This window comes from Chiloscyllium plagiosum, unplaced genomic scaffold, assembly GCF_037043375.1.
Source record: "Chiloscyllium plagiosum isolate Xiang-an unplaced genomic scaffold, Cpla_swu_hap1 HiC_scaffold_52, whole genome shotgun sequence".
Lineage (NCBI taxonomy): Eukaryota > Metazoa > Chordata > Chondrichthyes > Orectolobiformes > Hemiscylliidae > Chiloscyllium > Chiloscyllium plagiosum.
This window is the reverse complement of record NW_028270190.1, coordinates 32438887-32510975: the sequence shown is the minus strand read 5'-3', so window position 1 is coordinate 32510975 and position 72089 is coordinate 32438887. Positions and strand designations below refer to the sequence as shown.

At 42.2% G+C, this 72089-nt stretch overlaps 1 protein-coding gene across 1 annotated transcript; it reads right to left on the bottom strand.

Moving 5' to 3' along the window:
• Window positions 1–45430: 45430 nt before the first annotated feature.
• LOC148134919 (putative G protein-coupled receptor 139) lies at window positions 45431–49875 on the bottom strand. The gene is made up of 2 exons (XM_087985322.1): window positions 49809–49875; window positions 45431–46293 (listed from the first exon to the last, which is right to left on the bottom strand). The coding sequence occupies exons 1-2, from the start codon at window positions 49873–49875 to the stop codon at window positions 45431–45433; spliced, it is 930 nt and encodes a 309-aa protein (XP_087841448.1).
• Between the last annotated feature and the right edge of the window lie 22214 nt (window positions 49876–72089).

Here is a 72089-nt window from a genome sequence, read left to right as displayed (position 1 = left end):
CTGATATTTTTTCATCATCCTTAGCTACGTTTCTGATCCCATAGGGTAGACAATGATCAAACGATACTCAACAAGGGCTCCAAAGACTGGGAACATTCGAAGAGTAAACCTTACCCCTATGGCAGGCAAGTTATTTTGAGAAGAATCTGAGAGGTAATATATACATGCATTTGGAAACAAAGGGTTTCAATCGAAGTCGTCAGCATGGCGGATCAAGCCTGAATATGTGTTCGAGGTAATTGACGAAGTGACCAGGAAGGTTGAAGGGGGCAGTGAGGTAGATATCGTCGCTATGGATTTCGGTAAGGCCTTTTATATGTTTACATATTTTAGATTGCTCTGGAACATAGCATCAGATGGAATCCAAGAGGATATACAATTGGCTTGATGGTATGAAGCAGAGGGAAAAATGCAAGGATATTTGTCGGACTGGAGGCCTGTGACGACTGGAGTAACTCAAGTGTCGGTGCTGGATCCATTGCTGCTTTTAATGTTTATCAATGATTTGAATTGGAATCTACAAACTATTATCAGTAAGTTTGCAGATGACAGTAAAACAGGAAGTATTGTGTATAGTGTGCGGGTTATTAGATATTGCGGCAAGACGTTAATTGTTTGAGGAAGAGTGGCAAGAAATGGCAAATGCTGGTAATATAGATGAATGTGAGGTCTTGCATTTTGGAAAGTCAAATCAAGGCTGGGGTTTCACAGTGAATGTTAGGGCGTTAAGGCTTGTAGAGGAACAGGGAGACATTGGATTTCTGGTGCACGTTTCTCTAGAACTGGAATCATCAGGAGAGAGGGCAGTGAAGAAGGCTTTTGCCACACTTCAGCTGGTATTGAGTCTCGATGTGAGCAATCTCGTTTTGATTGTGGTCACCTTGCTATCGTAAGGCTTGAACCAAAATGGTAATAGTACGGAAGAAAGCAGTGGATTTACCAGGAGTAAATGATCTGAGTTACAGGAGAAAGTGAGGACTGTAGTTACTGGAGATCACAGTCGAGAAAGTGATGCTGGTAAAGGACAGCGGGTCAGGCAGCATCGGAGGAGCAGGAAAATCGACATTTCTGACATAAACCCTCCATCAGGAAGGAGGCTGGCAAACAAAGGGGGTAGAGAGATAAATGGGAGTGGAATGGTACTGTGGGGTAGGTAGCTGTGAGTGCAATCCTTAGCTGAACTAGGGGACAATGACAATAGCTCGGAGAGGACGGTAGAGCGGCTCGGTGGGAAGAAGTATGGACAGTAGGACAGGCCATAAGGGCGGTGCCGAGTTGGAGGATCGAATGTGGGGGAGGGGAAATGAGGAAACTGTTAAAATTCCCATTATTCTCTTGTGGTTGGGGTGTCCCAGTCGGAAGATAAGGCGTTCTTCCTCCATGCTCAGTTGGTTATGGTTAAGCGATGGAGGAGGCCCAGCAACTGAAAAGGCTTGTAGTGAGTTGGTTAGAGAGTTTTGAAGAAATGAATTATATGCAAAGTGGCAGACAGGGAACTTGGAATGTACTGGAACCCACTGGATGTCACAGAGTTTGGAGACTTGTACTGACTAGAGGGCGAAAAGAATGATGCAATATTATAAAATTTGCTGATGTTGAATGATCCGCAGTGCAGAAAGAGACACAGAATAAAGGAGTAGTTCCAGGGCTGAATGAGAGTATAGTAATGGGGAATTGTAGTGGCTTGAAGAGATGACAAATATTAGAAGGTTGCTAAATGCCTGAACGCGTCCAGCCACTGCAATTCAGAGGGATATATGGAGGGTACCATTCGCGTCAATTGGCTGCAGCAGCTAAGCAGAGATAGTGCAGCTGTAGGCATAGAGAGGTTAGGATCATTTGCAGAAGGTTAGAGAGAAAGGTAAATTTTAGGGATAGAAATGTAAAACACGGGGAGATTTTTAAACTGTGTGAGATGCGGAAGGGTTGTAGGAATTGGGAAGCAAACATAGATGTGGATTGTTGTTGTGGCTGTTCAGGTTTACAAATTGTAGAGATATTTGTGGTCCTGACGGAACTGAGAGAGAGTATGCTGCAGACTCTGGCAGAGGACCACACTCTGTATGCTGGAGGAATTTATAGGGTGAGAGTTTGTTGCAGAGACTGGAGGAGGTGACAGGTGTAAGGAGGGCTATGTTGGCTGGTGTCGATTGAACAGACACTGTGGGCTGATGAACTGCAGGCGATCATGCAGACAGAGAGTATTTTTGGAGGAGGAGAAAGTACCAGAGAAAGAGAAGCTTGCAGTTTTGGAAGAGGTGTCAATGTGTGTGCTGAGGTCACAGAGTCGGCGGCTATAGGGATTAGAGCAACACACAAAGTTAGAGATGCTTTCGGACACGGTGCTGCAGAAATAGCGAGAGTTCAAGCAGCTAAAGGAATTTAGCAAGGGAAGGAGTGTGATCGGGAAGGAGGAGGGTAGAGATTGTGAGTATTGTAGGGACTGGAGGACGTTTGACAGAGAGGGAGCATTCTGCATCCTGAAAAAGTTCCAGTGAAATGGAGGAAAGTCGGAACCAAAGGAAGTAGACGAGTGTGTTACTGGTCAAACACAGCCAGGCAGGAGGAAGTGAATCGATATGTCAAGCATAAGTTCTTCATCACGGAGACAAACGTGTCACATGCAAATATTGGAAAGAGGGTAATCTGTTGGCTATTCAGCCCCTCGAGGATGCCCCAATATTCTTTCTGATTACAATTGATCATAAAACTCAGTACCCTCCCCCTTCTTTCTCCCCATATGTTTTGATACTCTAGTTGATGGTAGTGGTCATAGATAAAGTTAAAAATACCACAACGCCAGGTTATAGTCCAACAGTTTTAATTGGGAGCTCTCGCTGCCGGAGCGCTGCTCCTTCATCATGTGGTTGTGGAGTAAAAGATTGTAAGACACGGAACATATAGCAAAAGATTACAGTGTGACCTAACTGAAATTATGTATTGAAAAAAGACCTAGATTGGTTGTTCAGTCTTGCATCTGCTCAAATGAACACTTTGGTTTGAGTTGGTTCATATGCATGTCTCATTTTTTTAAAAAGTGACATTCTCACGTGATCTTTAACAAATAGTGTCTGTCTGCCCAGATAATGTATGACACGTGTGGGACTATAACCTGGTTTTGTGTGATTGTTGACTTTGAATACCTTAGTCCAACAGCGGCATCTCCGAATCATGATTGTCATAGAGGAGGTATGTTTGGAGTGATGGAGGACGTTACAGTGATGTGGAAGTTCGGGGCGATAAGAGAGCTTACAGTAATACGGAGGGTTGAATAGAATGGAGAGTTGACCGTGATGCAGAAGGAGTTGATAGGGAGGTTACGAAGATCAGTAGGTTTGGAATGATTGGAAGAGGTTACCGTAAAAGGGAGATTCGGAGACGCTGGAGAAGGTTACAGGGGTATGGAGGGCTTTAGTTTGAGGATTTCTCTCTCTCTCTCTCTCTCTCTCTCTCTCTCTCTCTCTCTCTCTCTCTCTCTCTCTCACTGATGCAATTTTAATCTGACTTTTATTGGAGCAGTATATTGTTATAGTGTTGGAGGCACATAGCAAACATTTCAGAAAAAGGAGGCTCAGAGATTTAAGTAGTTTTTGATTAATATTTAATTTCCTATCTAAAGAATAACATGATACTATTTTCCTTTATTAGTGGAATCTGGGAGTTCACTGTCATTTATATTTTAATAAATTACAAGGCGTGGTGAGCTGTTCTGGATGCTAGTTTAAAATAGCAGAAGTGTTCAACGCCATGTTGTCAGAGCTTTGCGGCTCAGGTATGAGATTCGGACAGAATTACACAGGTCCAGTCTGCGATTGTGACAGTTTTGAACAGATTTCGGGGACGAAAGATCCCAGCAGATTTAAACACTTGCCAATTGATGTCCTAGATTTTTGAATAAACCTGAGGTGAGACAAGTTATGTAATTTGGGTACTTATGTTTGGTGAGATTTACGTGAGAGAAACGGCTTCAAAATTGCTGAAGATGTTCTGGGGTTTGAAGATCATTTCCAAATTTGCGAAGAAAATTTAGAAAGACCGAAGAAGGGCATACTTTTAGAATTAGCAAGTCAGTTAGAATTGGGTCTAACCAATGAAAAAAGTAAACCTGAAATGGTGAGGGAATTGAAAAAGCACTTGGGTGTTTAAGACAAGCAAGCAAGTGCAGTAGATTTAGAAAAAACTTCAATTATCATCGAGAAAAATGGAGTCAGAGGAAAAACAAAGTGAAAGAAGAGCCATGAGAGGAAAAAGGCAAGATAGAAGGTTCGAAGTTGAGCAAAGAGAAAGAGAAGAGAAAGAGAAAGAGAGAGAAAGGTAGAAAAAGAGAGAGAAAGAGAGAGTGAAGAAAGAGAAATGGAATGTGAATTTGAACTTCAGAAGTTGTGACTTATTCATGAAAGTTAAGTTAACAGCATGAAGGTGAAGAGAGAAGGGACTTATATATAAAATACATTCACACACAGTCACATTTTAATTAGAACAACTCGAAGCCCTCTTTATTCCATTTGAAAAATGGGATAGGCAGATGGAGTGAGCTGAGAAGTTGTCGGCAATGCGAGTTCAGACTGAGCTGGTCGGCAGAGCTCGTAAGGTATTTGCAGTGATGTCAGATGAGGCTTAACGCCATTGTGAAGATGGCAAACAGGCTAGCTTGAGTATTTGTGAATTGGTACCAGATGACAGCGCTTCGGAATCATAGAGAAGGAATCCAGTCAGTATTACGTTGAGTTCGAAAGTATTAAACATAGTAATTTTGAGAGCTACGTGCGAGTTTTAAGGAAAAACAATGGTAAAGCCCTTGAGGCTCTAAGAGAGATTATTCTGCTGGAAGACCTCAACAACCCACTTCCAGATGTGATAAGAATTCAACTGGATGAACAGAAAGTTCAAAACGTGAGATGAGCAACAGAGATAACAGATGAACATACTTGTTTCTTAAGGCAATGCTTAGTTTCTTGCAACAAATTCATGTTGTGAGAGAAGGAACTTGGGAAAAGCCGAGGTCCTGCACAATAAAACAAAGAGGAGATCGCACTGTTTTGTTTTGCCACAGAGTAAAAAAGGAGCCCAAGAGAGTGAAAGGGAGTTGATAGGCCTCAGTTGCTTTTACAGCAATGCAGTTGATATTGGGACAAGTTGTTTACACTGCCAGCAGGCGGGGCAAATGCAGTCACAGTGCTCTTCGTTAAAAAAGGCACTGTGGGAAAAGAAATGCTAAAAGAGGCTAAGCCAATGGCATTAGAGACAGTAATGAAGGAGATGCATAAAAAGAAGATGAAGTGGAGTGCACTGCCGAGGCAGTGGGCTGGGTATGGGTTAGACTGCCTGATCTCTGACAAGAATTCGTCTCTGTGGACAGAGTTTTATCAAATAGCATTTGCAATCTTTCTGATCTGTTGCCACAGAGAGTGGCCATTTTTAGGAAAGATGGAGAGAAATTTAACGTTTCCCTACATAAGACCAGGATGGAGTTCCAACGCAACTCTGGGGAAGTAAAAGTGAGATTGATGGGCAGAGTGTCAGTTTCAAGAATACAGGTTGCCATTGGGAACGGTATAGCGCGACCCAAGGTGGGAGTGAAAACCCTCGTCGTGGATAGCAAAATGAAGACCAGGTAACTTTGGAGTAAAATGAAAATAGCCTGGAATTTTACCGGACTGCACAGTAAAAAATATTCCATTACCATAATCCTTAGAACGAAGCAAAAACCAAATGGAAAGACGAAGGAGTTGAGGTTCAGTTAGAGGACACCTTGTTTGTTGTAATTGTGCAGTAAATACCTGAACATGGAGAGGGTAAGTCAGAGTTTTTTAATCCTGAAAGGCTAATGAACTTTTCGCAGAATGAGCCGAGATAATAAAAGATATGATAGCACAAACAGTTGCAAGAATACTGACAGAAGAGATTATCACGAAGTTTCATTGGGCAGTTGGGATGTGGGCAGGGGAAAATTGTGGTCCTAGTTTTGCAGACAACTTCTGACCAATGGACACAGTTTAGACGGAAAGTGATTACACATTTGTGTGCCATGTTAGGTCAGCAGAAATTGATTTCGCATAATTCCAAATTCAGGTAAGGAAGATCGAATGTTTTGATACTTAAAGTTACTCTCAGGCTCAGACAGTGACATGAGAAGGAAAGGGTCAAACAATTTCTGAAATTATTGGCAGAAAAGATTCAAGTGTCTGAGCTGAGAGCGGACTATTAGAAATAGTCAGAGCAGGTTACGTTAGAAACTGCTGGAATATTGAATCATCTGCAAAATATGACCAATTCGCTCATTGACTGACTGGATAACGTATCTAAGGGAGAACACATTGCCGAAACACGCACAATCTATACCAGCTGGCTCCATACAATGATCGTTACTAATCTGCTGAAAATTAATGTGCACCGAACACCAGTTTGGGTGACTGTTAAGAAACTTGAGAGAATAGATAGGAGAAAAGATGTCTGAAAACTCAGGAGTTTCAGCTTTCCAGCAGAGTACTGGGTACTTAGATTGCAGATGAATAGGAACGTTAGATAAGAGTTAGTTTTACGCAAACCCAAACACGGGAGCAGTCACACGTGCTCACTGAAAATGGTTCACGACAATGGGAAATACCATGAAGGTCGTTGGATATCATTAGAACCCGTCAGACTTATACGATTATAATGAATACTATCAAAAATTATTTAACAAGGTGTTACTGAGGAGGGGATCACTGGTCATACCCTGATGACATGACCAAACGAAACATAGAGGTTGCAGCTTTGTGACATATAACAACTATATACTCTCTAAATTCCAATGAAGAGCAGCTCCTTCTTGCAGCACGTTCTGGTGGAAAAGAAAACGCAATATTTAGTCACAGCAGTCAGATATTAGCAGAAGGCATTGATGTTGCACAACTTCAAAGGACATTATATTGCTGTCAACATCCCGACACAGAGCAACACACTAAATGGAGAGTCACTGCCGAACTCGGGAAGACGAGCAGGGATTAACTGCGTCATCCAATGAACTCATGAAGTTCAAGAATACAATGGAGTAACAACAATTGGGTGCATCAAATTTGAAGATACATCAAAGACACCTGGATGGTATCTCTAACATTAGTACAAATGTGTTTCTTATATTGATTGTTGTAATGATACCAGTATGTAAGAGCAAATAGTGTATTAAACAGTGTTGACGTGGACAATATAGTAACTGAAGGACTACATCATTAGCTAAGGCAGCAGGTGTCGTGAGTATATCTGGAAATTTATACCAAGAGGGGCATGTCTTTTCTCATCCTATGATTAAGTAGACAAGATGGCTGACTGGGATTTGTTTTAACTAACGCAAGACAGTCGACAGGGTTTTGAAACTGATGAACAGCAGGCGCTCACAGTGCGCCTTGTCGACGCCAAACGGTAAAACTGGATATGATCAATTTCTCTGTGTGAAGAAACGTGAACAAGTTGATCTGGTTTCTGTAAGTAAGTGGTTCTAACCAAATAAGAATTCCAATAAAGGGCATTTGTACAAGGCCTAGTTTGGCCACAGGTAAAGTTGACTCAAGTTTGTCCTTTAGTAAAAACTGGAAGGACAAGTCTGATTCTGCAGTATTCTTAATTGTTTTGGTAATTGCAAATTAGAAAAGCATTGTACAGTGTGGTTCTGAAAAAGTGGCACTGCATCCACAATGTGGACTCTGTTTCTCTCCCCACAGAGGATGACAGACCTGCTGCTTCGCTCCAGCAAATTCTGTTTCTGATTTCAATAACTGCCTGATACTCTTTCAAGAGGGAGCTTTGCTAAATTCTTGCTCCTCAGTGAGAACTCAGTGGAATTACAGGGCAATGAACAACTGAGTGAATCCCTCTCCATCAAAAGGGAAGGACAGCAGTCACTCATTGTGGATGAATTGTTTAATGTTTTTTCAGAATAAATGCATTTGCTCGATTTGCCTGCACTGTGACCTATCTGGTATGATATCAGGGAGCTGTCTTAGTAAATAACTTCCGTCTCCCCGACCAGGCGATTGGCTTCTTCCCAGTTCAACAAGATCAGACGGAAGAGCTTTATTACACACAAACTGTGTCGTAATCACTTCTGCAACCTTCGCTTTTGTGCATGTGATCACTGTAGTATTAAAAACATGTCGTGAAGTAAGAGTAGCAAAAATAGCAGAATGCAGCGCCTGTATCCTCTCTTTTGAATATTATTGCACTGTTGGGCCAGCGTTTATTGACTATCTCTCATTGCCCTTCAGAAGATGATGATCAACTGTCTTTATGAACTGTTGCATTGCCTGGAGTAATACGGTTCATTTCTGAACTCGCTCATGTGCCCCTCGGTTCAAGGACTGACTGAACACCCGTCCCACAAACGGAGAAGACAAATGGCCTCTCCGGTGTGAACTTTCTAGTGAGCGAGGAGAAAGGGTGAACATCTGAAACCCATCCGTCACGCATGACCAACTGAATGGCTTATCCTCAATTTGAACTAACTGGTGAGACACACGATACAGTCAGTCCCTTCGTACATACAGAGCATATGACCAATCTTTCTTATCAGTCTGAACTCGTTCGTGTATGAGCAGTTTAGATGACTGAATGAATCCCTTCTCATAAAAATGAGCTGGTGAATGCCCTCTCCCCAGTGCAAGTATATTGGTGCACAGTGAGCGTGATAGGATGTCTGAGCCTCTGGCCACAGGGTGTGCAGCTGAACGGTTTCTGCTTAAGTTGCGCTCGAAGGTAGGATCGAAGGCCGGATGACTGAGCGAATCCATTTCCACACATAGTGCAGGCGAAAAGCTTGACACCAGCGTGAACTTGTTAGTACATACTCAGGTCATATGAATATCTGAATCTCTTTGACATTTAGGTGCAGTTCAAAGGCCTCTACTCAGTGTGACTTCGACAGTCTATCTGGAGTTTGGTTGTCTCCATAAATAATCTCGCATACATGGAGCAGCTGATTTACTTCTCTCCGATATGATGTCAGGACGGCTTGCCATCAGGGTTAGCTCATTAATTCGCTTCCCGCAATTTCCACGTTTCTACAAATTCTCCATCGTTGTGGTGTATTTGCTTGCTTCTATTTAATCGAACAGTTGGAAATTTCTCGGTGCACAGATTATTCATCTATTACGCCCCTGCACGAATGGTGTATTTCTTAAAATTGTGTGAATGTTTGACGATCTTTCTACAATCCGTACCGTGGAACACCTATTATGTTGCTGTCTAAGTATTTCTTTAGCACTGATGCTTGTCTTATTTTCGCCAAGGGACATATTCAAAGCCTGGGAATATTCAAATTCTAATTAATTGCGTAATTCTGTAGAACATTGACAGAGAATTCTGCTGAAGATTCATATCTCTCCATTCCTTCCACTGGAAAACCAAATGAGAAAAGTTAATACAAAGAAGAAAGTTCAATTCAGACAATTCCAGTTTCTACGAAACACTTCATCCTCTCTTGTTCCTCCAGTGGCTTTTGGCGAATTCTCTCTGCCCACCTCCGGATGTTTCCTTTCTGACAAGAGAGTGGACCCTCTTTGAAGCAAGGCAAGTTTTATAAAATTAAGGGTAGGGCCGAGCGTAATGTAATAGTAAACTGAGGCCTCGGGGTCAGTTGTATAATTCTTTGAGATTTGCTTCACAGGTGGACAGTTAGCCAAGAGGCGCTTAGCATAGTTTGATTGAACCTATGCATAACGGATTACGGACGTTATGTTCAGGTATTACGGGAAGAAGGTGAGGTATCGTTTGGTGTACTGTATGCAATTGTGCTCGCCCTGCTTCAGGAAGGATTATACTAAATCGGAGAAGATTCAGAAAACATTTAGCAGGATGCTGCTGGAAATGGAGGGATTGAATTATGAAGAACAGATTGGATAGGCTGGGACTTATTTTACTGAAGCACAGCAGTTTATGGAGTGACCTTACTGAGTTTTCTAAACTTGTGAGGATCAGAGATATGGTAAAAGGCAACGTATTTTCCTCCTCGGGCTGTGTCGTTCAAAATTAGGGGACATAACTTTAAGTGAGAGCTGAACGTCTTTTAAAAAGAACATAGAACACAGAATACAGGCCCTTCGGCGTAGTACAGCCCTTTCGGCCCTCGATGTATCACCAACCCGTGGAAGGAATCTGAAGCTCATCTATTCAACGTTCAGCCGTTTGTTTATCCGATTACACTTTAAATGTACTTAAAGTTGGCGAGGTTACTATTGTTGCACACAGTGTTTTCCACGACTGTACCACCCTCTGAGTAAAGAAACTACCTCCGTCAGCAGTTCTATATCATCCAAGGAGCTTCGAAATCGACGTTTCGGGCATAAGCCCTTCATCAGGAATAAAGGCAGTGAGCCTGAAGCGTGGAGAGATAAGCTAGAGGAGGATGGGGGTGGGGAGAATGTAGCATAGAGTACAATGGGTGAGTGGAGGAGGGGATGAATATGATAGGCCAGGGAGGAGAGGGTGGAGTGGATAGGTGGAAAAAGAGATAGGCAGTTAGGACAAGTCCGGACAAGTCATGGGGACTTGCTGAGCTGGAAGTTAAGAACTAGGGTGAGATGGGGGAAGGGGAAATGAGGAAACTGTTGAAGTCCACATTGATGCCCTGGGGTTGAAGTGTTCCGAGGCGGAAGATGAGGCGTTCTTCCTCCAGGTGTCTGGTGGTGAGGGAGCGGAGGTGAAGGAGGCCCAGGACCTCCATGTCCTCGGCAGAGTGGGAGGGGGAGTTGAAATGTTGGGCCACTGGGCGGTGTGGTTGATTGGTGCGGGTGTCCAGGAGATGTTCCCTAAAGCGCTCTGCTAGGTGGCGCCCAGTCTCCCCAATATAGAGGAGACCGCATCGGGAGCAACGGATACAATGAATCATATTAGTGGATGTGCAAGTAAACATTTGATGGATGTGGAAGGCTCCTTTAGGGCCTTGGATGGAGGTGAGGGAGGAGGTGTGGGCGCAGGTTTTACAGTTCCTGCGGTGGCAGGGGAAAGTGCCAGGATGGGAGGGTGGGTTGTAGGGGGGCGTGGACCTGACCAGGTAGTCACGGAGGGAACGGTCTTTGCGCAAGGTGGAAAGGGGTGGGGAGGGAAATATATCCCTGGTGGTGGGGTCTGTTTGGAGGTGGGGGAAATGTCGTCAGATGATTTGGTTTATGCGATGGTTGGTAGAGTGGAAGGTGAGCACCAGGGGCGTTCTGTCCTCAGACCGCACCCGACCAACCTTCGCATACACCAACTCATCCACTTCACTCTGAGTCTCACCAAACATTACTGTGCGCTGCAGCTCAGACTTGAGTGGCTTAGCTTTTGGTAGGAGTGCTAAAACCTTTTGATTAGATTAGATTAGATTAGATTACAGTGTGGAAACAGGCCCTTCGGCCCAACAAGTCCACACCGACCCGCCGAAGCGAAACCCACCCACACCCCTACATTTACCCCTTACCTAACACGACGGGCAATTTAGCATGGCCAATTCACCTGACCCTGCACATCTTTCGACTGTGGTAGGAAACCGGAGCACCCGGAGGAAACCCACGCAGACACGGGGAGAACGTGCAAACTCCACACAGTCAGTCGCCTGAGGCGGGAATTGAACCCAGGACTCTGGCGCTGTGAGGCAGCAGTGCTAACCACTGTGCCACCGTCAAGTCTTCCCAAATGCAACATTTTATGTCTCCTATCCAATAATCTTTGGCGTTGCTGGCTTCCTGCAATACGATCTGAGAACTCAGTTTCTACACTTGATCCCTTTTCGTCCATTGCAGTTTAAATTCTAATTTTAGTAAATAATTTCTGCCCAGCAAATTAATTGGTGACTCCTTGGAGACTAACAAAGGCAAGACGACTTTTTCATTATCCATTTGTAAACTTACAGGAGCTGTAAACCTTGCCAACTTCGGTTTAGCCGAGAACCCTACAGTCTTAATAAATGTTCCTGACATGGGAATGTGGGATGCCCATTGTGGTTGGACGCACATGTAAGTAGCTCCTTTAGCTATCATCATAGAAGTCAACTGCTCTTATAAACTAACTGTCCAATGGCTTCCTGTTCAGACACTCGTGTAATTATACGGTATTTTCCCTTTCCACTTGGACTGGCCGCCCGAGCACATCCTGTACGGGTTGACAGGCCCTGTCGGACCCGTAGGAATTCGTGGCGAGACAGTTGGAGGTCCAAATTCGGCAATCCATTCCATAATGTCCTGGTTGCTAACACCCTCAACACAGTATTAGTGATAACCTTTCTGAGTCTGACTTCTCACCATACTCATTGCCACCCCCTACTTCTTTTCCCCTCTCCTTGGACACCCCAGTTCTGTCCAGCCTGTTGTTTAATTTCATTTTGCCCTTGCAGTGTTGACTGTGGAAAAGTGGCCTCTAGAACGTTTATTATCGGCATGGGCTTTTCTAGCGCTTGCAAGGTGGTGTGAGAGGGTTCTCCTTGGGCTTGCATTTTGTTCATTTTAGTCGTGCCTTACAACTCAGTTGTCATTGGCAACATCCTTTTGAGTTTCTCTCTGTCTCGCTTTTAAAGTTCCTCGAGCTGCATTTGTGTCAACTTTCTTTCCACCTCCACCTGTTGATCGTCAACTTCTTTTTATCTGTATAGTATCTTTCTACTGCACGGACTATATAATTTCTAAATTCCCGGTGGGCCATTGACTTCAGACCCACGTCCTCCTCGAGCTAAGATTTGACTCGAGTGGGCATTGTCTCGACAATTGTCGCCCAGAACATTATGGACAACAGTTGGCTACCTTCCATGTGTTGTTCTATTTCAAGCCTCCATTGTTTTAATTGGATTTCTAGATGGGCTTCTGGGTTTTCATTGTCTCCCAATGGATTTTTTTTTTCAATGCTTTGGGATCGATCTGAGGTGGTTCACGGCCTCTAAGAGCCTGCCATACCCTCTATCTTACTCGGTCAAGCCGAGAACCATCCATCATTGGATTGTCCACCACATTCTTCAGGCGGGCTCAGTCCATTATTTCTCTTAATTGCAGTAGCCTTATCATCTGTATTAGCCATGTCTTCAAACACCCATAGCCAACAACCGTCATGACATCTGTCTTCAAAAGGTTATCGTCCACTTTCGTGCTGCATTTTTACAGCGCCTTCAGATCCTGGCTTCCCCAAGGAATGTATTCAGGCTGTCTGTCGCCTTTTATGAGCAATGGAACCACCTTGCCCCGTGAGGTCAACTTTCCTGTATTAAAATTGTTACATTGTGATTTGTCTTCAGGTTCCAATTATGGCTCGACTTCGATTTCTTCCTCGTGTTTTTCCTAGTTTCGCGGGCCCATCTTCCTGCCAGTGTTATTGCATCCTCTATTCCCTTCCCCCATCACTCTCCCTATCACTCTCAGCCTGTTTACACTTAACATCCCTGCAATAGTTTGGATATGCTTCATTTTCTCTTCGTTCTTGTAACATGCATAAAGACTGAATTGCACCTCACAATCTCTCCTTTCCCTACAGTTTCTAAACTTGTTTGCCTCCACATCGGCTCTGTCTAAATTTTCATTTTTAATATATTTGAGGTCTGGGTCAACTTCCTCCCAATCCAATTGTCCCTCTGCCTCTGCCGTTTCACTTATTCTAGACAGTTCCTTGAAATCAGGATCTGTGAATTTATTACTTTGCGGAGCCTCTATTTCCAAAGACTTCTTGTTCAGCTGTGAACACGTGGGTATTTTCTCTTCCAGAGACTTTGTTTCGAAAAGCTGTTTGTTCTGCTCGCTGGCAAGTCCCTTGGACGTAACTCGTGCCTGAATGACTTACCTCAATTCCACTCACTCAATTCAAAAAGCTTTACAATCTCCGCCTCCTGCTTCATTCTCTATGTTGTCACATTAGATTTATCTTTGGGTCTGTGATTCTGAATGAACCCTTCCATTTCATTGCACATGGTTATATCAATGTTACCTTTCCTTGGAAATTTAGTTAGGAGGTCCTTCGTTCTTTTTTCCCATTTTCCAGAAAATTTATGACATCGTTTGTTGGAATTTGGAATTTCTTACTCAATATTACAAATGCAGATCATTTGTCCATAATTAATATTACGTCAGTTTAATTCTCATACACTCCTTGCTTTCAGAATTCAACAGTATAGTAATGCTTTGGAAAGATTTCCTCTTCTCTCCTATATTACATCTAATCGTTTGTTACCAATCTGCCAGCTTTCAATTTCACTTAGAATCAACAATACTAACAATGTAACAATCCTTTCTTCCCAGTTCTGTCTTACAATCCGCTAATTTATTTTAGATCTGTATCCACATAACTTGCTGTCCTGCCCATATAGTTCCCTATTTCTTAGGGTGGTATCCTCCGGAACATACACATACAGCGTGGAATTTAATCTCAACCTCTTTGTTTTACTCCTACTTACGCCACTACATAGTTTTCCAGAAAAACCCTCTGCGTTTCTCCAAACTTTAATTTAACATCCAACTTATGGTCTTTTGAGTCAGAGAGACCCTTCAGCAGTTTTTCTGTATTTCCGCACCCCCGAGTACTTCCCTTACTTGATAGAATATTGTCTAAATTAGCAGCAAAACGTCTTCATTGTTTATGGTCTAACACTTCATTCTGCCAGTCTCAGCAGATTCCTCCATTAAACTGGGAATTGACATGCAGCCGCGGCCTCTTTTCTTGAGAGGGGTCTCTTTGCGGCTCTGCGCATTGTATCAAATTTGTTGTGGGATGATCGCTCAATACTCTGAGAAAACTACCAGGAAATGCAAATAATCCTTTACGAAGATAAACTTTTAAATGCAAATACAAGCTGTGGCAATCTGAAAATGTGTTTCCTGTCTGCCCACTGCTCCCTCCGACAAGCTCCACATTACGGGCATCTTCTATTTATACTTTCCTACTTCCCACGCGTATCTGGTAGGATTAGCATAACCAAACAGAGTAGCTTGTTTTGTCCTTATAAACTAATCATCTTCTGCCACACTGGTCTATTGTTTCCACTTAAAATATCAAATTGCACAACCATTATCTTTCGCTTTAGCTTATCAATCACCTGATTTAACTAGCCTGTCATAGTCTGCGATCATGATCTGTAACTGAGACCTGTAATTTAATACTGTGCATGGATTACACCACTAAGTCAATGAGATAACTGCCAAATTAACTTCCTTATATTCCATAGTAACTGGCTGAAAGAGGGAGTGGCAAAGACGTTATTTCAATGGCTCCTTATGCAAATATTACAGACACAGAGCTAAACAGCCGAGAAAAATGGGACGTCAACCTATCGAGTCTCCGGCAGTCATAAAAAAATCCGAATACTTAATCCAATTTTACATCATTTCCGCGGAGCTTGGGCTGTCTTAACCTTGCATGCAGACATCTAATTATTTCTGAAATACTAATTCTCCTAAATTAAAATCAATTTTCATATTCCCACCAGCCTCAGAATGAAGTGCATTTTCGATACATCTCTGATAACCCTTATCTTAAATCTATGCATCCTGTTATTTGTACGTCCACCAAGGGTAACATAATATTTTCTTGTCCACCTGACATATTCCCGTGATAGTTTTAGGCAAAGAAATCCTGTCCCCCTTTCTCTGTACTCGGCAACTAACCAAGTTTAAAAAAATCTATCCAATCTCTCTTAATAGTGAGCTCCCTCTCTACACTTTCCATTCTCGTCAAATTCATTGATTAATGCAGGTTCCGAAAGTGCACACATTTGCTTCTTATTATAAAATGTGTGTTGTTAACCGAGCAAGATATATTAAATTAACATCATACTGAGACCGATGACAACTGTGACATTTCCACATCCATACTTATTCTAACACTAACTGGTAATCAGTTAAACATCTATGTCACAGTGTATAATATATGCCTGCAGAAATGTGTTGTTATCCGATGCAAGGTGAAAAATAAAACACGGAATGACATCGCAACACAATGCAAAATATCGAAGTACTTCCAGCATTTCAATTGCTTCAGTAGTTTTGGCATCATTTGTAATGTATATTTCATTCTTTTCTTTCGTTGGTGCCTGCATTTAGTTTGGGACATGGCATAAATGCAATGGTTAGTGCAGCAACTTAAATAAGTAGCATGTGTCTGTCTCCATCTGCATTGGATCATCCAAACATTTTGAGTCATAAACGTTTAGTATTCGGATCAACTAGAAAATTATCACGTTTACCCCAAAGCAATGCGAGGTTAGGGGGTGATACAAAGAATTACTAACATGGATTACCTTTCGGTTTCCATTTCAGGATGACCCAAACTCATATACCTCACTTTTCACCTTCGTACCTTGTGCCCAACAGTCACAGCATTGGGGAGTAATATCAAAATAATTGGCAGCAGTGAAGTCAAACAACAGTGAATCCAACGAAAATCTATCCAGGCAGAAATACTATTGTATTCAAATGTGGGTACGTTGTCTTGTACAAAGTAAAGTTTAAAAGCAAAACACCAGGCAACATTTTTCAAGTAGAATAGCAGACTCACACACCAATTACGTTCGGTAATTATTTCGTTCGGTATCTCTGGTAGGAACTCGTATCAAATCGATCGACAGTGAATGTAAGTGTAAACCTGAAAGAAGTGTCTATAGCTGCCCGAAATGAGCAAATATCTGTTCAGCTGATGGAAGTTATGCAATGTTTGCTCAAGACAAATCATATGGAGAAAAAAAGGATCACATTAATTATAACAACCGGGCGATCTGCCGCTCTTATGAGTACATGCGAAAGACGGAGATAGGCCTCACTTTCTCAGTACTGGAATCATAATAGTTACAATGTTTACTGTAAAAAAAAGGACAAACCCATATTCAAATAATGTAAAACAAAGCAGGGACCTTCTGGTCTTTTGTAAAATCTAGGATTCACGATGCCATCTCATTCAGCATTGGTGATATTTGCATGAATCTGCTCCAGAAAAGTTAAATGGGGTGAACTGTCAAATCTGGAGATTTCACAAAAATAATCATTTTTGTCTGAGCTTTCCAAATGCATATAACAGTTGATAACTTAGCCTGTGTATTGTTCTGGATTTGCTCTTTGTAAAAATTCATGGCATATGTTCACAATGTCGATGAGGGAAAGAAATGTAACATTTCCAAGTTTGCAGATAACACAAATTGACTGCGATCTTAATCAGTTAGGAGAATGAACAGTCGTTTCAGTACGATTAAGTTGATTGAGTGCACAAATACATGTCAGAAGGATTATTATTCGAACTCATGTGAAGTTACCCAGTTTGGTAGCAAAAAATGTAGGTAAGCATTTATCTCAATGGTAATTCAATGTGAAAGGGTATGTGGGAACAGACCTGGGTGTTCATGTAAACCGAACACTTGAGTGTTCAGTTCAATATGCAGTGAAGAAGTAATGTTAGTTTGCATCGTATAATGCTTCAGGTACAGGCGCAGAGGACACATATGGCATATGGGTACTTTGGATTCCAATTGGACTTTAGGATGCACAATGTGTTCTGCTCTTACAGATAATTCCTGCATGTTCGAACGAAGATGATTAGCTTTGTATTGATGAAAGTGATTAGTTGATTTGCATTACTGCTTCTTTCGTCTATTTTCCACACTATAATCCATGTTTATTATAAAAGGGAGAAACAATAGGATCAACTAAATACGCAGAGAATGATCGGTGGAAAGCTTGCAAACTTTGCCTCTGGCAATTGGTCAGTGAGATAAGGAAAAAAAAGAAAAAGTGATTCTGGATCAGAAAAAGTAAGGCTGGTGCGGATTAGTTTAAGGAGGTGCAGAAAGAATTACCTGAACATTTGGAAAAACAAATTGTCACAGAAACGTACAATCTATGATATCCTCTGCATTGACAATGACTAACATTCAGGATTCTACACAGAATTGTCTGTTACTTTGTCAGATTTGAGTGTATGCTGTTAAGAATCCTGCTGCAGACAAAATATTTCCATATATTTTGACAGACTAACTGAATGGTCTATTGGCAGCTGAGACAAATTTTAGCAGTGGGGATACTTGCCAGTGAATCGAAGACAAATGTGCAATAATGAATGAGTGTGCACGACAAAGAAAATATTTAATGAATGGAATTTGAATTTTTAAGTATGGCATGGTAATGAATGTGCTTCAAATCGAGGAGGCTCAGAAGCACAATATTATAATTTAATGGGGCCAGACAGCGAACACATAGCAAAAAGAGAATGTTTTCACATGCTGTCAAAACTAATGCTAATGTATTTAGTTTGGTAAGACTCTCATCGTGTTCAAGAGTATGTTGCCAATGAAGACAACGCCGAACCACTCAAATCCCATTTTTCATGCATCATCCAGAGCCTGGTATTCCCTCACATTATAAGTGCACGTAATAATACTTCCTCAATATTATGAGGGTTTCTGCCTCTACCACCATTACAGGAAACGAGTGTTAGACTCCCACCACTGCAGGTCCAAAACACTCTCCTCACTTCGCCCCGTATGCTTCTGGCCCTTAATTAAAATCGCTGTCCCTGGCCAGTTATTGCTCTGCCATGAAGAAGTTCTCTCCTTATTACCCTATGTACTGTTATACGTTTTTCCTTGTCAATCATTCCCTCACCACCACTTTATGAGCACAGCACAGGTGGATGTCGAAGGCATATCAAAATAGGTCGGAAATACGTCATGCTGGGCAGAGGCTTTCTCTATTCTATCGTGGGATTTTGTCGTCGCTGGCTAAACAAGCATGTGTTGCAAACATGGATTTTTGAGTGGATGTATGGGTGAATCCAATTAAAACAACACTGAGTTGAATCAAGAAAGGCGAAGGTCAGATTAAGTCAGGATGTTCGGCAGTGTAATCAGTCCCGCACCCCTTGTTCTTCACGTGAAGTCAGGTCCGAAATTGTATCTCAACTCCTTTTATGCACTTGCTGAATACAATTGTGTGGCAGGTCGATGTCAAATATCAACGAGATAAAATACAAGAAATACATAAATTGAATAATGAAATGGTATGAAGACTAGAATCCCTCTACCAACGTCAATATGCGGAAAGAGATGGTCACTGACTTCAGTAGCAGAAGTGAAGGCACGGCCTTTTCTGCATGAATGCTGTTGATGTAGAAATTGTTCAGAGAACTCCAGTTCCTGGAATGATGGAAACCAACAACCTGCCTGATCGATGCTATGGTCAAGAAAGCACAACAATGCCTCTACTTTCTCACAGGTGAAGCAAATTAAAAACATGACAACATGCTCTTATCCAATTTCTATGAATGCACCGTAGAATGCATCCTATATGGATGCATCACAATGTGATATGGCAAGAAGCAACAACGTCGTGATCACAGCCCAGTCGATCACGCATACCAGCCCTCCATCAATTACACTATCTATACATCCAGGTACATCTCGAAAACAATCAGCATAATTAAGTGTCTCTCCCACCCCAGTTGCAATGTATTTTGACCACTTCCATCGGAAAGACTGTGTAAAATAATTATCACACGTACAACGGATTCAAGAACAGCTCCTATCCTGCGATTATGTCATCATTCAACGGACCCCCGAAATGTTAATGTTGATTTCTCTTTATCGCTCGTTCTCTCTCTCTCGTTCTCTCGCTGTCTCTGCATTTTCTCTGCGATTGTAACACTCTATTCTGCATTCTGTTCTGCTACCTGATGCAACTAGTATGGTATAATCTAATTGCAGAAAACGCAGAACACAACTGCTCACTCTATCTTCGTACATTTGACAATAATAAATCAATTCAATACAATGAAACTAATTCCCTTGTCTCTGGATACTTAGGAAGAAAATGTCGCATTTTCTTGCACGAACCGAAGTGACCAACATTGAAACAATTCTCCAATTCCAGATTAATGAATGTGTTGAATTCAAACACATGACATGTATTTTTAATGCTGAACCTTTGTTGGTGGAACAACAGCCTGCGATTTTTTTTATTGAACAGCCAATTAAAATCACCAATGCACCACGATTCATCCATATGATTGTCGTAAATATGCTTCATATTTATCTGAGCAACTGGTATTAAACTGACCGTCAAAACATTATAATCCTATCTACAAAAAATGAGGGATTCACAATCTACAGGATGGGAGTCAACATTGCTTCTTTCTCTGCATACGATCAAAAGTTGCACCCAATTGAAAAAAAAATGTTTAGATCGATGGCACATCCACATCTTTAGTCATTGATCCCCTCCGCCCTTGGTACTCAGTCTGACCAACTGTCCGTTGCATTGTTGTATTTTCCTAAAGCAACTTAAACGGTGCTGCTCCGACTGCCAAACAAGAATCCCTGGACGATAACGGAATGCCCCGAATATACTTCCAAAAGTTTGAGTGTGCCATCTTCTGAATTCATCACCTTCTCCGTTTCTCTTCCTGTGTCTACTTAAGTACTGTTCTATTGAAGCTCGAAGTGCAATGCCATATTCTCCAGGGAAAATATACACTGGAAAATCCTGACTGCGATTGTCAGTGCTTTTCATTTTGAAAGTGCTACACAAACAATTTGCCCAAGTTGCTGCAAGATATGTTTCTGGCAGGTACAAAGTGCAACAGCAAAGCTGCGATCAAACGTCTATTGGTTAGCATTTAAGTAATCTTAAACGCGCATAATATATTGCTATACAGTTATAAGCACTCATCTAAATAAAACAGTGAAGTAAACATTCGATTATGTCAGTTCGAGTTTACTCAGAAAACGTTTATAATCAGGAATTCAATCAGTATATTGCCTTGAGTGAAAGGTAGCCACATGTCTACATTTTTTTGGGTTGGAAACTGTCTAAATGAAGAAAGCAAAATTTGCAACTTGAGAGCAAATATGCCCTCTTCGACATGGTTTATTATGGAATATAATGCTTTACTAGAAATTCCGATGGCTGCTGTAATCAGTTAAACTGTCATTGACGATTTCTAGAGACCTGACAAGATGCCAAATGGATGAGCAGTGAACGGAACACGCATTGTCTTTGAGATGCAAGAAAGAGCCCTTGTATAGGACTCAAAACTGAAATTCCCTGGAAGACGGGCAATCGGAAAAACACCACTATAATACTGGGACATAACTCATTGGATAAGGGAACACAAAAGCTTTCACGTTTTGACAAAACCTTCAAGTATCCTTCCAAAATACTGTTTATGACTCACTGACTGAATTGAAAATGATATTTCAGTTGTATTAAAATGCATGTATTCCAACTGAGATATAAGTGTGATAACAAACTCGGGATTGCCCTATGAAATGGATACAGCTGCAGTCTCTTCAATGTCTGATAAGAGTTTTCATCTTTCACTTCGGATATTGCATCTGTGGAAAACAGAGACATGTGCACCAATACCTCAATGTTTCTTGGGTGGTGAAGCTGGAAGCTGGAAATCTTATAACAATGTCATACTTATGTTAAGAAAAGCACTGGTCATATATTTTTCTTTCAACCAGATATTTTAGAAACCTTGTGATTGCCTTAACATCGCATCATTAAACCCATGTTTGCATTTTAATCCTTCAGACAGACATAAAAGTGACACCCAAACCACAAGACGTGTTTCAAGAGCAATGATTTTTTTGTTTGAAACGCAATGGTCTGAGGGTACTTGGAGAGTTCTTCTTTGTTGGATAGTGGCACAATTTCAGGATTGGGCATTGAATGGATTGAAATTAGCCTGAATGCACCAAATAGTTTCTGACTTACCCGTGCTTTTGTTCCTCATGCAAATTGTTAACTGCCCACTTACGTACTATAAATAGCCTATTGCATGCTCCATACCACGTGGATTAAAAAAAGAAGGCATGCAGTTCAGTGATATCAGGATTCACGTTATTTTCGCACGTTTGTGTTTATATAATCTTCCACCTGGTCTCAGCGAATGAGAATGTTTATCTACATGTTACATTGCCTTTTTACTGAGACTTAGAGTCGTAGAGATGCACAGCACAGTCATTTCAATACAACTCGTTCATGCCAGATATTCTAAATTAACCTTGTCCAATTTGCCAACATTGGCCCATATTCATTCAATACCTTCCCAGTCATGTACTGATCCAGATGGCCTTTTAATGTTGAAATTACATCAACCTTCAGAACTTCCTCTGGCAGCTTATTCCATGTACGCATCACCATGTGTGTGAAAAGTACACAAATTCAATCGCTTTTAAATCTTTGCCATTTGAACATAAACAATGCCCTCTAGTCTTCGACTCTCCTGCATTGGAGAAAAAAACATGACTCTTCACGCCCTCCATGCTCATGTTGATTTTTTGAACTTCTACCAGTTCACCCTCACTTTCTACCAGTTCACCCTCAGTTTCATCAGGTTTGATCAACCTTATCGATTACAATCAACCAGGTTTTGGCACGCTCATGGCAGGATGGTTCTTAAGTCTCCATTATTGGACATGCAAGTTGTACGTAGCCTCCTTCAAATAAGAGTACAAGGCACTTTCATGTCTATGGCACATATCCATGTTTCTTATTGTTCTGAGGGTGATATTCCATTGCCTTTTCAAACCTAAATTAGGTTTTGTGTTGCAAGGTCTGCAGCTCCCAGATTTCTTTGCAAAATGCTTGTGAGTAGTTACAGCCTGTCTGGATCCTGCAGCATGTGGATTGTCAGATTCACATTAGGCAACTTTGGCTTCATCTCGCATCATAGTGTAATTTTTGTCCACTTTATTAAATTCATCAGAAATTTACCATTTTGAGCAGCCTGTCTAGCCACAGCCCCTCCTCCTGAACATAAACGTGAAACGTGATTGATCATATGATAAAGATCTGTCTCTTGCACGGTGAGTACACGACCATCAAGCTCAAGTGCAGCACAATATGTGCTTGAGCCACTGCGTTATTATAGATAGCTTATCAGGTTCAAGGAAACATTGTAAACTAAATAAATAAGTAATGCTGATTGTACATATGTCTACATGAACAACCACTCTTTTTTTTCAAGATAAATAATTTTAAAGAATGGAAGGAATGTAAACACCATATGGAACGTTCGGATGGATTTAGAGGTCTGTTGGGTTCTAACCTCAGTTTTCAATGTTAGGGTTTCGTGTATTTGTAGCGATGTTACAACGGTGTGACCTGGAAAGACGGAAATGAGGTGGTCGTAGTGGCCTATGTGGCTTCAGCGACAAGTGAAGATGAAGATACCTTCCCCAGAGAACCAAGACGACATGGTGAACATGATCAACAATATAAACATACGTAAGATTGATTAAACGTTTAATTCAATCTAAATGAAAGTCAGTCGGCAATCCAACAAGTGTAACTTGGTTAATTCCATCTGCATGGAAAGAAATGAGAGTTGGATGACGTGTGATGTTCCTTCCAGGTTTGACCATCTGAAGCAGTCGCACTTCGCCTTGGGTGACTGTTGGGAGCTGTTTCATCACCTCGATCAGTTAATGAGTGTACGTGGAAAAAGGGCACACAACAGAGAGTCATCAGTGTGTTCTGAATCCTCTGTCTCTGGAGGCATGGCCATATTGAATCCTCCCGTTGCCGAAATTATGTCTGCTCATTCTCTCTGATCATGACACCCAGAATTATCATTTGACAGTGTGTGTTTGACTGTTCTTCCATGGTTGTACTATAATTTTGTCGTGTCACGTTTCCTTGAGATAGATACGTCGACTGGGGTGTGCTTCAGGCATGTTCCATCTGCTGGTCTGTCAAACTGATATCGGGAATTGGTGTAATGTCCAGCCTGTCGGAAAGATTTGACATTTGCATATTGTTATTTGGTAGTAAGTCATTACAATATGCAAGAGAATCTCCTCTTATTCCTTTTAAAGCATTCAGGGTTCAATTGAAGCTGCTGCTGGCGAAACTGATGGAAGTGTATCACTTCCATGGCGGGGGAGGAAGGTTTGAAGATGTGGCATGCCTTGTAATGAGTTCGAGAACGGTGGTATCCGCTGTGCGTACTAAGGTGGTGGAAGTGGCTGTGTGTTTATCATTAAATCTCGAGGTGTTTAAGGTTGTGCTGGACCCTCCAGTATCTCAAATAAATTCTTACCTCCCATTTACGAATCCTATTGCACTTCGTGTTGCAGACCCACACTGTGGAGGCAGAAACCTGGAATCAGAGGACAGTGGCCTCATGGTTTGGGAATGGGTGTTACATGGGTTGGCTCATGTCCAAAGCATGGACTTGACCTTGTCGCGTGGGCATTGTAATAGGAGGTGATGACTCGTTCTATCACTTCTGCATCCCGCTGTCGTCGGTGATCAATGTAGATGTGGGTAAGGCCGCGCAGCTTCTTGACATTCACGTGCATAGTATCCTGAGCGCCCGCAATGGTTTCACCTTGCTGTCTGCCAAGTGTTTCTGTGCTGTGCCCCTACATCTATCTCTGTAGCCGTATGTGTGAAACTTCTTTTTTCTGGTTATAGCTCACCCACATTCCTTCATGTCTTCCCAAAGGACTGTAGGTCTCTGTAAATCCCTGTAAAATATATCCTTAAATGACTAACAAAGGCAGTTCTCAGTTTCCTTTCTTTTTTTGAGTACACTTGCTCAGTCAATCTCCAAGGTCACATTTATTATAAACGATCGCTTTTAACATTGCCTCTTTCATGTTGGCAAAGGCTTCATCTTCAGAATTTAGTGGGGCTCGGACGGCGGAATGTAGTGACAATCTTAAACAATAAAATAATTTCAGCTCTTTCCTTTCATCTAACCCATGTAAGACATTCTGCTGCATGATTCACTAAGAGAATGTGAACGGATCAGCTGACGGCTCAAATTCTGTGGGTCCTTGTGTCTTTTATCTGTATGCTGAATGCAGTGCTCTTGCAGCTGCCTGCAAATCTGTATTTTTTTCCAATTGCCTTATTACTTTCTCAGCGATCTCTTTCTCTAATACTGCTCGCCTAGTATTCTAATATGCTTATCCATTTTGGGTCTGAAATTGCTACATGCAGCTGTGTTTGATTCCTCAGGTGCTGAGCAACTTTGTTTATCAACAATAGTTCCACGATATCGCATTTTGAGTTCTTGAGTTCATTCCAGACGTAATCCTTTATTTTTACATCGGAGTAATTGTCGTAAACAGTGCACTAGTGCTGGAAGCGTCTCAAGTTTGGAAACTCGCTTCACCTGAGATCTCGTAAAGTCATCGGAATATTTTTGTGCGAGGGATCCTGGCCCTGTTTTATCAGTGCACCAAAATTCTGCCCCTCAGGGCTACATTTTCGTTTTGATATCCTGTCTTAGGTTTCTTTTCCGTTTGGGACAGTCTTTTCTCCGGTACTTTCTCTACCATTGAAAATTCAATCACAGAAGGTATGGGGGTGGACTGGACTAATAGAATGGCATTTGCTATTGCCTTGTTTCAAATCCAAAAGAGTCGCTACTGACTTCTCGATGTAATACCTGACCTATCAAACCAATCGTTTGATAGACGAGATGTAAACACCTGTTGGGTTTCTCTTTAAAAGTGAAGTTCGGTATTCTTATAAACTGTCCTTTTAAAAACTGGCTGAGACAAATTCTACCAGAATGTCAGGTTCTAGAAGATTCGATCTCGGAGCAACAAAGTTCACTTCTTACCGTCGTTCCATCTGGGTTTCAATTTGTAATATCTGCAAAAGTGTGTTTAACTCTTACTTCAATAAAAAAATTACAAGTCGACATGTATGAATATGAATATTCATTTTTGAACATAATTAAGGTTAGAACAATAAAGTGGACTGTAAACTAAATATATACTCTCCAAAAGATCTTATGTTTTAACGTTTCTTTGTTTGATCTTACCCCAACACATTCGAACTTGACTGGGCTCCACATGTGAGGACGTCTTCTTCAGATTGTACATGAGGTTTCTCCTCTTTGAATGGTTATTCTCGTGTTACTGAACTGAGCGGGATTTTATGGAGATTCTTATTTTTCTTTGAAATCTTTGCGCGTTTTTGGGAGGGTGTTGAAGGTCTGCCAGTGGATAGATCAGGTTCGATTACCGTGGTGAATCTGAACGAAATAGGGTGTTAGCACATTGATGGCAAGCTGGGCTTCAGATCTCCAATACGGTAGTTGCTCGGTGCCCGTCGCTTCCTCCAAATACAGCTTCAAAGCGCCTCCGTGTTTCGTAAAGGATTGGTGTACTTGGTCGTCACCAGGGCGACATTCCATTGTTCCACAAAAATTAAAATTCAAGTATGTATTGTTGTGCCATCAGCAGGCAGATTTGTTTCTGAACAATATGTGGGCATCTGCAGCCTATTTGGCTTCTGCGCCCTGTAGATAAACGCAATCACTTTCGTCAAGACTGAGTTCTGTTTCTCAGCATGCTTTAATTTATGGTCAATTTACCGAAGTTCATCATAAATCAGTTATTCTGCATGGCCTGTCTGGCCATTCTTTTCTCTTGATACAGACACTGCACAGAGATATGTTCAAATAAAGTGCCAAAACACACATCAAAGTTATTCAGTAAAGTTATGGACAGCTTAGTAATAAAGCAATTCAGTTCCACTGTGTAAAATCCAGAATCGCAATAGCGCAAGCAGTGCTTCAGCCTTTGAAACCATCTGTGCTCAATGGTTACCAACATTATTCACAGCGCCAAAGACCCAGTTCGATTCCAGCCCAGGGCGACTGATTGTGTCGACCTTGTCCATTCTTCCCATGCCTGTTTATGTTTCTTCTAGGTGCTCGGGTCTCATCCCACAGTCGAAAGATGTCCACATAAAATGAATTTACTGTGCTAAATTGTCCATAATATTCAGGGATGCGTAAGCTAAGTGCATTAGTCAGCGGAAATGTAGAGGAATAGAATAAGTGGTTGGGTCTGGGTAAGATACACTTCGAAGAGTTGGTATGGATTTCTTGGTTGAAATGGCCTGTTTCCACACTGGAGTAAATCAATGATTCAGGCGTAATTGTCAAGACTATCCAGATGATTGAGATAAAGGAATTTCATTTGTACATCTTGCCAAAAAGACACAACAAATTTAGCCCATTACAGTTAGTTTTTTTGTGCATAAGTTGAGAGGACAACTAAAATTTATCAAGGACAATGTACTGAGTAAAAACTCAGAGTCCACATATTTGGACCAATCGTCAAATGTTGGGGTACAGACAAATAGAGCGGGAGATTTGGCTGGGCAGCATTCATAGCTATCAAAATAAATGATGAAAAATAAAACAGACAAAAAATGAAATATTCACAATTTTGCGAACCAAAATAATGTGTCAGCATTCCTTCCAGTGATAAGTAAACTTTTAAAAACCAAGTCTAGTATAAATTATCAATTCGAAAAGAGATGCGAAATGTAACCTCGCAGATTGTGTCGTGTGAATATTCTCAATAGGTACTTAGACTAAGCCCTTCCTGAAGAAGGGCTTATGCCCGAAACGTCGATTCTCCTGTTCCCTGGATCCTGCCTGACCTACTGCGCTTTTCCAGCAACATATTTTCAGCTCAGATCTCCAGCATCTGCAGACCTCACTTTCTCCTCAAAGACAAGGTAGACAAGGCGAGTTTCAGTGACTGAAGTTCACTCATAATAATGGGACCAAAACGAGAGAATAACCAAATGTCATGTGAAGACTATCACAAATTGAATTTAGTTTTTAGGTCTGATTCACATCCAATTCCACGTTTTGAAGACTGCATTAGAAGATGGGACAAAAAACTCGTCTTTCTAAGTTGGGCTTGCTCAGAGTATACTGAGAGGTATCTTTTTCCGAGAGAGTGAATAGAGTATCGGCTGTTGTCACTCTGATTGGACTCGATCAAATTAAAGTCATCACATTTACGATGGAAAAATGCACCTGCCACGTTTTAAATACTAACCAATGGAATCATTTTTACATTACCCAACAGTGTGATACAAATCGCTGAAATGGTGACTTTTGCACATTAAGTAGAATCGTTTGCTCGACTTCGGGAGGCCGGCTTGGTGATAAACCTTGCCAGGATTGAATTCGCTGAAACCCAAGTCATGTTCCTGCGTCATCTTCTGCGATATGGGAGGGACACCACATGGACTTTGAAAGCAAAGGTTATTGCTGACGTTCCCATACCATCGAGGAAAAAATAGTGCAACAATTCCTGGGATTTTCTCAGAAATTTGTGCCGGATGTTAGCAGTGTAGTACGTCCAATCACTGAATTACTGAATAATTGGAGGAAGCTTCAGTGGATGACAGATTGTCAGAAGGCAATTCACAGCCTTAAATCTCTGTTCACCACTGCGTTAATGTTAGCCACACCTCGTGATACAAAGTCATTGAAGATGGCTGTCAATGCAAGTGATATTGATATCAGTGGTGTGATTCTGATTTTCCAGAACATGACGAAAAATAAATATCTAACAGGTATTCCAACATGAGATTAAATATTCATCGATGGAAATATGTATTTCAAATTACCTTTTCGTCAAGTATGTTTAAGTAATGTTACTGGAATGGCTGCTTAGTTAAGTTGCTATATCGGGTCATTTAAGTTTCCCAATAGTTCATTTGTTGTTAAGTCCATTTCTTTTTACTGAGTTTCTCCTTTGTGCGAAGATTTGTAGCTCGGGTGCTCGTTGCTGTGGTTCTGTTCGCCGAGCTGGAAGTTTTGAGTTTCTCCTGTTGTACAAAGGACAGATCATTTCCAACCAACTCTATTGAATTTTGAGCATGTCCAATTCATGAGCAATGCGTGTCGAACAGTGGATTTTTGTCTACTTGGATTTTTGTGAAGCTTTCAAAAGTGTCTCTCGTGGTAGGGTCATCCAGAAGAGTGAGATGCATTCGATCCTCTGTGACCTGACCCTGAAGACCTGAAACAGGATTGAACATCGTACACAGACGGTAGTGGTGTAGGATTGCTTTTCTGGCTGGAGGTTAATGACTCGCGGTGTTCCACAGACCTCTGTACTGGGATTTCTTCCGTTTGTGGTAGATATAAATGCCTTGAATGAGAATGCAGATGTGTGGGTTAATAAGTTTCCAAACGGTACAAACATCATTGGAGTTGTGACGAGATGAGAATATTGTCAAAGTGTACTGTGGGATTTGGATCAGTTGCAGATGTGGTCGAAGAAATGGCAGATGGACTTTAATGCGGGTAAGTGTGAGATGCTGTACTTTGAGAGATTAATGTCTATGGAAAGATACATAGTTTATGGCATGACCCTGTACAGCATTGTTGTACAAAGGGATATTCGGGTTCAAGTTCAAAGATCCCTGAAAGTGACACGCAAGTTTATCAGTTGGTTACAGACAAGTCTGGCTTGCTTGTCTTTATTTTTCAAGAAACTCAGTGCAAATGTTAAATGTCATGTTGCAGCTTTAGGAAAGTGTAGTTAGGCCATAATTAAGAATAAGCATTTATTTCCGCTCAAACATTACAGGAAAGGCTTTGAAGAGGGTGCAGACGATGTTTCCTGGGATGGTCTCTGGACTAGACAGTATGAGCTAAAAGGAGAGGCGAGTAAACATCAGGTGCTTTCGTCTGAGCGACGAAGCTGAAGGGTGACTTGATAGTGGCCTTTAAAACTATGAGAGGTATTGGAAGTTTTGGCGATCAGATTTTTTTTCCCCTGGAGTTGTAAAGTGTAGTATGGGGGGGGGGAGGGTATGTCCTTCACTTGAGAGGGGCTATTTTAAAAGAGGTGTGAGCTGTACGTGGCTTTTGCATAAAATATGATTGGAGCCTGGACCGCACTGTCCTGACGCTGGTGTTTGCACATAAGGTAGATAGGTTCAAGAAACCTCCAAATAAGCGCATGCATATGTAAGGAATGGAGGCAAATGTACCAATTGTAGGCAGAAGGGATTAGTTTTCATATGAGGTCATGTTCGTCACAACAGCGTGGAAGGAAAGGTAGTTTCCTGTGCTGTGCAGTTCTATCTTTATGTTCGTTGTACCCACATACATTACTTCCAAGGAATTTCATTCTACATGCCAACCACCAACTATGTAACATATTTGTTGTCATACCTTTTTTAGATATCTCTCTGTTCACACGAAAGATTTCCCCCTTGTTTCCAAATTATTCATTCTAGGCGAAAGACAATTGCCATTAACTCTATCGTTACTTCATTATCCAATAAACTTATGTCATGTCGCTTCTCAAATTCATTTGCTCCAGTGAAAATAGTGGCAACCTATCCACGCTTTCTTTATAACTCAAACCGTCCATTACCGTCAACGTCCTGATAAATCTCTTCCAAACTCTCTCCAACAACCAGAGAGAGAGAGAGAGAGAGAGAGAGGTGGGGGAGGAGGGTGTCAGAATAGATATCACGTCGAGAGAAACAGGGAACTGAAAGGCACAAGTCAGTACAGAAATATCCCCATGCGATGGGGATGACTGATAAACACATGTCAATATACACATAGCTCCCTTGAGAGAAATTTGGGACTGACATGTCTGAGAGATGTAGGGGGTGACGTGGGGGCTGACAGCCAAGGAGAGCGTCAGTCCTTAGGTGGGAGCGGGGGGAGAGAGAGAGAGAGAGAGAGAGAGAGAGAGAGAGAGAGAGAGAGAGAATACGATGACGAAGAAATACCAGTCAAAGGACAGATACCTTTCTTAGAAAGTAGGTGCCTTGGGGGCACAAGACTATATATAGTTTCTGCAACGATCGAGAGTGAGAGACAGAGTAGTGACAGTGAGGTGAGAGAAAGGACGAGAAAAAGAGAGAGAGGGAGAGAGATAAGAGAGAGAGAGACTCAGAAATGGTAGTTAATGTACAGGTACCGGCTGGGGAGAGAATGGACTGAGAGGCTTCCTTCTTTTCTATGGACTTTCAGATCGCGCAAAACATTCTTAAGCAGGCGGCTCAGACCATTACATCACAATTTGTTACGTTATATGTGCAATAAAAATTACACGGATTATGTTAGCTAGGTTGACTACTGGATTTTAAAAACAGGCAAAATATATCACAATATTACATAATGAAACGGAAAGAACAGAATAAAGAAAACCAACATAACTCAAGCAATCTAATTCAATTTAATTATGCAGCTCCGAATATGCATAGTAGTCCCACTTAGCAAACTCACTTTAAAAGAAACAATATAAATGCATGCTTACATTTTGAAGTAGGAAGACAGAGAGAGAGAGCGACAGAGTTTCCACGCAGTTCTCTGTTGAATTTTCAACCAGTTCAAGATTGAACTAAAACTGGTCAGCTCAGCTAACAAGAGAGCCGACCACTCCTCTTTCTTCAAACAGTTCTCTTTGAAAGCAAGACCATTTTGGCCTGAAGTCTTATTTGTTTACATATATACAAAGGCCTCTCAAAATAAATTTCATCTCTGTACGAAAACAGACTGATGTGAGCCCGGCTCAGTTTATTGCAGCACTGAAAAAGAAAATCAAGGACAGTGCCTCCTTGAGTCAAGGAGGCGCTTATATAAAATAAAAGACTTGCTTCGTGACACGCTGTACAGCTGGATGCGTAATGTGGAGAGAGATGCCGAAGGGACAACAATCGGTGTACAGGTGTATGCCTGAAACATGGGGGCGTGAGCGTTACCAGTTATTTTCCAGATGCCTCCCTGAAAGCGACGGCACTTAAAAAAAAATCTGTGTTCAGATTTCTTCCTGAGAGGGGTGATAACAGTCACTGTGCAGGTATCTAACTGAGACAGACACAGATTCATGACTGCATCGATAGCACCCTTAATGACAGGTGGGACTTACGGCCGGCAGTAAGCATTTAGATTTCTCCCTGAGAGACAGAGGGGACCGAGAGTCTCCAGTCATTGGACAGAAATATCCTTGACATTGAGGAAGAGAAACAACGGTCCGTTTAAAAATAGCTCCCTGTGAGGAAGGACACTGAGTGACGATAGTCGATGTACAATTACCATCCTGAGAGAAACGGCGAACTGACAGACAACAAGCATGGCCAGATATCTGCCTGAGAGTCAGTGGACAGTGGTCATAGAAAGTGGACTGAGAGTCATCATCTACTGGCTTATAGGTGGATCTGAACAGAGACAACAGTGCTGTTCCAATATCTCCAAAGCACAGGATGATTGAGAGCACTGCAAGCGTGCAGACGTTCACCTAACAAGGAGGAGAATGAGAGCTATCCATCCGTGTTGATTTATTCACTCAAGCGTTATATGAGCAATTTTGCAACACAAGCCGATGTTCACATGTCTCCCTGAGAGTGGGGGAGGGGCAAGCGGAATGAAACAGCAGTCAGTGTGCGGATACCAACCTTCGAGATGGAGGAGAATGAGAGAGAGTGTGCAGATATCTCCCCAATACAGCCTAACAGTTCTGAGAAGCTTCAGTCAGTGCACAGACATCTCGACTAGTGACTGGCCCCTGATTAGATTAGATTAGATTACTTTACAGTGTGGAAACAGGCCCTTCGGCCCAACAAGTCCACACCGACCCGCCGAAGCGCAAACCACCCATACCCCTACATTTACCCCTTACCTAACACTACGGACAATTTAACATGGCCAATTCACCTAACCTGCACATCTTTGGACTGTGGGAGGAAACCGGAGCACCCGGAGGAAACCCATGCAGGAAACCCGGAGGAAACCCTGATAGACATCAGTCCGCATTCAGATAATGTACAGATATGTCCGGGTGAGAATGGCTGGAAGAAGCAATGGCATTCAGTATGCAGATACATAACCGAGGTAGGGGTGACTGAGGAGAACCAGTTAATGAACAGACATCTCCCTGAGACAGCGGGGACTGAGAGGCAAGGCATCTTGCTGAGAGACAGCTAACTGACAGGCAGCTGTAAATGTACAAGTATATACCTTGAGAAAATGTTGGAAAAGACAGACGCCGGTCTGTAATTGCACATCTCTCTGGGAGAGAGTGGATTAATAGATATATGCCTTTGTCTAGGTGCCTTAAAAAGAGAGGAGGTGGTCTGCAAGACACCAGTCAGTGTGCATGTATCTTCAATAGTCAGTTGGAATCAGAGAGGCATCACTCATTGCATAGAGAGATGGAGAGAAAAGAGAGAAAGGGAGAGATTACAGACAGACACCATTCAGTGTACAGACATCTTCCTGAGGCATTGTGGACACAGTGATGCCCCTCAGTGTACAGATATCTCCATGAGAGACAGAAGGAAGATAAAATGATACACCATTCATCATTAGTGGTGGCACAGTGGTTCGCACTGCTGCCTCAAAGCGACTGAGACCCAGGTTCAATTCCCGCCTCAGGCGACTGACTGTGTGGAGTTTGCACATTCTCCCCGTGTCTGCGTGGGTTTCCTCCGGGTGCTCCGGTTTCCTCCCACAACCCAAAAATGAGCAGGTCAGGTGAATTGGCCATGCTAAATTTCCCGTAGTGTTAGGTAATGGGTAAATGTATGGGTCGGTTGCGCTTCGGCGGGTCGGTGTGGACTTGTTGGCCTAAGGGCCTGTTTCCACACTGTAATCTAATCTAATCTAATTACGTACCTCCCTCCCAGACAATAGCTAGTGTGCAGATGACTTCCAAAGAAAGACTGGAATGGGACACCATTGTCTGTCTAGGTATTTCTCTGACATAGAGAGTCAGGTCTAAGCGATACCTGTCAGCGTACAGATATCTTCGTTAGACATGAGGGACTGAGCGATACCAGCCTTAGTATACAAATAGAGAGGTGACAGGTCGACACCATTATGTGCAATGATATCTTTCTGCAAATTATATGCAATGCCATACTCGAAGTCACTCCTTATTGAACTCGACCGTAACATCAAGAGTTGTTCCAAATTTCTCCAAATTAACTTTCAAATTACCGCTATTAGGCACTCTCAGTCAGTCCATATTGTACTATATTTTGGATTAGTGGTGCTGGAAGAGCACAGCAGTTCAGGCAGCATCCAAGGAGCTGCAAAATCGACGTTTCGGGTTGATCTTTACCATATTGTACTCCAGATTACTTCACAGTCTGTACTCTTTATTTGCTCTTATCACTCTGTCGACGAAGTTGATGATTTCAATGAACCACTCCCCATCCATTTGCTTATAACGGCCAGTGACCCCTCATCAATCATTCTCTAACAGTCTGTACATTACCCTAATGACCTCCTTGCAATCACTGTCTATCTCACCCTTCATATTAGTCGCATAGTTTCCTAAACATAACTCCCTATCACTCTACAATTTTATTCTGGAAGGTTTTCTAAATCACGCGCTTTCACTCTGTAAACTTCATCATAATCTCCTGTCAATAACTTTCCATTTCTCTGGAAATTCTGCACATAATATCCTCTCAATCACTCCTTATCAATTTGAAAATTTCCCACGCCACGTCGTAAAAATAGTTCCCTATCACTGTGAATTAACAAAGAACAAAGAAGAAAATTTAAAACTCAAGAACAGAACCTCTGGCCCTCCAAGCCTGGGCCAATCCAAATCCACCGTCTAACCCTATCACCCAATTCCGAATGATATGATTCCCTTACTCATGCATCTGTTCAGACGCATATCAAAGTATCTACCGTGCCTGCCTATACTGCGCCTGCTGGCAACGCATTCCAATTACCTACAAAACCATGCATAGAGTAATTTCAGCATGTATCCTCCTTAAGCCTTTCTCCCCTCAACTTGAACGCATGACCTCTCTTTTTTGAAAACCTCACGCTGGGAAAAAAACTATCTCTATCCACCCTCACTATACCCTTCAAGATTTTTCAGACCTCAATCAGGTCCGTCCTCAGTGTCCGTTTTTCCAATGAAAGGAATCCGAACCGACTCAATCTCTCTTCAGAGCTCACAATCACCTGATGAAGAAGCGTCACTCCGAAAGCTAGTGTGCTTCCAATTAAACCTGTTGGACTATAACCTGGTGTTGTGTGATTATTAACTCTCTTCAGAGCGAGCACCTTCCATACCAGGCAACATCCTTTCCCTTCTCTGCATCTGTCCAAACCTTCCACATCCTTTTTTATACCGTGTTCCAAATGCGGCCGAAACAATCTCTTGTAAAATTTAACCTGACCTGCTAGCTCTTATACTCAACATCACGTCCGAAGAAGGCAAGCGTACCATATGCCTTCTTGACTACTCTATCCACCTGTGCGCCCACATTCAGGGTACGATGGAACAGAAGTGCCAAATCTCTCTGCACATCAACTTGGCCATGACTCTTTTGTTAACAGTGTAGTTCGCTCTCGAATTAGACCTCCCAAAATGCATCACCTCGCATTTGCCCGAATTAACATCCATCTGCCACTTCTCTGCCGAACTCTCTATTATATCTACATTTTCCTGTACTCTTTGACAGTCCCCTATGCTTCCTGCTCCTCCACTAATCTTCGTGTCATCTGTAAATGTACTGATCAGATCACATTCCTGATTATTTATGCATATCAGAAACTAGAGTGGCTCCAACACTGATCCCTGTGGAAAACGAGTGGTCACCTTTCTCCATTTCTAGAATCAATCCTTCAGATACTACTCCTTGCTTCCTGTTGTTCAACCAGATCTCTATCGACCTCGCGAGAACACCTTTCATACCATGTGACTTCACTTCACCCATTAGTTTTCTATGGGAAACCTTATTAAACGCCTTACGAAAGTCCATGTATATGGCAACTGCAGCCCTTTCTTCATCCATCAACTTGGTCGCTTTCTCAAAGAACTCGACTAAGTTGGAAAGGCACGAGCTCAACTGCACAAATGCATGTTGCCTGTCACTGACAAGCACATTCCCTTCCAAATATAAATTGATCCTATCCCGCAGTATCTACTCCTGCAACTATCCCATTACTGACGTCAGGCTCACTTGTGTGTACTAACCTGGAATATGCGCACGACCATTCTTGAACACGGGAACAACATTAGCAACTGTCCAATCCTCCGGCACCTTCAACTGTGTTTACAAAGGTTCCAAAGATTGTCTGTCAGGGCCCCAGCTATTTCCTAACGCGCCTCCTTAGGCATTCTGTGATAATCTTGATCCCATCCGGGGCATTTGTTAAGCTTACTATCATTTAGCAACAGAGGACAGCTACGGAATTCCTAGAGGCATGGTACTGATCCACATATTCAATCAACAAGCACATCGACCTGGACCCAATATACTGGCCACTGCAGCGGACAGCTGGAATTGGCAACTGGAAGCGGCAGATTCAAACCACTACAAATGCCGGAGGAAAGATCACAGAAGCCCTTCACAGGAGGCTCCCAAGCACTGACGATGTCACCTAGACAGGGGATGAAACGTCTGCAACACAAATTCCCAGCTCGGCGAACAGAACCACAACAATGAGCACCCGAGTTACAAATCTTCTCACAAACTTTGACCATCAATAACTTCGTTGCCTCAATATCTTTCCATAATTTCTTTATCTAATTTTTCATCGACATCATGCTCACCGTTGGGAGACCCATAATACAGCCCCAGCAATGTGACTGCACTCCTCTTGTTTATCACCTCTACATATAATGCCTTGCTGATCAATGCCAACGTGACGTTTTTTTTTCACGGAGCCGTGATATCCTTCCTGACCAGGAATGCACTGCTCCATCCCTTTCTCTTCCCTCTCTGACCTATCTGAAGCATCGAAACCCAGGAACATTCAGTTGCCAAACATGTCTCTGTGATTGACCATAAAATCGTACTCCCAGGCACTATTATAAGCCCTACGTTCGTCGGCCTTAACCACTATACTCCGAGCATTAAAACCTATGCACTTCAGACCACCAGTTCCTTTGCATTCATCTGCTCTTTTTCTACTCTTCCCCTTGGTAATGCTAACTTCTAGATCATGTTTCTTACAGTCTCTATTTTCCACCTCACACTGTCTACTTGTCTTATCTTTTGGTTCCCAGCCCCCTGCCAAATTAGTTTAAACCCTCTCCAACAGCAGGAGCAAAATCTTGTACAAGCACACCCTCTCCAGTCTGTTTCAGTTTTAGACCATCCAATTTTTAATAGTCCCAACTTCTCCAGAATCAGTCCCAATGATGCACAAATCTGAACCCTTCCTTCCTATACCACCCCTCAAGCCACGGGTTCATCCTCCTTATTCTTCCATTTCTACTCTGGCAGCAATCCTGAGATCACTAACTTTGAGGTCCTCTTCTTTAATCTCTCTCCAAGCTAGCTGAATTCTGCGTTCAGGACCACAAGTCGTTTTCTCACATATACCATTCGTGCCTATACGCACCATGACAGCTGGCTCTTCACTCACACATTTAAGAATGCTCTGCAGCTGATCGGTGTCATCTCTGTCCAGAGCATGTTAGAGGCAAAATACCACCAGGGAGTCTCGTTTTCTGCCACAGGAATTTACTCCGGGTTTCTATAAATTCGCCCATGAATACGGCCGTTCCAAACAATTTGCCCACTTTTCTGAACAGGAAAGCCCGCCACGGTGCCAACAACCTAGCAACTGCTGTCCTCCCCTGCTGAGCCATCGCCCCCAGCAGTCCCCAAAATGGTATAACGTTCGTGAGGAGAGACGGCCGAGGGGACACCTACACTGCATTCGTACGCTTTCTCTGGATTTTGGGCACACAGCCTTGTCTCCCTCAGCAATTCTAATCTGCAGTGTGACCAACTCGCGCAACATCCTATCCTTGACCTCCTCAAATATGGACTACCTCCTTACGTTCCCATAAAGCTCCTGGTCCCAAAGTAAACTCCGCACTGTCTCTTGCTTCTCCGAGACAAAGAAAGGCCAAGGGAATCGATGGCAAGTATTTGTACTGTTCATTTGCCTTCCCGACAAACTCCTGGTACCAATGTCACCTCCGCTCTTTCTCCCACTGCTCCCACACAGAACGAAAAGCCTCATGCATTCTTGTCAATCACTACCTCTGATAATTAGCCACATTACGTACTGTCATTTACTCCCTTTCTCCCTGCAATTTAACCAGCTACACATGATCCGGCACTGCACACCATGAGTCTGCGATTTACCAGTACAGCTTAGCAATCACTCCACTTCATTCTGTAAGTTACCCTCAGGACGCCGTATCAATTTATCCCTATAAATCTGAACATTACACCCATGGTTCCGCATCACACACTCAATGTTCCTCAGTCGAAATCGCAGGATGACCTCTAAATCATGACTTAATTCTTGATAATTTAACCAAGATCGTATTCAAATTCACTAATTTGTAAATTACACACATGACCTCCTATCTATCTGCAATTTGCTCCACTATGTCCTGTTTATCACTCCTTATGATTTTGTAAATTAATCCAAGTGTCTCTAATAAAGTACTGCCCACGCCATCCAAATCTTCCAGAATAACGCCCTATCAATCATTCCCTATCATTCAGCAAGTACCTTCCACGATGTGGTTTAAGTCATTTCCAACCACTTTGTAAATTACCATCACGATAGTATATCTGTATTTCCCTCTGACTCTATAAATCACTCACATGACGGCCTGTCCCTCAAAATTTGGAGACGCCGGTGTTAGACTCGGTTTGTGCAAAGTTAAAAATAACACAACACCTGGTTTTATTCCAACACGTTTATTTGGATGTGCCAGCTTTCAGAGTGCTGGTTCTTCATCAGGTGGGTGTGAGAATGCAAAATGTCTCCACAACCACCTGATGAAGGAGTAGCACTCCGAAAGCTAATGCTTGCAAACAAACCAGTTGGACTATAACCTGATGTTGTGTCATTTTTATTCATGTTACTCAGACTTTGTTTTTCTTTTTTCCCCCATGTTGCGACATTCATCACTCCATTTTGCTCTGTAAAAATTGAGGCATATTCGAACTCGCGCCTAATGATTTTATACATGACTAAAGGATGTGAACTTAGTCACTCCATATCACTCAGCCAAGTAACCCCATGTGATTCTGTCAAAAATTCGTTATCAATCTGTAAGCTACCCCCATATATTTTACAACAGTAAAACGCGAATCTCATGCTTTTGTTTGTTATAAATATAACAATGTCGAGGATCGACGTTCCAATTCATGCAATTCTGTTCTTCTTGATCAATGTGGACTGCTGTTAGATTGAAGTAATGTAAATGTAGCGACACTACTCTGAAGCAATAATTGTATCACTTCATGAGGTGTGTATCACACAAGGAGTCCTGAACGATGCAATTCAAGGTATTGAAGTAATGCTGGGCAATGAGTTCAGGGAGTATCTTCTGATATCTGTAAATGTCTGCAATTTTGATTGCGTACTCAGTGAGGAATGGCCTGTGTCGCTCTTCTGCACACACACGCAAGCACATACACATGCCTAACAGGAATAGTTGAAAAATCGCTCCACTGTTTGAAAGGAAGAATGTTGATGCTCATTGCATCAACTGTAGGGTTGGGTGTGTGGAGGATAGAATCAGACGTGCTGGAATCAAAGAGTGCAGACCAGTTCAGGATCAGTTCTTAGTTTTAAAACTAATGGAAATATACCATAGTTTTTCGGAGGGCACAAGGCTTCCAGGCATATTGCTCACAAAGAAAAGCTGTTCTGATATCTAGGAGCCATTCAGAGTTGTTAGAAGATGGAATGCTTTTGGCATCCCGACCTCCGTAAACCAATCATCTGTATGTTATATCTGATTCTGAACAAAGCCTATTCATTTCATGCACATAATTGTCGAAGGTTTTTCGGCAATACGTTAGAGATCTCAGAAGTACTGACCATGTCGCTTTGTGCCTCCTACGAAAGTGGAAGCAAAAAGGGGAGAGATATAGAGGAGTAGGATATCATGATGAATGAAAAGGTTGTTTCAGTGATTCGCGTGGTCAGGGAGTATTGAAATTCTTCCCATGTTTCACGTCCATCCATAGCAACATAGTTTATTCCCTTTGTCTGTGTCTCTCTGCATTTGTCGTGGAGGTTTCAATAGACGCTAAAAATTAAAAGTGATCCAGTGATATGTTAACGTTAATAATTGTTAATCTATAACTGAAATCTTCTACTTTGACAGATATCCATCTTGTTCAGTCGAAAAATGTGGTCTCTGCCTTCAGTAATCCTGGATTTGAAAGGTTGGTGAAAATGGGCATTTATAGACTTAGTGTTTTTCGAATTTCACAACACTTTTAACTGTGGAAGGGGAAAGTCAGATTTCCAGTGAACTGAACAGTAAGACCAATTACTTTTCTGCTCTATTGCCTTGTCATCAAGGGACTGGACTATTGAGGGTGTACCATATAGAAGTGGGATGAGGAGACATTCCTGCAACCAAGCAGTAGTGACATGGTGAAATTATCTGCCACTGATAATGACTGAGAGAAACATAATCAATATTTTCGCGAATATGTAAGATGTTGTTTGGGGTCATAAGAATCAAAGGAAATGGGGATAAATTTGAGAAGGGAATTGAATTAGCTGAGCAACCATAATGCGGTTAATGTCAGGCCATGCTGGGAGAGCCAAATAAGTTATTCCTGTGCCTATTTTCGAGCTTTCTTGGTACATACAAATGATTGGTGAAGCTCAAAAAAGAGCGAGTAGAGTAAAAGGATTGTCATAATGAACGATGAAGTGTAAAACAAACAAGTTTGCAATCAATCAACACCTCTCTGAAATGAATTTGAACAATGAAAGGTGGAAAAGGCTGGCTTAATAACTACTGTCTCTCATTCTCTCACACACACAAACACACACAAACACACACACACACACACACATACACACACACAAACACACACACACACACATAGACACACACACACATACACACACATAAACACACACACATACACACACACACATACATACACACACTACAAGTACAGAAGAAGCGGATGAAATTCTTCCAGACAGATATCAAAGTTGCCAGCATCACAAATGAGGCAAGCTACAAGTCTTATGGACTCGGTGGTATGCACTTATTCCTCAGTTATACCGAATCCTTAAGGAATCGGCTTCGATTCCAACATCAGCCGACTATCTGTGTGGAGTTTGCACATTCTCCCCGTGTCTGCATGGGCTTCCTCTGTGTGGGTCTGTTTCCTCTCACAGTCCAGAGGTGTGCAGATTAGGCGAATTGGCCATGCGAAATTGTCCACAGGTTTCAGGGAAGAGTATGTTATGTGCGTTAGTCAGTACAAATATAGTGCAGGAGAATGGGTCTCGATGGGTTACTCTTTGTAGGATCTTTGTGGACATGTTTGAGCAAATAGCCTGATTCCACGTGGTAGGGATTCTATTTTAGAGTCAGTTTAACAGCAAGGTCATGGTCGTTGCGAACAGACATTCTCATATTCGTTGAGTCAACTATCTTGCAGTTTCCAGTGAGCTCAGTCGACTGGATGGATTGTACATACTGCAGAGGGTCTCCAACATCAGTAACCACACTGATTGCTATTGCCACAAGTGTCAATTTCCAGATCTCGCTACAGACCTGAGGTGTGGTGAGCCACCAGTTAAATGGACCGCCAGCCGTTATTCTCAAATGAGTGAACAGCTGTATAGTCATCACCTACTATGGTGACAGCATGTGTCTGATTGAAACAGAAAACATTGCAATGAAATGGAACAGACATGGTTGGCATTCACGAGGAAACTCCAATCTGGCAGAGCAGCCATGACAATTCAATACACGAGAGATACTGAATTTATCTGCCATTCCATCTGAATCTGCGACTGATGAAAGTGAGGCCATTCGATCCAGCAAATTCTAAGCTTATCTGAAAGTAAACCTAATTCCCTCCTGATAAAAGCGAAGAAAGTGTGAGAGAGGCAAAACAACAAAGGTTAAAGGCGCGGTTTCTCTAGTCTGCAGAACAAGCTACACAAAGTCTTGGGGGAGATGTAGCATTAATTCGAACTCTGTGGTTATCTTCAATTGGAGTAAATAGGTGGTGATCTTGTATGACTCAAATTGCTTGCACGAGTAAAGAATTGAACAAAAATATGCCCCGGAATGGGTGTTTCAACAAATTCAGACTTTCATATTGACAAATATTATGAATATCGTATAAATTGCAGAAATTATGAGGTTGACATGTAAAGAGGTACCGAATCCAACAGAAGTAGGGGCTGGGATGAAATAAAGATAAATAGACAATGAAAAGGAAGCAGAGGTTCAGATATTTTGTGGACTCGAGAGAAGATAAAAACGGAAAGAAATGTCACTGATGGAAAGTGAGATTCAATCAGATCAAAATGCAATGATACACAGAAAGGAAGGAAAGTCAGCGATAAACCATGAAATATTGAGTGAATGTGCGTCAGAGTAGAAATGTGTCTGCATGAAAAGAGAGAAGGAATTTGAAAATGAGAGCCCAGGAGAGACAAAATCTCGGTTGGCTTGAAGCTCTAGATACAATAATTTAAAAAACGAATGATCACGATACGGAGAAAAATACAGCAGAAAGAGAAATAGGGATCTTTTGGTTTCTAGAAGGAACCTGCGTTTACTTGAGAAGGTAACAAAGAGTCTGACGGCTGTAAGGGCTCCAGGGCATTGCAGGAGTTGTGACAGTTTTAAGGGATGTAGAAACTTAGAGAGGCAGGGAGACACTAAGTGACTATTGAGGTTTACTGTGATTGCGCCTGTTGAAATGTTAGACGGATGGAGTGCTTCTGGATAGACAGATGCAGGATGAAGAGAATTCGGAGGCGCTGGCGAAAGTTAGAATTTTACAAATTGTTACATAGTTAGAGTGATATACCGGAGGAGCTGGATTAGGTGATTGTGATGAAGGGATTGTTCCAAGCACTGGAAGATTTTACATGGATATTGCATACTGTTCTGTTTGGACTCTTCCTTGAAAAATGCACCTTTGTATTTTCAGAGATAAGACACACTTTGGAGTCTGGAGAAAGAACTGTGGAATACTGCAGCCCCCGGATCAGTAAAAGACTCCTAAAGAATGCTGGGCTGTTGGAAGTTATGGAAAAACTTTATGGTGTTGGAGCGATGGAAGGAAGATGCACAAAAACGGAGGATTGCACGATTCGTAACGGTTTGCAGATATGGGAATAATTTGGCGATTGAATGAGGTGACAGGGACTGAGTGAAAACAGACAGGATGTGATGGAGCAGCTGGGAGACACTTCAGTTGGAGAGAAAACTGTGGAATTTTAAACGAAGTCTTGAATTTTCTGTTGAATCGAGGACAATACAGAGATTGGGACGCTTATGAGAGATACAAATTGAGTTCTTAGTCGTTGTCTTTTCCTGAAGATGGTCAATTTCAAGTTTCGGGGGTGCTTTTAAGCTGAGAGAAGACAGGTTTGAAAAGGACTTAGGAGTAAACTTTTTCTTACACAATTGGTTTGCGGGTGGAATTACCTCAAGATGAAACGGCTAATATGAGGACAATTATTACGTTTAAGAGACATTTGGCGTGGACTGCTTGGACCGAAAGGCTTCTTTCCATGCCGAGCGGTTCGATGATTCTATGACATCACTCGAGGCTAAACTTTACCTCAAAGTCTTGGAGGACCGTGAGAATATCATTTTAACATAGAGAAACGGAAGCTTCTCACAGAGTATTCAAACGTGGATGAAGCAGTAAGGATAAGGATAATATAAAGATTTGGAAGCATTCTAGTAATGGTGAAGCTGCAGAGTTCGTGACATTACAAGGAGACTAAGGAGAAAATATATAGTGGAAAAATTATAGCTGTCGGAGTAAATTGAGGGAGTACATAGCATTATTGCATTGAAGACATTTGCAGAGGCGGGTTGCTGGATCAGCTGGAAGAGGTAATAGAGGCATGGGGTTGTTGGTGGCTACTGAGGAAGGTGTTTCGAAGGATTCCATGTGCATTAGAAACATAAGAGTTCGTACAGAAAAGGGCATTAGCATGTCTGGAGGATGCAACCAAGATTGAAATTACAGCGAGGGCTTTGGGAGTTAAAGGAAATATGGAAGATTGTAGCAGCTAGGGGACGTTTGATAGATGGTGAGGTGTGGAAGAAACTTGAGGGACTTACGGAAATATGAGGATGGCAGACAAAGGAGGTTTTATAGATGTGCACTATTGCAGAGAGACTGAAACAACAGGAGTGCTTCAGAGGTTTTGTTTTGATTTATTTGATTGATTTAATTATTTGATTGATTGATTGGAATCAGATTGACTTTTTCAAGTAGGGGATCTTGGAGGTTTCAAGCATATGACAAAGATAGAAAGAGCCAAACTGGCCAGAGGAGATGAAACATACATTTGCATTGGTAACAGATCAGCTGGTGGTACAGCCTAGTAGGGAGTAGCCGTGTAAAATTGACAAAATACAAGCAAAAATGAGCTTTTTAAATTCAGCATAAGGAGAAACAGAAGCCTGGGTACATGCAACAAGCAGACGAGCAGCATTACGAATTGGGAACTGTGCGACTTACGAACAGGCAGCTGCAGTTTTGCTAACAATTAAAACCTTCATAAAATATGAAATGAGTGAGGACAAGGAAAATTGTATTGTAATAGTCGAGTCAGTGCACTGCACTGGAATGGGTAAAGTCGTCAGGCAAGACACAGGAATGAACCTGGGTGACGCGATAGAATTGAAAACGACAATGTTGATCATCGTACTTTTGCCCTAGGCACAAGTGTGAATTGCCTGTAAATGCTTCATCCTGAACCCATTTACGGGGTGGATCATGAAATGAGAAATGAGCCATCAAAACAAGCGTGCGTGTTCATCAGACCTTGATCTGAGCTTATGACTATTCAATCTTGTCTCCTGTTCAGGAACCAACTATTTCACGCCGAGCTCCTCACCTTGGTTTGTCAACATTGGACCATCACATCGCTTCACATCAAATTATCAGGACCAGACTTGTCAGACGGGAATGGAAATCAGCAGGAGCAGAAAGAATTAGACTCACGAAATCCATTTCGCAATGAAGAAGATGTTTCGCACATTGCACAGCATTTGCCTTCATAAAAGGGTGACATCTCCTGAACAGACGTGAGGAGCCGGAAATCGAACCAGTGGAGGTGGATGAGAGCTTATCGATCCTACTTCATTTTCTGCACTGCAGGAAACATGGTGACTGCCCCCCGGACCTGTTTACATCTGATCATCCGAAGGTCTGTTCTTGGGCCTTGTTCAGGCTTGTCATGCATGACTCGTCTTCTTAATTTCAGCTCTCCATTAATTTCAGTTCTACACAGAAACTGATCAATATCCATAGCTTAAGCATGACAACTGATTAAGCATGGTGCAACATAATGATTTCGATGCAATTGATCAGCTGTGATCTCTCTGACTTACAAAGTCACCTCCAGGAGCTAAATGGCGTAATGCTCCGTAGATTTCTAATATTAATTTGTTCATCCAGGCCTCCCCAAATGTCATCTTGCACCTCTTGTGCAGTTCTTTGGCATGGTTGGATATTTACTTTATTCCTGTCACAGGGATTGATTTTGATTGGCTCTCTACTGTGATAGTATCCAGCATCCACTGTCGATGTTGTTCTATTTTGTAACTTTATGCAAAGTAATCCCAATTGTTAACATCTGTTTAGCATTTATGTCGTCCTCCAAAATATCGTTTGTAAACCCTGATCCACAAACTCTCGCAGTTTCAATGTTGCTATCATTCGTTTAGTTGGCATATTAGGTGAATATGTTATGTAAAAATAGCTTCCAATGGGTTCCTGAGGTTCTTTCGGAACCTTGGAAGAGATGCTACATAGACAATGGCGCTAGTGCAGCAATTCAAATTCCGCAGCATATATGCAACTTGTTTAAAGATGTACTCGCCAACACTATCTAAAGAGTCATCAGCATCAAAGTAATATAAAATATACCACAGCCACATAAATATGAAGCTGCCAGATATGGCGAATAGTAAAACCACACATTGCCTTCTACTCTCCATCTCTCGATCACTAGAATTATCTCCTTTACTCTGACACTTCAGTCCCTGACGGACACGACTGGCGACGACAATGTGTCTTACTGTCAGAGCATTGAGGAACAGAATTAAACCAAATGGAATCATTGGGGTTAGAATCTTCTCAAAATTGTTAAAACCTCTCCACACAGGGTCATCCTTAAATGCATCGATGTTTGAACAGTACCATGGTACATTATTAATGATCTTAGCAGGTACAAACCTAAAGTAGATAGGAATATTTTTTAAACACAGCAGACTACCCGTTGTTGCCAAAACCACAGTTGCAGTTTTCTCAGTGCAGTATTTGGCTTTGAGTTTCTCACAACAAATGGTGACATATCGATCAAAGGTGAAAACGATGGTGAACCAGACAGAACAGTCTATGAGTAAACGGCGCAGGGCATAGCGAACACTACACACAGGAGTGATGTCCAGGAACGATGGTGGGAAGTAATCATTCTTGATTTTACTCAGTATAATCTCAAAGATAACGACCAAAAGATCCACTGTTGCCATAGCCAGGAGATAGCGAGTGGTGCAGGTCGAGATTCCACATCTTCCCCGAGCCAGAATTGCAATTGTAACTAAATTGACTGGAAGAGAGAGAACGAGAGTAAATATAAAAATATTTGGAAAAAACAAACATTCATCATTTTGAGACTTTGAAGTAAGGGTTACAGCTTAGCATCACAAATGTGTGGAACATTGTGAGAACAACAATAATCGCAATCAACGCACCTTGACACACACTGTTCTTTCAGATGAACGCAACTGCCAACATGAACATGAAGCAGACTTTCTAAACAGGAAATAATGCAGGTAAGACTTTGATCAAGAAACAACATCGCGAGTGGATCGTTAACGTCCAACTGGATTCAGAACAATTTCCGTATATGTTATGGCCATTATTAAAATCGTGCCAATTCCTAGAAATGGAGAGCATTCTTCGATAAGAACACTCCCTCAAATATTTCTACATTGCACTTAAAACATTCTATCTGATTTGCCACTCAGAGGCATAAACCTCTGAAAGATTCCAATTAAAAAAAAGTTCGCTGACACAATGGAAAGACAATGAAAATGTATTGGACAACTTCTGCTGGTTTACAAGGAGAACAGTCTTGGATCAACAAAAGTAATAACATACTTATGTGACGCTCAGTACACAGTGTATAGTAAGGGATTCAACTCGAAAGTAATCTGGATAATTTTTTGGAGGTATCTCTTATAATTGCAAGAGTCTGAAATTACATCGAACATAGGACATAGAACAGTAGAGCACAGTACCGACTATTCCGCCCTCGAAGTTGTGCCAACGTTTTATCGTGCTCTAAGATCAAACTAACCTAATTACCGACATTTCACTCTCATCAATGTATTGACCCAAGAAACCTTAAATATCCCTCATGTATCTGATATTACCACCGCTACTGTCAGTGTATTCCACACACCAACCAATATCTGAAATCTCGCCGAAACCTTCCACAATCACCTTAAAATTGGCGCCTTCGTGATAGCCATTTCACTGGATCACTTCCTCTCTTCGTCATGTACTCATCGATCAGGTCATCCCTCAAACTTCTTCGCTACAGTAAGAAAAACCCTAGTGTCCCTAACCTATCTTCACAAGACATGTCTTCCAGTCCAGGCAGCATCCTGGTAAATCTCCTTTGTATAATTTCTAATGCTTCCACATCCTTCCAATAATAAGGTGGCGAGAATTGAACACAATTTTCCAAATGGGGTCTCACCAGGGCTTTATAGAACTGCATCCAAATCTCGCGATTCTTGAACTCAATCCACCGCTAATGAAAGGCAACACAACGTCCGCCTTCTTAACAAATCTATCAACTTGAATGGCAACTTTGACACGAAGGAGTTAGTCCAATTTGGAAACATTGTAGGTGCATCATTCAGAGAATAAAATGATGAAGTACAACACAGTGAAATCTCTTCAAATTGTTTAGGCATTTGGGAGCTGGGCCTGTACAGCATATGTGATCTTTGGAAATACACGAGAGTAGGTACTAAAAACGGGCTTTTCGAAACAGTTCAAAGCGGAATATCATTTGCTCTAAGGTTATGTAACTATCACTTGAAGTAGGGGGAATGAAAGCATTTTGTCACAAGGAGAATGAAACCGAAAAGTGTCTGAATGTTGTATAGAAAAAACAACAGCAGTTATTTCTGTAAAAGCCCAGGCGGTCTGGCGACATCTGTAGAAGGAGATCAGAATTACAGTTTCACGTACAGTTACACTTCTTCAGAATTGAGGAGGGCAGATGTTGATACTGAATGGCAGGATATGTTGGTAAGGCTGGAAGAGCAGGAATGGAGGTGGAGCTCAGTGGAGCATGAAGACAGTCAGAGCCTTATTCATTCAAACACCATGTTTTATGTTCTGAAAACTGTCACATTAATTTTCGACATGAAGAATCATGCATAATTTGTTCTCTCCTAAGTAGTGTCATTCATGGCTTAATGCTTACCTGGTCTTTGAACAGAAAATGAGATCACACAGCATCACGACCAAAATGTGACTCTTCTCAGTGTCGGTACAGTGTGGTGCACCAAATCGATGCAAACAAATCCCGAAGGATAGTCCATTGAACATACAGTCACTGGGATCAAGGATCACAAACCATTCAGGTACACAGTTTCAGAGTTAATGATCCTCAAATTAAAGTGGTGTGGTAAACTGGCGCATTATCGGTTGTGAGGCATGCTGTTCTGATGCAGCTGATGATAATGCTTAAAAATCTCGGCCCTTAGAGCCAGGACTGTCTGGCTAGATCACAGGATTTATTTTTCATTTTCGGTTTTACTGTCGAATCAGTCAGCGGGTGTGCTCACAATAGGCTGGCAATGCACGTTCAACAATATAACACAATGGACCCTTCCACAACAATAACAACAAAATACGCTGTGCAAGTACCCTTTTCTTGAAATGAACACAATGTAAATATTAGGGGAAAGTTTCAACACATATACAATGCAACGTCCCATTCAATGCCCAATGATCTTTGTCGCATCAAATTCTACAGATATTACAGACACCTTCACGAATTTCTCCAGAATTCTTCGGATTTGAATCCTTTACTACAGACTGTGAACTAAGCATCGCATAAGTATATTATTATCATCGTGGAAACAAACACTACAACCTCAGTGAAAACTCAGTGCCGTTTACATGCTGAAGCTTTTTGTTCATCTGATGTTTTCACAAAAGAGTACCATTTTGCAAAATTTTCTCAAAAACCCAATGCTATTTTCCAGTGTCATCCACTAAAGTCCTGAAATAGGCTGCAATTAAATTAGTAAAGCTCCTTCTTCTTGTATTTTTATCAGTGCCGAATGTGTTGTCTTAGCTAATATCAATTCTGCTGTTAACAACCTCTTCTCACTGCCTGGCCATGATTTTTTCTGAATGATTCTGTTTCTCTCCTTATATGTACTTTCTAAATCTCAAGAAAACAAATACTGTTAGTGATATATTTCTGAGCAATCAGGAACTCAGACACAATCAAAACTTTTGCTCAGTGCCATCACTGTATGCTTCTTCGCCGTCCTTGCAATAATATTTGATTAGATTAGATTACTTACAGTGTGGAAACAGGCCCTTCGGCCCAACAAGTCCACACCGACCTGCCGAAGCGCAACCCACCCATACCCCTACATTTACCCCTTTAACCTAACACTACGGGCAATTTAGCATGGCCAATTCACCTGACCCGCACATTTTTTGGATTGTGGGAGGAAACCGGAGCACCCGGAGGAAACCCACGCAGACACGGGGAGAACGTGCAAACTCCACGCAGTCAGTCGCCTGAGTCGGGAATTGAACCCGGGTCTCTGGCGCTGTGAGGCAGCAGTGCTAACCACTGTGCCACCGTGCCGCCCACCGTGTTTTGATTGACTGCTGATAGATTAAGCGTTAAAACAGTAAATATGGATAGCTTGAAACAGTTGAAACAACAGAAAATAAGCACAGAAATAGCTCAGGGACATCTGAAATGAAACGATGTTTCAAGTTACGTTATTATTCACAGGTTAATGCTGTGGACTAAGTTATACAGAATTGACAGGATGAAACTTCATTACCACATACCGGGAAAACCAATTGCGCCTAGAGCAACGTAGAAAATTTTCCTCACTGTTTGAATTGGAAGATGCATGATCAGTTTGAACGGACGTGTCCCCTTTCTTCTGCAGACAATCCCGCTAACTTTGATTCTGAGATTGGCGATTTGGACGGCCTTAAGTTTATACCAGTTTGCAGCTCCGCAGGGATATTAGTGTTGCAATGTTCAAGTTTTGTTTGTCTTGAAAACCTGGTTAAAAAAAAAAGATGACAGCCGATGAGATAATTCCCCCGATGTTGGAATATGTTTACTGTGAGGAGTGAATTCTACAAAAAAAAACAACCCTTCACGATTGGATAAAATTGGGCCCGTAATGTAACTAACCAGAAATGGCAGTGATCTAAAAAATGCAAATGTCCCTTTGCACACTTGCATTTCGAAGTCGGAACAACGTATTGTATCAGTGATAATCTTTACACAATGACAATTGAATGAGTGAATTACTACCATCAGAGAGCACGCTCGGGGCTCTTTCCCTAATTCAGGAGCGTCACGGCTCTCTTTTGCTGTCGAGAGTCAATTGAATATTTCAGAAAGTCACAGTCAGCAGGAAGGAATGCCGCCATTTGCACGGTCTTATTCAGACTTGTGTTTGGGCAACTCAACCAAACTCTCCCCAGCGAACCCTACCACACACACTCCTCACCTTTCCAACATGAGCTTGCTCCCTTCTCTTTACGTTTATGGCTCACTTCAAAGCGATTAAATCTAGATTCGCCTGAAAATTACCTGGAAATTCATTCTGAATTCTTAGTATGTGCTTCCAGAATATCAGTTTTCCATCATATCGCTGCTGACTCTTAATAATCTTTGCAAGACCTCTGTCTTCCAAAATTGATAGGAAGAACTTAAACAGAGTCATAAAATCCAGAATCTGTGTGGGTAAATTGAAGGCATCGCAGAGGAAATTACACGCTGATTAGAGGTATTCAGAGGCCTTCTACCAGCAGTCAATTTGTGGCGAAGATACCAAATCAGGAGATATGAAAAGCATACATGGAAAAAACATATCACAGTAATCATGGGTAACTTGAACGTGCAGGTGGAGCACGAAAGTCGGTTTGCTGGAAAATTAGATTAGATTTAGATTAGACTACAGTGTGGAAACAGGCCCTTCGGCCCAACAAGTCCACACCGACCCGCTGAAGCGCAACCCACCCATACCCCTACAGTTACCCCTTACCTAACACTACGGGCAATTTAGCATGGCCAATTCACCTGACCTGCACATTTTTGGACTGTGGGAGGAAGCCGGAGCACCCGGAGGAAACCCACGCAGACACGGGAGAACATGCAAACTCCACACAGTCAGTCACCTGAGGCGGGAATTGAACCTGGGTCTCAGGCGCTGTGAGGCAGCATTGCTAACCAAAGTGCCTCCGTGCCGCCCACATTTATTAGATTACTTACAGTGTGGAAACAGGCCCTTCGGCCCAACAAGTCCACACCGACCCGCTGAAGCGCAACCCACCCATTCCCCTACAGTTACCCCTTACCTAACACTACGGGCAATTTAGCATGGCCAATTCATCTGACCTGCACATCTTTGGAATGTGGGAGGAAACCGGAGCACCCGGAGGAAAACCACGCAGACACGGGGAGAATGTATTTGTGGAGTAAATATGTGACTACGCCTGGAAAAGCTTTTGGTAGAAACTCTAGAAAAGACCGAAATCCTGATTTGGCATGAGAAATATAAAATTAGGAATGCAGCTAAAGGAGCACCGATTGTATTGTGGCCATAAGATGATCGAATTAAGTTTGAGAAGGAACGTGACGAGAAGGAAGAAACTGCTGTCGGGCAGCCTGACCTTGAGTTGCTAAAGTTTTGGAGCCTCTTCTTAAGAATAAGATGGGGAGAACTTGAAAGAGAATCGACGTTTTGGGCACAAGCCCTTCTTCAGGAATGCCCGAAACGTCAATTCTCCTGTTCCCTGGATGCTGCCTGACCTGCTGCGCTTTTCCAGCAACACATTTTCAGCTCTGATCTCCAGCATCTGCAGTCCTCACTTTCTCCTTGAGGCTTTGAAAGAGCCGAGTGAAATGTCGCTAAGATGTTATTTGGATGATTGGGTGAAGCTCCAACAAAACATATATAATTTCGACAGAATCCATGTCGAATCAGGTCTCCATGATTGCCAACACTTCCAGGAAAAGTCATTCCCATGACTATCAATTGTACAATTTTGACAAGTTGTACCAAATTCAAGATGCATTCATTACGGTTCCTCAGCCTGCATATTATAAAATGAAAGTCACTATGCTCTCGAGGGGCAGCGTCGCTGTTACTTGAAAATATCACGAATACGAATTCACCACCTCACTCAAAATCCTTATTTTTAATTATTATGTCACTCCTTCACTGTTGTTGCGGCAACATCCGGGATGCTTTCCCGCGAGAACAATGTGGTTTTCTGTACTCCAATTGGACTTGACAATTTTATGAAGACTACTCTCACCATTACATACTGCAGGCAACTAGCGACGGGCAATAAGTCCTGGGCCCACCACTGACGTCATATCATTGTCACCATTCAACTACCATGAATATTGAGGAAGAACTTGAGGTTTTTTAATGTCTGGGATGCTCATTTGGACTGTGATTGATAACAGCGAAGGGCTTTGTGTTGGTGAGGGCATGTTGACATTTGGCAGTTCATGAGTGTCGGGTGATAATGTTTGGATTGGGAAATACTGTGTTGCATTGAACGTGCTTGGGGACGTCGAGATTGGTCATCGTGGGTCTCTTATATTTGGAAGCCTAATGATCTCATTACATAATTTGTGCACATAAGTAAACTACCTGAACTTTGAAAGACACAGTAACTTAAACTTTAAAGACTCAATCATTTGACGGTTATGTTCTCAAGTCTGGGACAAAACTTCACATATGTAAACTTTCTTTTTCCGTGGTGTATCTCAGCTGCTATGGTGCCCTGGAACACCTCTTTGTCCGATGCACTGACAATTCACCTGCTAAAACTTAGTAAATTGTGATTGAATATACGCCTCTGCCAAGTGTTGCTCAATAACGAATATTCAACAGAACAGAACGCCTACTCCAGTGAAGCAATGTATTCAGCCCAAGAAGTCCACATCGCTCCTTCAAAGAGCATCCCACCCCAACTATTCCGCTAGTATTTCACTTACACATCCAGGAAGACTAACGACAGTTAATCATTGAAATCCAGCCAACTTGAACAACTTTGGAGTGAAGCAGGAAATCGGATGAACCATCAGAAATTCTCAATGACACAGCGGAACGTGCGTATCATTTGTGGTGGGTCAGATAATTCACAGAAATCTTAGTGATAAAGTACACATGCACTTGGAAAGATTGGGTTTGATTAGACTTAGTTTTCATGTCTTTATCCATGGGAGATTCTGTCTCACAAATATGTAAGAGTTCTTTGTTGAAGTGTCTCTGAAGATCCACAATGGCATGGCGGGAGTTATAAGCTAGGAATTTTTGTCAGGCATCTGATATGATTCCACATGTTAGGATGTTATATAAAGTTAGTTTGCATGGAAAGCATGTAGAGCTAGAAAATTAGATAAACAATTAGCTGAATGGAACATAGTAGAGGGTGATCATGGAAGGATGCTTGGCAGACTGGAGGCCCGTGGCTCCTGGAGTAACTCAATCATCGGTGCTGGGACCATTGCTGTTTGTTCTGTAAATCGATGATTTGGATGAGAATGTGCAAGGCACTGAGTTTGCTGATGATACTTAAAGAAGCAATACCGCGAACGGTAAGGAAGGTTGTCCTAAATTGCAGCAGGACCTTAATCACTTGTGAGTCGGGAAATGTCAAATGTAGTCTTGCATTTTAGATATCACAATGATGTAAGAATTTCATGGTGAATGGCATGACCATAACGACTGTAATGGAATTCAGGTGCAGAGTTGTCTGAAAGTGGCTTCACAGGTAGCCAGCGCAGTGAAGAAGGATTTTGGAACACTGGCTTCCATTCGTCAAGACATTGAGACAGAGGTTGAGAAGTTTAGTTAATTTGTGCAGGACGTTGGTGAGGGTTTACTTCGAGTATTGTGTTCAGTTGTGCTCACTTTGCTATTTGAAGCATGTTATTAAAATGGAAAGAATGCAGAAGAAATGTCGAAGTTGCCAGGACTCAACGGTCTGAATTACAACGGCAGGTTGGACAAGATGCATTTTTTTTCTTTCGTCCGCTGAAGACTCATGGGGGTTTTATCCAAGTGTGGGCGGCACGGTGGCATAGTGGTTAGCAGTGCTGCCTCACAGCGCCAGAGACCAGGCTTCAATTCCCGCCTCGGGCAACTGTCTGTGTGGAGCTTCCACATTCTCCTCGTGTATGTGTGAGTTTCCTCCGCGTGCTTCGGTTTCATCGCACATTTCAAAAATTGGCCATGCTAAAGTGCTTGGAGTGTTAGGTGACGGGGTAAATGAAGGGGAATGGGTCTGGGTGGGTTGCTGTTCGGAGGGTCGTGTGGAGTTGTTGGGCCGAATGGCCTGTTTCCACGCTGTAAAGAATGTAAATATATAAGCTCATGAGAGGCATGGACAGGATGAATACACTCAGCTTCCCCCCGCCCCCCCCCCCCCCCGCGCCCCATGATTGTTGAAACAAGGACAAAAGAGCAACAGATTAAGTCTAAAGTGGAAAAATTAAAAGGGAACCTGTGGGGCAACTTCTTTTCGCAGAATGTGGTATGCATTTGCAACGTCCTGCGAGCAGACGTTGTTGAGGTGGGTACATTTAAAACACTTAAACGTCATTTGGACAAATACAATGGTGTAAAATGTTTAGAACAATATGGAAAAAGTGCAGGGAAATTCGGATTAGCGTCGGTGGACATTTTGGTCAGCATGGATCAGTTTGTGTCGATGTGCCTAACTCTCTGATGTCGTATCCTTTGATTCTATGAACGTATGCATGTTTTGACAACCTTATGAAATTAAGTGAAGTAATCTGCCGCTCCAGTCGAGATTTACAATCGCTTCCCACTCCTACTTCACAGAATTATTTTCGCTCTGTGTTTCAACTCCTTATGAGTCCACCCGAGATTCACAGGTATTCCTGCGAATTGTCCTCGTCGTTTGCACACACTACCCACCACCACTTCTATTTGATGCTTACTTTCCCTTTCACAAATTGGTGGGAATCCAAAAGGCATCTGGCAGCAGTTCATGTATTTGAGTTGATTTCAGTCAATTACAGACCAGGGAGCCTAACGTCAGTGTTGGGGAAAGTTGCTGGAGAATGTACTCAGGGACAAAATGTATTTATAATTGGCATCTGTGGATGGTAACATGTTTTTGCGCGGGAGAGATTGTGCCTTGCGAAGTTAAAAGAGTTCTTTGAAGAAGTGACCAAGTGTATAGATGAATGAAGGGCTGTAGATGTTATATACACGGACTTTAGTAAGGCGTTTGATAAAGTTCCCGATGGTAAGTTAATGGTGATGGTAAAATCTCATGGAGTGCAGGGTGTTGTAGCTACGTGGATATAGAATTAGTTGAGCAGCAGGAGATAGAGAGTAGTCATTGAAGGATCTCGTCCCATTGGCGAACATTTGGCCCATATCTCTGTGAACGCTTCTTATTCATGTTTCCCGCCCAGATGCCTTTTTAATGTTTGAATTTCTTCGCAATTCAATTACTTCTCCGGCAGTTCATTCTACATATGCACGACCCTCGGCGTGAAAACATTACCCCTCGGCTCGCTGTTAAATCTTTCCCGAAGCACCGGAAAGGTATGACCACTTGTTGTGCACTCTTCAAAAGTGGAAAAATAATCTCACCCTGTGCATGCCCATCAAAAGGTCACCCTTCATCATCTTGTACTCCGGAGAGAAAAACTTTTGCCTTTTCAGCCTCGCCTGAGAGCTCACCACCTCGAAATCCAGCATTACAGTACAATTTCGATAGTAGGCAAATCGGAAAGTAATCGAGTATTTTAAGTTAGCCTTATCAATGTCCTGTACAACTGCAGCATGACATCCGAACTCCAATACTCAATGCACTGCCCAATAAAGGCAAGGATGAAAAACACGTTCTCCACTGCCCTGTCGACCTGCGACTGACTTTTCAAGGAATGATGAACGTGCACGCCAAAGTCTCTTTTCATAGCAACCCAACTCCGGAAAGTACCATTAATTGCATACGTCATGCCCTAATTTGCCTTTCCCAAATGCAGCAACACACATTTATCTTTGTTAAACTCAATTTTTCCACTCTCCTCTCTGCAATTGTACATCTGATACAAGGTTCCATTGCTTTCAGGCATAGTGGTCTTCACTGTCCACCACAGCATTTGTTTTGATGTAATCTACAAAATTACTAACCATACCTTCGATGCTTTGCTTAGAATGGTAGTCCAATCGCAGATGGCATTTCACCTGTTAAGGAAGAAGAAAAGAAGATGCAGTTGCATTTAATGAATAGTTGGACGCTGGGAAGCTCGGATCCTCAGTTAATTAGTCTCCGTTATTTAAAGTCCGCAAAGCACGTGATTATAGTAGTTAAGACGGTTTAGAGGTCACTTGATTTTGTCTGTCGTGTCAGAGTACAAGAGCAACGAGGTAATGTTGGACTTCTGAAGTTATGTGCGGATCTGGTCACTTCCCGAAAGGAAGCATGTAATAACACTAGAGGGTGTACAGGCAAGGTTCGTCAGGATGTTGCCTGGAATGAAGAAAATGTGCTATAGGTCGAAACGACATAGACTTGGATTGCTTTCTATCTAGCAAAGTATACTGAGTTGGCTCATGTTTGAGGTGTATGAGATTATGAGGGCATTGGACAGAGTAAGTGGAGAGCAGCTGTTCCTCTTGCATGATGTATTAAATATAAAAATCACACAACACCAGGTTGCAGTGCAACAGGTTTAATTGGAAGCAATATCTTTCAGTGCGCTGCTCCTTCATCAGGTGGTGGTGGAGTACCCTACACCCGTGTGATGAAGGAGCAGACCTCTGAAAGCTAAAGCTTCCAATTAACGCTGTTGGACCATAATCTGGAGCTGCATGATTTTTAACTTTGCACATCCCAGTCCATTACCGGCATCTCCAAATCATGAAGGATCGGTCATGAGACTGCATACAAAGGTGCAAGGTGCAGCACATTCAGCGGGAATTCGAGAAAATAAGTTATTTTGTTTCACTCAGCATGTCACGGAAAATTGACTGAGGAGGTAGTGGAAGCTGGAAACGTTACAAAAATATTTGGATACAACTTCAAACATCATAACGTTCAAGGAAATTGCAGCACACGAGCTCAGAACGGGCGGATTGGTCGTTCTGTGGTTACCACTGCTGCCTCACAGCGCCAGAAAGTCTCGTTTAATTATAGCCTCGGGCGATTCTCGGTGTGGAGTTTCAAGGTCTCCCTGCATCTGAGTGGGTGACCTGCAGGTATTCCAATTTGCAAACACAGTCCAAAGGTTTGCAGGGCAGATTTATTGGCCGTGCTAAATTGCCGAAATGATACTGGGATGTGCTGTTCAGGACGATTAGCCATGGCACATGTAAGCTTACAGGGATCCGGTAGGGAAGTGAGTCTTCGGAGTCTTGGTGTGGACCTGTTGGGCCAAATGGCCTGTCCCTACATTGTAGGGATTATGCGATTGCAGAAGAATTGAAAAATATTGACACAAAACTGTACGGAAGGCGTTTGTTTCCATAAAACAATTTTTGCAGCTTGCTATGTGCATTGTCGCCTGAGGCCTGGCTGATGAATTCGGTTTTCATAGCCTGATCTTGGAACTGCTGTCTTTCTCTGCTTCTCAGGCCATTAGTGCTACTTCACTGAATGATATATTAATTATCTGTCTCTTATTGGTAAAACTAGACAAGCTGAACCAGCAGTACAAGATAACATTGAGTTTTGCTGACATTCAGGATGCAGGTCTTGACAATGTATGGAAAGCTTACGACTGCCCCTAGTTTGCTTAAATATTTGGCAGTGGGTGTGCATTTTCTTTATAACTTGTAAAATACTGTATTTTCTTGGAATTGTGTGCGACTTCTAGAACACGACTGCCCACAAGCCACCAGTGCAAAACAACAACCATCTATGACTACTCTTTATTTCTATCTTCAAGGCAGTTTTGCATCCAATTGTTAACCTTACTTTGGATCGTATGTGATTTAATCCTGCAATACTATCTGGCATGTGGAATCGTGGCAAACGCTTTCCTGAAGTCCAGAAAGCAAAATATACTACTCTGCCTTCATCAATATTCTCAGTCACTTCTTCAAAACACTGCTTCACATTGTGAAGGACTAAAAAGATCTTTCGTGGTGATATGCGCTTCTTCTCAGATATGGCAGTTCAAGGAGAGTTTACCGCTTACTAAGGATTATAATTTCAATAAATGCTGCTGGTTGCGATTCCTATCAGAGCGGATGTATCGGTTGGAGATATAGAAGCAATGAGGAATTTGCAACTGCAACAGTATACGATGGATGGCAGTTATAGGAAGGGGGAACGTCTTAGATACAATCACATAGATGGGTTAAATCCAGAAAACGTAAGAAAGGTAGACTGTTAGTGCAGCAGTCTTCGGTGACTATCCCCATTTAAAACAAGTATGCGAATTCGAAAAATGTAGAGACTGATGGATTCTCGGGGAACATAGCACGAACAGGCAAGTTTCTGCGATTGAGACTAGCTCTAGTGCAATGAAGGATACGTCAGTGTCCAAGAGATCAACTGTTTTAGGGGACTGTCTAGTCCGAGGTACAGGCAAACGTTTCCATGGCCAGCAGTAAGAACTCAGAATGGTGCATTGCGACCTTGGTTCCAGGATCAAGGATGTCTCAGATAGTGTACAGAATGTTCTCAAGGGGGACAGGGGCCAACAAGAGGTCACTTGGAACCAACGATATAGGAAGGGAAAACCTTCAGATTCTGAAGGGAGATTACAGAAAGGGAGGCAGGGATTTAAAAAGAAGATCCTCAACAATAGTAATATCTGGATTCCTCTGGGCGCTACGAGTATAAAGCAGATGAATGCATGTATCGGAGAAAGATTAACATTTTTGGATCATTGGAATGTCTATTGGCATAGAAGTGATCTGTACAAGAAGGACGGATTGTACCTAAATTGGAAGGGGACTGATATAATTGCAGATAGATTTGTTCGAGCTACACTGGAGGATTTAAACTAATAAGGTGGGATGGGGCTGGGACTCAGGGAGATAGTGAGGAAAGAGATTAATCTGAGACTAGTACAGTGGAGAACAGAAGCGAGTCAAACAGTCAGAGCAGGCAGGGAGAAGGTAGGACTAATAAATTAAACTGCACTATTTTAAACGCAAGGGGTCTAACTGTGAAGGCAGATGAACGCAGGGCAGTGAGGAACATGGGACTGGGATATCATAGCAAATACAGAAACATGTTTAGGCTTGTACACGACTGGAAGCTTAACGTTCCAGAATACAAAGGCTACAGGAAGGATGGAAAGGGAGGCAAGAGAGGAGGGGATTTGGTGTTTTTGAAAAGGGCTACCATTCCGGCTGTACTGAGGGACGATATTCCCTGAAATACATCCAGCAAATTTATATGGGTGGAACTGAAGAATAAGAAAGGGATGTTCACCTTATTGGGATTGCATTATAGACCCCCCTATTCGTCAGAGGGAAATTGAGAAACAAATTCGTAAGGTGATCTCAGCTATCTCTAAGAATAATAGGGAGGTTATGGTAGGGAATTTTATCTTTTTAAATATCGACTGGGGCTGCCATAATGTTAAGGGTTTAGATGGAGAAGAATTTAGTAAGCATGCACAAGAAAATTTTCTGATTCAGTATGTGGATGTACATACTAGAGAAGGTGCAAAATTTGAACTACTCTTGGGAAATACGTAAGGGTAGGTGACAGGCTTCAGTGGGGGAGCACTTTGAAGCCAGTGACCATAACTTTATTAGAGTTAAAATACTGATGGAAAAGGGAAAATCAGATGTAAAAGTTGAATTCTAAGTTAGCGAAAAGGCCAATTTCGATGGCGTTAGGCAAAATCTTTCGAAAGCTGATTGGGGGGCAGATATTTACAGGTAAAGGGACGGTTGGAAAATGGGAAGCCTTCAAAAATGAGGTGAAGAGAATCCAGCGAAAGTATGTTCCTGTTAAGGTGAGAAGAAAGGCCGGTGTGTATATGGAATGCTGGATGACCATGAAATTAAGGGTTTAGTTGATGAAAAGAAGGAAGCATATGTCAGGTATAGACAAGATAGATCGAGTGAATCCATATGAGAGTATAAAGGCAGTAGGTTTATACTTAAGAGGGAAATCAGGAGGGAAAAAAGGGCACATGAGATAGCTTTGGCCAATAGAATTACGGAAATTCCAAAGGGTTATTACAAACATATTAAGGACAAAAAGGTAATTAGGGAGAGAATTAGGCCTCTTAAAGATCAGCAAGGTGGCCCTTGCATGGAACCGCAGAAAGTGTGAGATACTAAATGAATATTTTTCGTCAGTATTTACTGTGGAAAAGGACATAGGAGATACGGAATGTTGGAAAATAGATGGTGACATCTTGAAGAAATTTCCATATTGGAGAGGAGGAAGTTTTGGATGTCTTGAAGCGCATGAAGGTGATTAAATCCCCAAGGGCCTGATCAGCTGTAGCCGAGAACACTGTGGAAAGCTAGGGAAGTGATTGCTGGGCCTTGTGCTGAGATATTTGTATCATCGACAATCACAGATGACGTGCCGGTAGACTGCAGGTTGGCTAACGTGGTGGCACTGTTTAAAAAGCGTAGTAAGGACAAGCCAGGGAACTACAGACCAGTGAGTCTGACGGTGGTGTGGGCAAGTTGTTGGAGGGAATCCTGATGGAGAGGATGTACAATTATTTGTAAAGGCAAGGATTGATAAGGGATGGTAAACATGCTTTGTGCGTTGGAAATCATGTCTCACAACCTGATTGAGCTTTTTGAAGAAGTAACAAAGGATTCATAATGGCAGAGCAGCAGAAGTGATCAATACGGACTTCAGTAAGGCGTTCAGCAAGGTTCCCCATGATAGACTGTTGGCAAGGTTGGATCTCACGGAATAAAGAGAGAACGAGCCATTTGGATACCGAACTGGCTCAAAGGCCTAAGACGGAGGGTGGTGGTGGAGGATTTTTTCAGACTGGAGGCCTGTGATCAGTGGAGTGCCACAAGGATCAGTGCTGGGTCCGCTACTTTTCATCACTTACATAAATGATTTGGGTGTGAACATCGGAGGTATAGTTATTAAGTTTGCAGTTGACCCCAGAATTGGACAGCGAATAAGGTTACCTCAGATTACAACAGGAACTTGATCAGATTGGCCAATGGCCTGAGAAGTGGCAGATGGAGTTTAATTCAGATAAATGGGAGGTGCTGCATCATTTTGAAAGCAAATCTTAGCAGGACTTGTACATTTAATTTTAAGGTCCTCAGGAGTGCTGCTGAACAAAGAGAACTTGGAATACAGGTTCATGGCTCCTTGAAAGTGGAGTCGCAGGTCGATCGGATAGTGAAAATGGTGTTTGGTATGCTTTCTGTTATCGGTCAGAGTCTTGAGTACAGGAATTGGGAGGTCAAGTTGCGGCTATACAGGATATTTTTTAGACCACTGTTGTTATACTGTGTGCAATTCTGGTCTCCTTATTATCAGAAAGATGTTGTTAAACTTGAAAGGGTTCCGAAATAATTTGCAATGATGTTGCTAATTTTGGAGGATTTGAACTACACGGAGAGGCTGAACAGGCTGGGGCTGTTTTCCTTCGTGCGTCGGAGGCTGAGGGGTGACCTCATAGAGATTTACAAACTTATGAAGGTCATGGATAGGATAAATAGACAAACGAGTTTTCCTGGGGTAGGGGCGTCCAGGACTAGAGGGCATAGGTTTAGGGTGAGAGGGGAAGGATATAAAAGACACCTAAGGGGCAGGCTTTTCACGCAGAGTGTGTCACCTGCATGGAATGAGCTGCCAGAGGATGTAGCGCAGGCTGGTAAAATGGCAACATTTAAAAGGTATTTGGATGGGTGTATGAATAGGAAGAGTTTAGAAGGATATGATCTCAGTGATAGCAGGTAGGACGACATTGGGTTAAGATATCTGGTCGGCATGGACAGGTTGGACCAAAAGGCCAATTTCTGTGCTGTACTTCTCTATGACTCTATGACTGTAAGTGGAGCGTGATTTCCGACGCAAAAAATCATATTGACTGCAGTCCTTGCTATTCGAACCTCATGAAAAATGTTCCCCTCAAAATCCCCTTCAATAATCGATCTATCACTGACGTCAGGCAGAGATGGCTGTCGTTCCCCAGCATTTCCTTGCAACCTTTCGGAAATAATGGCACAGCATTACCTGTCCTCCAGTCTTCCAGCACCTCACCCGCGACTGTCGATAATACGGATATTTTGGCAGATGATCCAGCAATGCCTTCCCTGGTTTCCCACAAGCATCTGCGATACAGCTATTGAAGACCGGAAGACGTACCCAATTTTATGCCCAGTGAACTGACTAACGCTAAATCGGCTGAAATGTGGATTCCTCTCAAGACATCACTATTAAATTCGTAACGTTCTATAACTTCCATGCCATTCTGCACATTTTTTAAAAAAGAAGTGAAATAATCATTTACTGTCTTACCCATCTCCCGTCGTTCAGCACGTAAAAAGAGTTGTTGACCCTTACAGAGGCTATTGTTTCCACATTGTTTTTACCCTCCTGTATCTGTACAATCTCTCTGTATTCTTCTTAACCTTATTTGACATGGAAACCTTTTATCACCCTTTTCCCACCACTCTCCAATTTCCCCAGATGAAATGCCAGGAATTCCAAAATGGGTCAGTGGCTCATGCGCATTCATGCAAAACATTTAGTGATAAAGAAAACATATATTGTAATTTAATGAAACATATTTAGCAGAGTCCGTTTCTCTCCATTAAATGGCCGAATGAAAAGATGTGAACTCATTACTGATGAACAAGTTATAATATTGTAAGTTACTTCGATTTGGGAACCCTTTCAGAAAATTTTGATAATAATCAGCATGACATGGCGGCTCAGTAATGAATTATTAGTTTTTCTAGTAGTGCATACACTCTAGGAGTGAGATTCTCTCAATGTATGGGTTGACAACCCTAGATTTAAAAATAACAGCTATTGTACAAATGACAGTGAATGTTGCCTCAAAACGTATTGGCTGATTTGAAATGGAACAGAATTAATTGTAGATCAAAATTGCTAGACAACAATAAATATTAAGAAATAATAACATGTTATTTATATAGTAAATATTAAAGTAGACTGAAAACATTTATAAAGTTGTTTGTGAAATATTGCCAGTATATTTGAAAGAATCAGTGAAGGTGAGGCTAAATGAACTCCTGAAATCAAAGATACGCTTCAACCCAATCGAAAAAGATTTCTAAAAAGTAGCAGACAGGAATCACAATTAGAAAATGGGGCGGCGATAGTTTAGTGGTATTATAGGTGGACTGTTCATCCAGAGACAAAGTTAGTGTTCTGCGGACCGAGAGTAAGAATTCCACCTTAAAATGAAATCTGACTTCAACAATCTGGAATTAAGAGTTCAATTATGTCCATGGATTGTTTTTTTGACACTCGGAAGAAAAATAATGCTCTGGTTGATAAATAGCATTTGGTGAAGTATAAAGCTAATCTTACCCGCTCTGGCCTACACGTGAAGTCAGACTCATAACAATGCAGTTCATTCTTAGCTGCCCTCTGGGTAATGAGGGATCTGGAATAAATACCAATCTAAAAAAACCACAACCTCATCTGGTGAATGATGAAAGAAAGACACTGAAGGGGGCTCACTGACACTTTCACTAGATTGACGTTGTCTTGATTCAAACTGAAATACACAATGCTGAAATAAGGCGAGAAGCGATACTTTTCATCCCCGCTTGGAATCAAATCATATCAATTTCATTTGAGTCAGAATAAGTCAGAATGAGTCCGCGCTCATTTTAGAAAGGAGAACGGTACAATGGAAAGCTGTGCTGGTGCAGTGATGAGCACTGCTGACTGGTTTAAATCTCGTTTCAAAGCTGGTCGAGCTTGTACGTTACTGGATGGTCAGCATTCTTCCAACAGGTCAGTGATAAGAAGATTAAGTGAATTGGCATTGCTTAATTGGTCCGAAGTACAGTGTGTTAGATTGGTTAACTATGTAAATTTCAGTATTTCATAATCGGGTGGGATGCTTCTCGGATTGTCGGTGCTGATATGTTGGGTCAAATGCCCTATATGTGCACATTACAGTAACGGTACACCTTCAGGGATATTTTGTCACGCTTGAGGAAATTACTCCTGCTTGTTAACGACAGCTCAATGCAAAATAAACTGGTTTAAACAAACCGACCAGATTCTGGTAAAGCATTTGCAAGATAACATATGAAGGTTGTTTTATGGATGTGGGGGGCAGGGGTAATAGTGGTTGTAGTGGGATGCATTGTAGCCTGCAATAATAGATAATTAGGATCAAGGTGTGATCTTATTTAAGACAGGAAATTTCCTGTTGCAGATTTCTCAGATCATACTTGGCAACAAATTATTTTTATGTGTTATAACATGGTATCAATCAAGTCGATATCACACAACGAAAAATGTGTTAACAAGATGAACAATATAAAATACATAAGGTTGCTGTGAGGAAGTAGAACATTTTATTCATCTCCATTTTTATGTTTGATATAACAATCAATAAAATCCGTATTGACCTATTCCACAATGATCAATACCATTCACTTTGCAGGATTATTTTCTGCAATGAATACGAGTGAATTCGAAGCCTGGTTCCTCTCGTGTCATGCAAAAATCTTCAATCAATGATTTCACAAATAAATTGAATGATAAAGGAAGTTCTACTCCTCACAGGTCAAGTGTGAAGTGGAAAGTGATTCGAATACTTCACAGAGAATCAGCTTAAACAGAAGGGGCCAAGACACTTCCTTCTGCAGCATAAGTGAGTGAAAACCTGACCTTTGTTCTTCATCTATAATTTTCTTAACAATGGTGAATAATATAGTTCTTTTCTCATCCACCCAGTCTCTCAAACAATAAGTTAAAGTGACGTATGCAATTTCCCACCTCTCACAACTAAAACAATAGAGTTCAAAATGCTAATACTTGTTGTGGCAAAGAAATCCCTGACAATAAGGCTCATTTTAACTAGTTGTTCATATTGAAACTACATTCTATTTTTCCAAAGCGAATCGGACCGACGTGACGACTGATGCACCAGCGAGCACAATGTTGTAAGTTGAAATTAATCTTAAAGATACATTCAGTGAAGAACTATAATGGACGATTTGGCATGGAATTGTTCCTTATTTCTCATACAATATGTGCGAAGAGATTCTTCCCATTTGCCTTTTAGGAGGTGTTGAGTAGAGACTGCAATATTCGCAATATTTGGGACGGCATTGTGCTTCAGTGGTTATCTCTGCTGCCTCACAGCACCAGGATCCCAGATTCGCTGCCAGCATTGGGCAACTGTCTGTGTGGAGCTTGCACATTTTCCCCGTGTCTGCGTGGGTTTTCAGCGGGTGCTCTGGTTTCCTCCCACAGTCCATGGATGTGTAGGTCAGGAGAATTAGCCATGCTAAATTATCGAGAGTACTAGGTGCGTTACTCAGAGAGGAATGGTTTTGGGTGGGTTACTCTTCGGAGGGTTGGTGTGGACTGGTTGAGTCGAAGGGCATGTTTCCACCCGATAGGGAATCTAATCTAATAATGCATTCAGCAAGATCTTCGAAAAAAAAGAAATACGTTGATGCCATAATAGAATGTGTTGAGCTCTAGTCAATATTGAAGTATAACGTTTCCACTTGTCCAACGTCTCTTGAGCTTATTATAGTCATATATTAGTCCGGAATTTGATTCAAGACACGTATGATCAAAAATAATTCAGAAAAATGGAAAATAGCAAATCAAAAAGCAAGCAAAATCAAATAATTCTGAACTTGAATGTCTTTCTGTATTCACGTTGTCAGAAAAATTCTAATATAGAGAAAGAATGAAAAATTCACGATGTGCACTTTTCTTGAAAAAATGATTTAGTATTCCTTTTTTTGTATTTAGTTTCTCATTTATTGTCTTCATGTATCGTAATGGAGTTGATCATACATTTCAGTTATTCTCTGAAATTCTTTTGGGTGGCTGCATCGTAAATGAGTTTCGAAAACAACTCAAAAACTTTCCAAAAGCTGCACTTTTACTGGCGATATTATTAGGGTTTATGCGGTCAGCCTGGTAATAATTTGTGGTTACAAATCTGATAATCACATAATTCACAGCATTTGTCAACCAGAGCAATATACAACTTATTGATACAGAGAGGAGAAAAATGTTGGATTTCCTTCCGTTCTCAGTCTCTGGGTCACTTTGATTCTCACTTCCACAAGACCGACATCAGTGAGGTTTCTATTGGTCTTTTACGATTGTCGAGCAGCAATTGAATTAAACAATTAGATCAGACAAAACGGAAACCAGATGACTGAGGTGGTGCAAAGCCAGACCAACGCTATTTCTGCGGGTGAACGGTAATGAGTAGATCTTTGGCGACAAACCAACTGCACCGTGTTAATTATTTGGTAAGGTACTAGTTGAAATAAGATTGGTATTTCTTTAATATACTCAGAAGACAAAAGGTGACTGCAAATGTTATTGCTGTTATTTGGCGAAATACTGTATTTGAAATTTCTGGCAGCTGATTACGACAAATCGCTCACATGTGAAGGACAAAAAGCTCCAAGCAGGTAAATCGAGTGAGTCAGCATCAGATATTAAATGACACTGCACACCGATGTGTAGGACAAGAACGAAAATGAAGAGATGGTACACCATAAATTTGATAATAATGAAGAGTAGATACGCTATTGTCATTGCCACCAATGAAACAGAGATAAACTGGGAAGGGCCACAGATTCCTCTTCTCAGAATCAGGATTGTCATCAAGTTCTCTGTAAGAGAGATGGAGCAGACAATTGATATTCCAGTGACAGAACGTCGGTAACTATTGACAGTGCATGAATCCACGGAGTGTAATTATCAAAATGAGCGAACGATCCACATATTGAATAAGATAAATAAGATACAGGAGACATCTCCCTACACTGACTGACAAGATGGTCGCCAAATCCTGTATATCCCTCGTCCAGGCACTTTAAAAATTTAAATATCAAATCATTTTTAAAGAGTAATGTGGATATTACAGAAACAGAATTGATGTGTTTATTCCACTAATAGTTCACTCATATCCAAAATGAAGAGTGAACAAGAAAACGTTTAGACAGTTTAACAACTGACATTTTAAAATATCTCACCAGGAAGGGCACCCGATGCAAGAACTGGGTGGTAATTCACTTTCGCCTGAAAATCAGCTTTGTATATTTCTTTGAGAGAAAAAGATTTTTTTCCCTGTAATAGCTGAAGGACACTGATTGATGCATGCCTTAAGTGAAATAATGATCTCTGTGTTTGTACCAACGTTTGTGAGAAGATTTGTAGCTCGGGTGCTCGTTGCTGTGGTTCTGTTCGCCAAGCTGAAAGTTTTTGTTGCAAACGTTTCGTCCCCTGTCTAGGTGACATCCTCAGTGCTTGGGAGCCTCCTGTGAAGCGCTTCTGTAGTGTTTCCTCCGGCATTTATAGTGGCCTGTCCCTGCCGCTTCCGGTTGTCAGTTTCAGCCGTCCGCTGCAGTGGCCGGTATATTGGGTCCAGGTCGATGTGTTTGTTGATGGAATTTGTGGATGAGTGCCATGCTTCTAGGAATTCCCTGGCTGTTCTTTGTTTGGATTGCCCTATAATGGTGGTGTTGTCCCAGTCGAATTCGTGTTGCTTGTCGTCTGCGTGTGTGGCTACTAGGGATAGCTGGTCGTGTCGTTTCGTGGCGAGTTGATGTCCGTGGTTGCGGATCGTTAGCTGTCTTCCTGTTTGTCCTATTTAGTGTTTTGTGCAGTCCTTGCATGGGATTTTGTACACTACATTAGTTTTGCTCATGCTGGGTATCGGGTCCTTCGTTCTGGTGAGTTGTTGTCTGAGAGTGGCTGTTGGTTTGTGTGCTGTTATAAGTCCTAGTGGTCGCAGTAGTCTGGCTGTCAGTTCAGAGATGTTCTTGATGTATGGTAGTGTGGCTAGTCCTTTGGGTTGCAGCATGTCCTCGTTCCGTTGTCTTTCCCTTAGGCATCTGTTGATGAAATTGCGAGGATATCCGTTTTTGGCGAATACCTTGTGTAGGTGTTCCTCTTCCTCTTTTTGCAGTTCTGGTGTGCTGCAGTGTGTTGTGGCCCTTTTGAATAGTGTCTTGATGCAACTTCGTTTGTTTGTATTGGGGTGGTTGCTTTCAAAGTTCAGGACTTGGTCTGTGTGTGTGGCTTTCCTGTGTATCTTTGTGGTGCATTCTTCGTTTGGTGTTGTCTGTACCATCACGTCTCGGAATGGGAGTTGGTTTTCCTTTTCTTCCTCTCCCGTGAATCGGATTCCTGTGAGTGTGGCGTTGATGATCCGGTGTGTTTTCTCTATATCCGTGTTTTTAATGATTACAAAAGTGTCATCAACGTATCCGACCCAGAGTTTGAGTTGGATTTGTGGTAAGACTGTTTGTTCTAATCTTTGCATTACTGCTTCTGCGATGAGTCCTGAGATCGGTGAGCCCATGGGTGTTCCGTTGATTTGTTCGTAAATCTGGTTGTTGAATGTGAAGTGTGTTGTGAGGCACAAGTCCAGTAGTTTGTACCAACGTCACACGTATCGGGAATCAAGCAAGTTGATGCATCTTTGACATTATTAATGGCATTTAATAAATGTAATCGTGGAAATTATGTCCACCGAGGAAGACAACACTGAATTTGATCTAACTTGTTGAATAAAATATTACATTCAACTCAAAAGAACAGTCTCGCGGTATTGATTGGCAGTCTCCTTCTTATGATTGAGCGATGGGAGGTCATTCCATCACTTTACATATGGTAAATATTCCACTTTTACCACGTCAAATTACAATCTTGTACGTATAACACTCTCCATTTCAAAACATTTTGGAGCTTCTAAACACTTCATTTCCTGCTTCTTCAGTTATCGTGATCGTAATATATTTTCTTCACTGGTAAATCGACGAGTGCCTGAGTGTTAATCATTAAATTTGGCTGCGCTTTAATTTGGAAGAGGAGATGGTTCGAGTGCAGGCAAGTTACAATCCCTCAAATGTGATAGAAAAAAAGAGAGAAAGGAAATCCAGAGTTCCTTTGACGAGGAAGACATGCTATCAGTCCAACAGTAGCAGTGTTTTGCGATTGGCAAGAATTCACACATTATAATGTTCCTGACAATCGTCTCATCCGTTCATCTATCACATCTTTGCAAGTGCTTCTGTGCCTACTTTATTTGACCACAGATGGCTTGGTTGGAACGTGGTACATCGAACTTCATGAAAGCTGCTCCATACGTGCATTCACATGTTGTAGAATGAAATTTAGCCAACTTTGCAGATACAATGTGAGTGGGAGCAGCAGCGGAGGTAAGGCAAACCAGGAAGGCTAAAGGTAAGGTAAGGGTGATTTTTAAAATTACTTATCGGTATTGGCCAGTGGTGTTTTACCTCCACAGTAGGAGCGGGAGCAGCGGCCGAAGTGACGTGGATCAGAGATGCTGCCGGAGTGAATATAATACTTACCCTTCGACGCCAGTGAAGGTTTTGACTGGGAGCAGCAGCGGAGGTCAGGCAAACCAGGAAGACTACAGCTGAGGTAAGGGAGATATTTAAAATTACTTACCGGTATGGCCCGTGGTTTTTTTCCTCGCGCAGCATGTGGTAGGTGAGAGATATGCCACATGTCTCCGATGGCTACATCTGCAGGAAGTGCAACCAACTCCAGATCCTTCAAAACCATGTTAGGGAATTGGAGCTGGAGCTGGATGAACTGCGGATGATTCGGGAGGCTAAACGGGCAATTGAGAGGAGTTACCGGCAGTTGGTCACTCCTGAGGCTCAGGATAAGGATAGATGGGTTACAGTCAGGGGGAGGAAAGAGGACAGACAGTCAGTGCAGAGATCCCCTGTGCACATGCCCCTCAGCAATAAGTAAATCGTTTCGGATACTGTTGGGGAGGATGACCTCCCAGAGGAAAGCCATAGTGGTCAGTTCTCTGGCACTAAGCCTGACACTGTGGCCTAGAACGGAAGGGGGCAGAATAGAAAAGCGCTAGTGGTAGGAGATGTGATTGTTAGGAGAATTGACAGGAGGTTTAGTGGTCAGGATCGGGATTCTCGGAAGGTTGTTGCCTCCCTGGTGCCAGGGTCTGGGACGTCTCCGATCGGGTGGAGAAGATTCTGAAAGGGAAGGGCGAACTGCCAGAAATCGTGTTTCATATTGCCACCAATGAAATGGCCAGGAAAAGGATTGCGGATGTAAAAACCCTGATTTCAGGGTTTATTACCGGTGCCACGAGATAGAGAGGCGAGGAACAGAGAGCGGGCGCGACTTAACACGTGGCTGCGCAGCTGGTGTAGGAGTGAGGGCTTCAGGTATGTAGATAATTGGGTTGCCTTCTGGGGAAGGTGGGATCTGTATGTGAAGAACGGGTTGCAACTGAACTGGAAGGGGACCAACGTCCTGGATGGAAGGTTTGCTTGAGTCGTTCAGGAGGGTTAAACTAGTATGGAAGGGTGGTGGGGACCTGAGCCATATACCGGTGGTGAGAGTTCATGGAGATGATGCAATAGCAAGAGGTAGCGCATCCAGTGGGAAGGAATTTCTTGGGAAAGAACCAAGGGATCAGTTAGAGTGTGTTTGCTTTAAAGTAAGGAGTATCAGGAATAAAAGTGATTAGCTTAGAGCATTGATCAGTACCTGGTGCTATGCTGTTGTGGCCATAACAGAGACGTGGGTTTCTCAGGGGCAGGAATGGTTCCTGGATGTTCCAGGGTTTAGAACATTTAAAACGAATAGGGAGGGGGAAAGAGGAGGGGGTGTGGCACTGCTAATCAGAGAGGGTATCACAGATACAGAAGTTACCATTATCGAGGAGGGTAATGGATGACTTTAACTTTCCCATTGTTGATTGGAAACTCCTTCAAGCAGATGGTTTGGAAGGAGCTGTTTCTGTAATCTGTGTTCAGCAGGGTTTCCTAACTCAGTACGTTGACAGGTCGACGAGGGGAGAGACCATTCTAGACTTGGTGCTCGGAAACGAGCCGGGGCAGGTATCAGATCATGCGATGGGAGAGCATTTTGGTGATAGTGACCACAACTGCCTCACATTCTACATAGCTACGGAAAAGGAGAGAATCAGGCACAATGGGAGGATATTTAATTGGGGATAAGGAAACTATGATACTATCAGACGTGTGTTGGGAAGCATGGACTGGGAGCAATTGTTCCATGGAAAGGGCACTAAAGACATGTGGATACTGTTTAAGGAACAACTGTTGCGAGTGATGCATAAATGTGTTCCTCTGAGATACGCAAGAAGGGGTAAGATAAAGGAACCTTGGATGACGAGAGCGGAGGAGTTTCTCGTCAAAAGAAATAAGGCAGTTTTCTGAAGGTGGAGGAAGCAAACTCAGCTCTAGAGGATGACAGCCAGGCGAGGAAGGAGCGCAAAAATGCTCTGGGGAGAGCCAGGAGGGAGCAGGAAAAGGACTTGGCAGGAAGGATTAGGGAGAATCAAAAGGCATTTTACACGTATGTGAGAAATAAGAGAATGATCAAAGAAAGAGTAGGGCCGATCAGGGATAGCATAGGAAACTTGTGTATCGAGTCTGAGGAGGTAGGGGAAGCCCTAAATGAGTTTTTTGCTTCTGTCTTTACTGAAGAAAATGACCTTGTAGTGAATGAAGACATTGAGGAGCAGGTTAGCATGCTGGAAGGATAGAGATTGAGGAAGCTGATGTGCTGAAAATGTTGACAATCATTAAGATTGACAAGTTTGCAGGGCCTGACCAGAATTGTCCTCGGCTGCTTTGGGAAGCGAGAAATGTGATTGCTTCGCCGCTTTCGAAGATCTTTGCATCCTCACTCTCAACCGGAGTCGTACCTGAGGACTGGAGGGAGGCAAATGTAATTCCTCTCTTCAAGAAAGGAAATAGATAAATCCCCGGCAATTACATACCAGCCAGTCTCACGTCTGTCGTCTGAAAGGTGTTAGAAAGGATTGATGTGTAGGATTTATGACCATCAGGAAGAGCATGGCTTGATTAAATGCAATCAGCACGGCTTTGTGAGGGGCGGGTCATGCCTCACAATATTTAT

Bases quoted from the DNA above. Each gene is read 5' to 3' on its own strand.
- LOC148134919 (XM_087985322.1), bottom strand. From the start codon at position 49,875: ATGCATCTTCCAATTCAAACAGTGAGGAAAATTTTCTACGTTGCTCTA. The intron at 46,294-49,808 runs GTATGTGGTAAT...TCTCTCTTCCAG, and splicing joins AGGCGCAATTGGTTTTCCCG to TCAATTTAGTTACAATTGCA.